Here is a 72,089-nt window from a genome sequence, read left to right on the forward strand (position 1 = left end):
AGATGTCCAGTGCCCACATCTGACCAAGATGGCCCTACCCCCAGTGTGGGAGGTCTCAGCCTCAGAGGCAGAGGCTCACTGCCTTCTGCAAAGGTGGCCATGGACAAGTGGCCTCTTACACAGGACTCAAGTTCTAACACCATTACCTCCTTTACTGTCTTTTAGGACAGTGGCTGGGGAGGCACTGATCTGCCTGGGCCCCTGGGGTTGACCATGTGCACTGGGGCAGCCTCTAGTGCCTGTGATCCGAGTAGCCCACCATCCAGCCTGGGCCTTTCCCCACATGAGCTGCCTGGGGTCTCTGTGTGGAGACCCTCCCAAGTCAGAATCAGTCCCGGCTGTGGGCTACCCCAGACCCATTTCAGAAGTCAATAAAAGCCCAATATCAATTTGAATCCCTGGAAGGGGTGGGGGCCATCTTGGTCCCCCCTCAATCCAGCTGGGTGACCTAACACAGGTCAGGCCCTTTCTCTGAGCCTCAGTTTCCCCTTCTGTGACAACCACAGAACCCCTTCTGTGTCCCCTGCAGGTGACAGTCAAACTGCTTTTCAGCAAGCCTGGAGGGAACCAGATTCACAATTGTGTTTGTGCACATGCTGCATGCTGTTGGCCGTGGACAAGGGCCCCAGTGGTCCAGAGGCTACAGCCCAGGATAGGGAGTGACTCAGAATGCCAAATGGAGCCACCAGCTACGGGGTTCAGACACACACATACATCCTCCCAGCCTCTCTGACAAGGGCCTTTTCTCTGTCTACTCGACATTCCTGAGAGAAGCCAGAGAAAAACAGTATGTTTCTTTGTTTTATTATAACACTGATGACTTCATCTTCCCTTGTCTTCCCAGAAAAGACAATGACGAATTTGTTAAAGTTCAGCTGTGAGAGCCTCTTCTTATAGCAAGAATGAGAAGTATTTAAAAGCAGCTTCTTGCTTCTCGGAGTTATTTTCAGATAAGTGGCCCTGCTGGGTGTCACTCAGGCCCTACTTCTCCAGTTCCTACCATCTGTGGGGGGAGGAGAAGAGGTGGGAAGTCCGCAGCGCCCTCCTAGTCATTCAGCTGCCCAACTCTCTGGGACCATCCCACAGGTTTTTTTTTTTTTTTTTTTTTTTTTTTCTGGTAAGCGGGCCTCTCACTGTTGTGGCCTCTCCCATTGTGGAGCACAGGCTCCGGACGCGCAGGCTTAGCGGCCATGGCTCACGGGCCCAGCCACTCCGTGGCATGTGGCATCTTCCTGGACTGGAGCACGAACCCGTGTCCCCTGCATCGGCAGGCGGACTCTCAACCACTGCGCCACCAGGGAAGCCCCATCCCACAGGTTTTAACTCCTTCCTGAAGATTTCCAAATTCAGGGAGAAATGAAATGATTTCTCTGTTCATTAAGATTTTCCAGACCCTTAACAGACATCTCTAACTAGAGGGAAACAGCCCCAGGGAGTGATGTCCATGTGGCTTCCACAAGTAGAGTCAGTGTGAGGGTCTGGTCTCCAGTGTGCCCCAGGACAGCAGGACCCCTGCCCCAGGATCCCCTGAGGTGCCCAAATCCCAGGCGACCACAGAGGATTTAATCAGGCCAGGCAGAGCAGGGACAGGCGGCTGATGGGGACAGTGAGGTGGTGGCATCCCCGGGTAGAGGGACAGGGGCCAGGCGGGAACACAGGCCTGATGTGGCTGGCTCTTCTGAGCTCTTGAGCGAAGGCAGAAATGCTGATTCTTATGAAAGCCCTTGTGTAAATAAGGTCAGCAAATTCACCGTTTAAAAGGGCAGGACACCTGGGCCTCTGCTTGTCAACCTCAGGTGACTTACCTGGAGTGACCATTGAGCTTGCACTTGGCCGGTGCCCGCCAAGACCAGTACCGGGGACAGAGAGGTGAACTGCACCCTCCCTGGCCATGAACAAGTAGGTGAGAGAGCCAGACAGGGAACGCAAGCCCTGCCCAGGGACATATGTGCCCAGAGGACTGTGCGACGGGCATGGGAGCCCAGAAAGGGAGCTCTGGCCACCAGCAGAGGGGATTGAGTCAGGCTCCCTGGAGGAAAGGACAGCGGGTTGAACTTCAGCCTCTGCCATCCAAGAAGAGGGTACAGCAAGTGCAAAGGCCTGGAGGCAGGAAGGGGCCAGAGAGGTGGGAATGGAATGTTGGTGGGCAGGTGGGAGGGCTATAGGGTGAGAGGGCACACTTGTGGGGAGGAGATCCAGGTGGGCTCCAGCTCCACAGTGGGGCCTAGCAGGGATTCTAGAGAAAGGAGGAGGTGGGCCCAGTTCTTTTCAGGCTGGGGCAGGAAGGCCCTGGCTGGGCTTGACGGGAGGGTCTGAGAGGAGCCATTGGGCAGCAGCATCTGGGAGTTGTGCACACCCCAGACCGTCCTGACTGCTGGGGATCCCTGCACCTCCATGCCCCCACTTCCTTAGCCACCTCGTGTTTCCTGGGGCCTGACCAGGATGGCATAAGGTGCACTTGGCCAGATCCTGAGGTCTGAGAGAGGCCAGGATAACACAAGTGGCAGTGGAAGGCCGGGCAGCCTGGGCCAGGGGCAGTTCCCACCTGAAGGAGGCAGGGGAGCAGGCTGGGATGGCCTCCCGGCCATCTGAGAACGATAGGATCCTGAGTGCCCCTTGTCAGAGAGTGGGCAGGACCACACCGATAGAGCACTGACTCTGCTCCTGACCCCAGTAGACCCACCTCAGGGTGGCTATTATCAGCGCACTTTATAGATGTGGAAACTGAGGCTCATACAGGGGAAGGGACTGTCCCAGTGCCAGATGGTGAGGAAGACCCCCCCCACCAGCGCGTAGCCCACAGGGCACGTCCCCAGGCCTCCCAGGCTTACCTCCCCAGACACTCTGAAACGAATCCCAGAAGCCACAGGGATAAAAAACAAAGGTTTTATTTTTGCCAACCATTTCCCGTCCTTGAAAACACCTGAGAGGTGTTTGTCAGGAGGTGCGGGTGACTCATGCAGACACTTGGAGATGCAATTAGCTATTTTTGCCTCAAACTCCAAGGAGATATGGGCAGCGTCCCTGCAGGTGCGCAGGCAGCCGGGGCTGACCCACAGCGGGGAGTCAAGGCAGTGGGTGCCGAGCACAGTGGACTAGACATTCCAAATGTTTTCAGCGTTAACAAAGACAAATCCCTCAGCCCAGAATGCTGGCTCTGGGTTTGCTGGGGTGTTGTCATCTCCAGGGTTATGTTGGGTTCCAGGGCCATGCAGGGTGGGGACCGTGGTCCTTGTTGATGTCCCCTTTCTTCCAGTCTTCAGTGTCTGAACATGAGGCTCCCCCTGCCCTGCCACCTCCAGGTGAGCAGGCCCCAGGGCCCATGACCTCCTAGATGGCTCACACCTTCTATATTCACCTGAGGCCGCCTTCGGAGCTCAGCTGTGGAAGCTGAAAGTCCCAGGCTCTTGCAACTCAGAAGCCACAAAACCTGAGCTGAGAATGGTTTTCCTTCCCTGTAGCCCACTGGGTACTCCCTCCCCAAGGAGGTTAAAGAGGTGAGGATCCCACTCCTGGGCTGGAGGAGGGCCCCAGGATGCCTAGGATGGGGGCCATGGCCTGTGTCTCAAGGTGTGGCCCCTGCACCTGGAACCAGGACCATGGCCTTCTGACCCGGGCTGTCGCCAACTCTCTGGGACTCAAGGGCCCCAATTTGGAGCGGCTCTACAGTGCTTATGAGAGCCAGTGCTTATGTCCAGCCTCTCGCTGGACAGGGGCCACAGAGGGGTGATCCTGACCCCACCCACTGGAGGGAGACACACACATCATAGCCTGAGGTGAGGCAGGGAGCCAAGAGCAGGGGGCCCAGCCTCGGGGCAGCTCCCACAGCTACCACCATGTTCAGGACTCAGCTCTGATGATGCGGGGAGCAAGAGAGGGACATGACCTAGCTGCCGGTGCAGCCCCTTTGGCTGCAGCACAGAGAGGGGCTCAGCTGAGGGCTGGGGCCACAGGAGCCATCAGGAGGTTCGACAGGAGAGAAACCTGGGGACAGCTGACTCTGGTCAGTCACAGGAGGGTGGTGAGCCTGACTGGAGTGGTGGCCTCCAAGGGGACGAGGTGGCTGGGCCTGGGCAGGGCAGGCAGGGCTGTGCCTCTCCGCTGGTGGGTAGCAGTATCTAAAAGAATCTCAGCTGAGGAACAGTTAGCGCTTTCATTCCTGGGTCCTTGATTCACACATCTCAGTGACAAATGTGTTTTTCACACAGTCTGATATTCATTGTCTGTGATAAATAAGACACTTGTTTTCCCCTCACAAAACAAGCCACACTCCTCCCTGGCAGCTGTCGCCTGGCTGGCCAGCCCCATGAAGCAGCATGGTCACCACTGTCAGCCTCAGCCCCTGGCCAGGCACCACTAAGCACTTTCTCTGCCCTCCTCTGTCTGGTGTTGCATCCAGTCACTGCCTAGTGACGGTTGTTCGTTTGTTCATTCATTCATTCATTCATTCAGCAAGTGCTGGCTGAGCCCTGGTCCAGATGCTGGGGGTGCAGCCATGAATAGGACTAACAAAGCTGTGCCCCCAAGGAGCTCACGGTCCCATGGGGAGAACAGGAGACAAATAAGACACACGATAGCTTCATGCCACAGGAATATGAAATGATGTCCAGGGTGGAGAATGACTGGGCAGTGAATGCCATGTGGACCTGCAGTCAGGGAAGGCTCTGATGGGGGATGAGAGGGAGGCATCCGGGAGGAAGGGTGTTCCCAGTGGGGAACAGCAAGCACAGAGCCCCGAGGCAAGAATGAGTGCAGTGTGTGCAAGGAGAGAATTTAGGACGAGGTTGGAGTGGTGGGCTTGGAGCCCAGTCGGGGGGACCTCATGGGCCATGAGAAGGACTTTAGAGGAGGGCCCAGCCATGTCATGGGATGTAGCCGGGGATGGTTCTGACCAAGTTCCAGTGCTGTCCTGGGCGCAGTTGCTCACAACCTTTCCATGCTTATGTGGGCTTACCATCCCCATTGTTCATGGGGGGAAACTCAGGCTCAGGGAGGAGTCCACACACACCCTTGCAGCTTATGCCCACCTGCCACCCGCTCCCCCTGTCGCAGCCTACCAGCCCTTCCCAAGTCTGTCTCTATAACCCCAGCTGCTCAGAGGACCCTTTCTTTACTCTGTTCCTCTAGTGGCCGCCTCCAAATGCATTTGGCCCCAGCCCCCTATCTACTGCATTTTTTTTTTTTTTTTTTTTTTTGTGGTACGCAGGCCTCTCACTGTTGTGACCTCTCCTGTTGCGGAGCACAGGCTCCGGACACACAGGCTCAGCGGCCATGGCTCACGGGCCTAGCCGCTTCACGGCATGTGGGATCTTCCCGGACCGGGGCATGAACCCGTGTCTCCTGCATTGGCAGGCGGACTCTCAACCACTGCGCCACCAGGGAAGCCCTCTACTGCATTTTTGAAGGCTTCTTCCAGGAGGGAACACTGCAGCTGGACCTTCAAGAGGAACAGAAGACGGGTCCTCTAAAATGGAGGAAACAGTTGAAAACCTGACTCAGTGGTGGGAGTGTGGATGCATGTTTGGGGCACAGCAGGCAGGCAGATACTGGTGTAGTCTTGCTTACTATTTTTTATAAAATCAACTCATTTATTAAAATGAAAATATTCTGTAGTGAAATTTTACATTCCTATCTAAATCACCAGTATCAATTGAAAGTGACCATAAAATTAATGTAATGAAAACAAACATTATTGATTTTTAAAAAGAATGAAACTACAAAATGTAATATAAGCACCAGCTTTTGGGTTCTAGGATAGTATAAGCATACTCCATCCTATCTCTCCCACTGAAGCTTAAAATCTAACAGTACACATGGAGCAGCTAGAGGACTTTGAAAACTGAATAATAGCAGGCAGATTGGGGAAGAAAATCAGAATTTGAAGTACCACCTAACTGGCAGTGAGTTTACCATTTTTCCTCCACTGGTGTTCGCTAGCCTGAACTCAGGGCAGCCTGAAACCTAAAAGGGACATCAACACTGGCACAGAGAGCTTCAGGAGACACCCACTGGTTCTGGCTCAAGGAGCAAGTGAGAGGCCTTATTTCTGAGAGAGCAGGAAAATCCATTTAAAAAATCTTTCCTGTGCTCTTTTATACTCTAGCTCACAAGCAATCCCACAAGACCATTTCTTGGCCCCCGCAAGAACCTAAAACTCTGAGGAAGGGAAACCTTTCTCTCTGAGCAGAGGAGCTGTTGCCCCACTGAAGACAGGGTGAACTTGCCACTTTTCTATCTCTCTCTGTCCTCCTACCACTTAGCCATGGATGCAGGCATAGTCATAGGAAGTGCATAGCAGAACGGGGGTAAGTAAAGCCCTAGCTTTCTGCCTTGAAGACCAAAAAAAGGGAGCCCCGGGAGACTGGAAAATACCATAGATTGTAGAAAGGGAGGAGGTCAGAAAAGCAACCTCATAAAGTTGTTTATGAACTCCTGGGCTCATACCCAAGCCGCACATGTGGGGATCTGACCCTAAAGAGCACATCATAGGCTTTGATAACTAAAGTACAAAATAAGACTATTGCCCACATCTCAGATTAGCCACTGCATGACATACAGATTTGAACATCAACTCAATGGCTTTGAAAATAAAACTAACATTAAAATCACAACCCCATCAGAACAAGCCCAACTTTTGGAAGAAGCCCAACTGGATCAATTGCCTGCTAAAACAGAAACATAAATATTCTCCATGGGATTTTTTAAAGAACAAGAATTTGTAAACATAGTATTCAAAATGTCTAGAACACCATCCAAAATTACTTGAGATGTGAAGAACTAGGAAAATCTCAACTCACATGGGAAAAGACAATGAATAGATGCCAATGCTAAGATGAATCTTAGCAAATTCAAATTATCTGACAAAGACTTTAAAGCAGCTATTATAAAAATGCTCCAACAAGTAAGGGCAAACACTCTTGAAACAAATGGAAAGATAGAAAATGTCAGCAAAGAAATAAGAGATGTAAAGAACCAAATGGAAATCTTAGAACTGAAAAATGCAATAACCCAAATCTAGAAACTCACTGGAAGGGCTCAGTAACAGAATGGAAATGAGAGAGAACGATCAGTGATACTGAAGGTAGTTCAATAGAAATTATCCAGTCTGAACAACAGAGAGAAATTGAAAGAAAAATTAACAGAGCTTCTCTGCAGTATATTTTGTGAGCAAATATAGAAGAACAGAATAAATATAGCAAATATAGAAGAACAGAATAATCTCCAAACACTTAGAAATAAAACAACACATTTCTAAATAATTCGTAGGTAAGAGGGGCAGTCTCAAGGGAAATTAGAAAATATTTTTAACTGAATGAGAATGAAAATACAGCATATCAAAATTTGTGGGATATGCCTCAAACAGTACTGTAAAAAGAAATTGATAGCATTAAATTCTCACATTAGAAGGGAAAAAAGTCTTAAATAATAATTAAAACTTTCACCTTAAGACACCAGAAAAAGAAGAGCAAGATAGACTCAAAGCAGACAGAAGAAGGAAGGAAATAATAAAGATAAATGTAGAAATCAATGACATTAAAAACATACTGTGGGGCTTCCCTGGTGGTGCAGTGGTTGAGAGTCTGCCTGCCAATGCAGGGGACACGGGTTCGTGCCCCGGTCCCGGAAGATCCCACGTGCCATGGAGCGGCTGGGCCCACGAACCATGGCCGCTGAGCCTGCGTGTCCGGAGCCTGTGCTCTGCAACAGGAGAGGCCACAACAGTGAGAGGCCTGCGTACCACACACACACACACAAAATACATACTGTGCTCATGGACTGGAACAATCAACATAGTAAAGTTACCAGTTCTCCCCAAATTAATCTACAGATTTGCTACAGTTCCAGTCAAAATCCCAGCAGGGGTTTTTGTAGATACAGACAAGGTCATTCTAAAATGTATATGGAAAGGCAAAGGAACCAGAATAGTTTAACACACCAAAATATTAGTAAAATCATAAATCTATTTATGACAGTGCATGCCTGTAAAAAGTTCCTTAATGAGATAAGGGGAGCTGATCATCAAATGTCACTAATGAAATGCTGTTTGGCTTTGAGTTGCTCAGGGTGACACAGAGGAGATCTAAGTCCAGAGGACAGTTCTGTTTTCGGCTCTGAGAATCTGAGACACCCACCGGGGTCTGCTCTGCATGGTGGCATGTGGACTGTGGTCCCTCCATCCACCACCCAGGACTGGGAATCCTCCAGGCTGGCAGCCAGAGCTTTGACCTGTAGTGCGAGTGTCCCCTCTCCAGTCCTCAGTTTCTCCATCTCCTGGTCCAGCTGGATTCTTGCCCGGCACTTTGAGACTCAGGGATGAATTTCCAGCCTCTGTGTGGGACCTCTGTGGCCCTGAAAGATGGAGGGATCCGGTGTCTAGAGGCATGCAAAAATCATCCTGATTTTCAGAAAGAAGGCAGGACCTGTGAGCAGGAAGCTGTTGACTTTGGACAGTGCTCTTGCCCCTGTGCAGACCAGAGCTAGACAAGGTCAGGTACCTTCCCACCCCAGTCCCCTTAGTTCAGTGAGGAAATGAGGCCCAGAGAAGGGAAGCATTCTGTCCCAGGCTATACAACAGGTCAGTGGCCAGATAGGACCAGACTCTAATAGCCATCTATCTGCTCACTCATTTCTTTGTTTAAATATGTTTTGGGGTAACTACCATGTGCCTAAGCACAGTCCAGGCACTGGGGATGCTTCAGTGGACGTGAGAGACCATGTTCCAGGGCTCCTGATCTTGTGGGGAAACAGAGGAGAAATAAGCAAACAAACAGACATGAGAATTTCAGTAGGTATCAAAGACTATGAGAAAATAGCCCTGGTGATGCAATGTCTAGGGGCCTCCAAAGGAGGTCTGCATGATGTGATCTGAGATCTGGTGTGTGTTTCTCCTTTACTCTCACACTCACGACACCCCCAGCACCAGCTGGGTGTCCTACAATTCAAATTTGTTTCCTAAGCACTCTTCTCAAGAAGATACTGGAGGATGAGCTCCGTTGAAATGAAAGAATAAACCAGAAAAGAAGAAGACATGAGCTGCAGAAAGAAGGAGACCCCACACAAAAGAAATGACAAGGGAATCATCCTTTGGAGGATGGTGAAAATGATTCCAGGATAGCAGCTCTGCACCACATGTGGAGGGCAACTGAGCCACACTGCATCAGGGCAACCCAAGAAACAAACTGTCATCATTAAGACCCCCTTCCATCAGGCCGTCTTCTTAACCCAAGGAGAGAACACCCAGGACAACTTGGGCCAGCTTCTCATCAGTACTTGGCTTGTCTTGACCATGTGCTAATGAGGGTCTCTCCCCTCAAGCTCTGCTGAAGACATGCATATCACTCACAGAAGTTTCCAGCTTTCCCCTGAGAGTGGGAGGTAGACCACAGTGGGCTCAAATATAGAAAGGACAGAGCAGCCCACTTTCACTGACCAGACTTCTGCTGCATGTCCAGTGCCTGGTCTACACCCCAGTCTTGCCAGGCACCCAACTGTGGAGAGCCCAGTGTTTCCCAAGACTCACTCGTGACCTTGCTCATGAGTTCCCCAGAAAGGGCCTTGTCACCTCCCAGAGAAGCGGAAGTCAGACCAAGACTGCTCCACTCACCTCCTCCTGGAGCCTCTGCCCAGCAGGGACAGTGCTGCCCGCTCCTTGCATGGCTGGTGTGTGCTTGCCCTTCAATTTTAAGACTAAGAAGTATGTTTCTTGGGATAGATACACAGGTAGACCTATAAAGAAAAGCAAGGGAACAATTAGCACAAAAGTCAGAATGGTTATTGCCTAGAGGTTAGGGAGTAAGGAGTGGATTCATCAGGGAAAGTACGTAAGGGATTTTAAGGTACTGGTAATTCTCTTTTTCTTAGCCTGGGTAGCAGTTCACATATGTTCATTCATATTGTTTTAATAATAATAAAAATAATTCTTATTTAAATTATAGGTGTGTTCATAGAATCTTTTGTGTTTAGTTTTTTTTTAAGTGAAGAGAGGAAAAAGTATCAAGGGAACGTCTCTCTGTGGTGGTCGCCAAGCAAGGCCCCATATTTATTCTGATTGGATAACCTGGGTCCCTCACTCAGGGGTGAGAGGAGAGGATGCTTCATTTTCATTTGCCAGGACCCAGTTTACCACCCGCCCCAAGCCCACCTAAGCAGGATTCCAGCCAGTGGGGAGAAGTGGTTCCTGGAAGTAAGGAAGCATGGCAGTTGGAAGGGTAAAACAAAACCCCTTCACTGTGGTTTGGGGGAGCAACTGGGCAGTATAGTTTGATTCGCTTGTAAGGACTGGTGTCTTTCAGCCCAGTCTTGCTCCTTCTAAAAGTGTGTCCTCAGGAAACAATCAAGGATGTGGACCAAGAGTAAGGGACTGACTGGATGGATTATGGAGCGAGAGAGAGACCAATTTTCCCTTTGAAGAGCTCTGTATTACTTACTGACCTGTGGTGGGTCTTGGTGCTGTCAACCTGCACTCAACAGATTGCCTGCAAGCTGGGCCCTAGGATCTCAGAAACCCGAGCTTCCCAAGATATGGAAGCAGCAGGCTCTGTCAGCAGGAGCTGAGGGCCATATGGAGCACAAAAATAACACATGCCAGTCCTCCCTTCACAGCCAAGTCTGTTGGATGGCCTCCCAAAGGCAAAGCCAGGCTGCGCATGTGCCACCTCTGCGCTCAGGTCTGAGGGAGACCCTAGCACCCCCACAGTATCCCTTCAGACAGTAGGAAACAAGGAGGAGCCCTTCATTGGACCCAAACTGTAATGAGATGAGTGTCTCAGCTCCAGGCTTTGTTAGGGAGGGAGGGGAGGAGGACCACAGAGGTTTTTGGGGCTCTGAACAAATGCTGCCACTGCTCAGAGCAGCCAAGCATGAGATGGCATGGTTCACGCCCCTACCCTTGGACCCTTTCCTCCTCTGAGGCTCCAGTGAGGGTGGGGGAAGGGCTTGGCCATGGGCTGAAATCTCTTCTTCAGCTGAGTCCATTAGGGGCTGATCAGGGGGCTTCCTGCCTCCTGGAGGCTGGGCCATGTTGGGATTCCCAGTAATCAGGCTGCCCTCCTCAAGCTCTCAGCCCCTGAGCCCAGATCCCCTGCTGAATCTCTGGGCCATGTCTGTCTTCCGTTCAGCATTTACCAGTTTCCTTCCCAGGGCCAAGGATAGGAGCTGGGTCTGGAGTCTGGGATCTGGGTAAAAGTCACCAGCTAGTAACCTTATCCACTCCACTTTACCATGTAGGACCCAGGTTTGCTCATCTATGAAGTGGGCAATCATTCCCATATGGTCGTTTTAAGGATTAAGTGACATGTGAGAACAAAAGACACATGAAACATGACACAGAATCTCTTTCTTCTTGAAATGAAACCCCTGGGGGTCAGAGCCTGTCTGGGTCAGATGGGGCAAGTACTTCATCCAGGACCCTTGGAAACAGCCCCAAGTTTAGCTTCTCTTCCCCTAAGGGCACAGAGACTGTCCCTATTCCTGCAGAAGCAGTCCCAACCAAAGATGCCCATTCAACTCTCTCAATCATGCCTTGGGCCAGCTGAGGCTCCAGATGCCCTACCTGGGGAGCAGGTCTTGCCTGGACCCTGTGAGAAAAGCTTGGAATTTAGGCCTCTTCTCAGAGCTTCTGGTGGCCCTGCACAGATAGAAGTAAAACTGAAACATGGTCTCTGAAGAGGCCATCTAGACAGGCAGCCCTGCACAGATAGACATAAAACTGAAACATGGTCTCTGAAGAGGCCATCTAGACAGGCAGCCCTGCGCAGATAGAAGTAAAACTGAAACATGGTCTCTGAAGAGGCCATCTAGACAGGGAGCTCTTTCTCATGGCAGGGGAAGGAGGATGCCTGGGGCTTCCAGGGCACACACAGATTCAGGAACTGTGTGTGGCCCCAAACCCTCCCAAAAAGCTGCAAGGGGACTAGGAGCATCATCGTTGAAGGGCTCTCATCTCTGTCCCAGAGCATACCTGTCCCTGATCGAGAGATGGAACAATTTAAGATGTTTATTCCCACTAGTATTGTTTTTGCAGGAGTTTTGTCCAATACACTATGACAAGAAAAGGGAATGAGGTTTAACCACAAGAAAGGAAAAAATGAAATTACTATTAATTGTAGACATGATTGGTTTCTGGAAAACCCAAGACTATTAGAACTAATGAGATGAAAAAATCCATATACAAAACCCCATAGCAGGGACTTACCTGGTGGCACAGTGGTTAAGTATCCACCTGCCAATGCAGGGCACACGAGTTTGAGCCCTGGCCCAGGAAGATTCCACATGTCGCAGAGCAACTAAGCCCGTGCACCACAACTACTGAGCCTGTGCTCTAGAGCCTGCGAGCCACAAATACTGAGCCCGCGTGCCACTACTACTGAAGCCCTCATGCCTAGAGCCCGTGCTCCACAACAAGAGAAGCCACCACAATGAGAAGAGTAGCACCACAACAAAGAGTATCCCCCACTCGCCACAACTAGAGAAAGCCTGTGTGCATCAACAAAGACCCAACACAGCCAAAAATAATAAATAAATAAAATAAATAAATTTATAAAACAAGAAACTAAACAAACAAAAACCCAATAGCAATACCCAGTTAAAGATATAATGGGGGGACATCAGGGAAGATAGTGGCATAGGAAGTACCAGGATTCCATCTCCACCTAGATGACAGTTGAACTGGCAGAATCTGTCTAATGTAATTATTTCAGCACTCTAGAGTCTATTTAAAGGCCTGCAGCTCCCAGAGGAAGGCTTAAGCAGTAAATCTCAGTTAATTTTGGTCAGTTTCAGATCTGAGCATGGTAGCAGCATCCTCCACCCTTCAGCCTCAGGGCAGGCAGCCATGCACATATTCCTGGAGCAGCTTGCACACAGTTTATGGGAGCCAAGGTGGGCAATAATGCCCTTGTTCTCTAAATATCAGGGATCTGGGTTCTTATACCTATTGCTTCTGATTATGGAGGCGCAGATACAGAAGCAGGCCACCATAGTTGCAATTCCTGCTGGCTGAATAGGCTTTAGGGGATTTAAAGGGCCAGAGCCTGGTTCCCCCTCCCTTCTTTTTTCTCTTTTTCCCCTCTTGAGAGCCAAACATTTAAGGATTAGGACTTTCAAAAATAACCATATAGGGCTCCCCTGGTGGCGCAGTGGTTGAGAATCCGCCTGCTGATGCAGGGGATGTGGGTTCGAGCCTTGGTCTGGGAAGATCCCACATGCCGCGGAGCAGCTGGGCCCGTGAGCCATGGCCGCTGAGCCTGCGCGTCCGGAGCCTGTGCTCCGCAACGGGAGAGGCCACAACAGTGAGAGGCCCGCGTACCGCAAAAAAAAAAAAAAATAACCACATATAGGGAAGAATTTCTAAAGTTACTGAACATGCCTATGGAAAGGTGCAGGCTCGTAAAAGACCCAAAAAGATCTTAATTTTACATGTTAGGCTGATCCCAGCACAAAGGCACCCTGAAGAAATTTTTTTTTTAATCCTGAGGAAATCTTATTTCCAGATTTTAGTTACTACTTTATAAGAGTCAAACGTCCAATGTTCAACAACAACAAAATATCATAAGGCATACAAAGAAACAGGAATGTATGGACCATTGAAAGGAGAAAAATATCAGCATAAACCATCCCTGAGGAAGACCAGATGATGGACTTATTAGACAAAGATGAGGTGACCAGTTGAGAAAACTATGAACAAAATAGAAATATCAATAAAGAGATGGAAAACATAAAAAAACAAAAAAGGAATTTCGGAGCAGAAAAGTACAATACCTGAAATGAAAAATTCACTAGATATATTCCAAAGCAGATTTGAGCACACAGAAGAAAGAATCAGTGAACTTAAAGCTAGGATGATTGAAATTATTGAGTCTTAAGAACATAAAGAAAAAATGCTGAAGAAAAGTGAACAGAGCCTAAGGAGCCTGTGGGACACTAATAAGAAAACATACATGTTGTGAGACTCCCAGAAGGAGAGGAGAGAGAGAAAGGAGCAGAGAGATTGTTTGAAGAAATGATGGTTGAAAACTTCCCAAATTTGATGAAAAACATGAATATAAACATTCAAGAATCTCAACAAATTCCACGTAAAATAAACTCAAAGAGAACCATGATGAAACACATTGTAATCAAATATCGAAAGAAAAAGACAAAAAGAATATGGAAAGCAGCAAGAGAGAAGCAAATTGTCACATACAAGAGAACCTCAATAAGATTATTGGCATTTTTCTCATCAGAAACCTTTGAGGCCAGAAGGCAATGGGTTGATATAGTCAAAGTTCTGACAGTAAAAACATTGCCAACCAAGAATTCAATATACAGCAAAACTATCCTTCAAAAATGAGGGAGAAATTAAGATATTCCAAGATAAACAAAAGCTGAATGGTTTCATTATACCAGAACAAGAAATACTCAATGGAGTCCTTCAAGTTGAAACAAAAAGACACTAATCAGTAACTCAAAGCCATATGAAGAAATAAAGATCTCTAGTAAAGATATATACATGGGCAAGTATAAAAGTTAGTATTATTGTAACTTTGGTTTGTAACTCCACTTTTTGTTTTCTACATGATTTAAGAGACTAATGGGTTTTTTTACAAAAATAATTATTAGCCTATGACACTAACTGCATAAAGACGTGGTTTTGTGACCTCAATAACTGAAACAGTGTAGGGACAGAATGGTATAGGGACAGAGTTTTTGTATGCTATTAAAGTTAAGCTAGCATAAATTCAAACTAAAGTGTTATAACTTTAGGATGATAAATGTAATCCCCATGGTAACCACAAAGAAAATAGCTATGGAATATACACAAAAGGAAATTGGAAAATAATTTAAATGTTTCACAATAAAAAATTAACTAAATACAAAAGAAAACAGTAATACAGGAAATGAGGGACAAAAAGCTATAAGGCATATAGAAAATATAGCAAAATAGCAGAAGTAAATTCCCCTTAACAGTTATTATTTTAAATCTAAATGGATTAAACTCTCCAGTCAAAAAGAGATTGGCAGAATGGATTTTAAAAAATGATCGAACTACGTGCTGTCTACAAGAGACTCATTTTAGATTCAAAGACATAAATATGTTAAAAGTGAAAGGATGGGAAAAGATATTCCACTAACCAAAAGAGAGTGGGGTGGCTATGCTAATAGCAGAAAATAAACTTTAAATTTAAAAAGGTTACAAGAGATAAGGAAGGACATCATATATTAATAAAAGGTTCATTACAGCAAGATATAGCAATTATAAACATTTACATAACTTTAAAACAGACCATCAAAATATATGAAGAAAAAAATTACAAGAATTAGAGAGACAGATAGTTCTACAATAACAGTTGGAGACTTTAATACCCCACTCTCAATAATGGATAAAACAATCAGACAAAAAATAAGTAAAGAAATATAGGATTTGAAAAACACAATGAGCCAACTAGATCTACGAGACATATACAAAACACTCTATGCAACAACAATAGATTACACATTCTTCTCAAGTGCACAGGGGACATTTTCCAGGATAGACCATATAATGGGCCACAATCAAGTCTCAATATATTAAAAAAAGATATCTATCTTACAAAGTATCTTCTCCAACCACAATAAGGATGAGTTAGAGGTCAACAATAAAAAGAAAACTAGAAAATTCACAAATCTGTGGAAACTAAACAATGCACTCTTAACCAATGGTTCAAAGAAAAAAATCATAAAGGAAATTAGAAAATCCTTAGAGACAAATGAAAATGGAAACACAACATACTAAAACTTATGGGTTGCAGTGAAAACAATGTTAAGAGAGAAGTTTATAGCTATAAACACTGACATTAAAAAAGAAGAAAGAGGGCTTCCCTGGTGGTGCAGTGGTTGAGAGTCCGCCTGCCAATGCAGGGGACACGGGTTCGTGCCCCGGTCCGGGAGGATCCCACATGCTGCAGAGCGTCTGGGCCCGTGAGCCATGGCCGCTGAGCCTGCGCGTCTGGAGCCTGTGCTCTGCAACGGGAGAGGCCACAACAGTGAGAGGCCCGCGTACCACAAAAAAAAAAAAAAAAAAAAAAAAAGAAGAAGAAAGAGGGCTTCCTTGGTGGCACAGTGGTTAAGAATCTGCCTGCCAATGAAGGGGACATGGGTTCGAACCCTGGTCTGGGAAGATCCCACATTCTGCAGAGCAACTAAGCCCATGTGCCACAACTGCTGAGCCTGCACTCTAGAGCCCACGAGCCACAACTACTGAGCCCATGTGCCACAACTACGGAAGCCCGCATGCCTGGATCCCATGCTCTGCAATAAGAGAAGCCACTGCAAGGAGAAGCCTGTGCACTGCAATGAAGAGTAGCCCCCCCGCCAGCCACAACTAGAAAAAGCCTGCACGCAGCAATGAAGACCCAACACAGGCAAAAATAAATAAATAAATAAATAATTTATTTAAAAAACAAAAGAAGAAAGATCTCAAATCAACAAGGAACTAGAAAAAGAAGAGCAACCTAAACCCAAATCTAGCAGAATGGAGGAACTGATGAAGATTAGAGAAGAGGTAAATAAGATATAGAACAGAAAAAAATTACAGAAAATCAATGAAACCTAAAGTTAGTTCTTCAAAAAGATTAACAGAATCGACAAACTTTTAACTAGATTGACAATAAAAAAGAGAATTACTCAATTACTAAAGTTAGAAATGAAAGTGGGAACATTACTTCCAATTCTACAGAAGGATTATAAGAAAATACTATGAACAATTGTATGAGAACAAATTAGATAACCTCGATGAAATGTACAATTCCTAGAAACACAAAACCTACCAAGATTGAATCACAAAGAAATAAAAAATCTAGACCTATAACTAGTAAGGAGATTGAATCAGTAATTAAAATCCTCCTGACAAAGAAAAGCCCTGGAGCTGATGGCTTCACTGGTGAATTTCTACCAAACATTTAAAGAAGAATTAACACCAATCCTTCTCAAACTTTTCTCAAAAAGTAAAGAGAGAACACTTCCTAACTCATTCTATGAGGCCAGTATTGCCCTGATATGAAAGCCAGACAAAGACACTGCAAGAAAAGAAAACTATAGACCAATACTCCTCATGAACATCGATGCAAAGTTCCTCTACAAAATACTAGAAAACTGAATTCAGCAGCATATTAGAAGGACCAAGTGGGATTTATTCTTAGAATTCAAAGATGACTCAACCTATGAAAATCAATTAATGTAACACATCACATTAAAAAAAGAAGGAAAAAATCGTCTGATCATTTCAATTGATGCAGAAAAAGAATTTGAAAAAATTCAGTACCCTTTAATGATAAAAACTCTCAACAAACTAGGACTAGAAGGAAACTACCTCAACATAATAAAAGCTGTACATGAAAAACCCACAGCTAATATTATACTCACTGGTGAAAGACTGAAAGCTTTCCCTCTAAAATCAGGGACAAGACAAGGATGCCTGTTTTGCCACTTCTATTCAACATAGTGAAAAAAGCTCTAGCCAGAGCAAGAAAAAGAAATAAAATGCAACCAAATTAGAAAAGAAGTAAAATTAGCTGTTTGCAAACAAATGACCTAATATATAGAAAACCCTAAAGATTACATACAAAAAACAAAACAAAACTGTTAGTACTAATTAACAAATTCAGCAAAGTAGCAGGCTACAAAATCAACACCAAAAAAATTAGTTGTGGGGCTTCCCTGGTGGCTCAGTGGTTGGGAGTCTGCCTGCCAATGCAGGGGACACAGTTTCATGCCCCAGTCTGGGAGGATCCCGCATGCCGCACAGCAGCTGGGCCCGTGAGCCATGGCCGCTGAGCCTGCACGTCCGGAGCCCGTGCTCCACAGCAGGAGAGGCTGCAGTAGTAAGAGGCCCGCATACCGCAAAAAAAAAAAAAAAAAAAAAAAAAAAAATTAGTTGTGTATCTGTATACTAACAATGAACAATCCAAAATGGAAATTAAGAAAACAACTCCATTTATAATAGCATCAAAAGAATAAACTTAGAAACTTACACTTAGGAATCAATTTAACCCAGGAGGCAAAACACTTATACCCTGAAAACTACAAAACATTACTGAAAGAAATGAGAGAAGACACCAATAAGTGGAGACAACCTGTGTCATGGATTGGAAGACTTAATATTGTTAAGATGTTAACACTATCCAAAGCAATCTACAGATTTAATGCAATCTCTATCAAAATTACAATTGGGTTTTTGGCCAAGGTAGAAAACTCCATCTAAACTTTATATGGAATCTCAAGGGACCCTGAATAGCCAAAACAATCTTGAAATGGAAAAACAAAGTTGTAGGATTTGCGTTGCACGTGCTGATTTCAAATTTAATACAGAGCTACAGTAATCAAAACAGTGTGGTATTGCCATAAAGACAAACATATAGACCAATGGAATAGACTAGAAAGCCCACAAATAAATGCCAGTGTATAGAATCAAATTATTTTTGACAAGCGTGCCAAGACCATTCAGTGGGGAAAGAAAAATCCTTTCCCAAATGGTGCTGGGAAAACTGGATATCCACAGGTCAAATCATGAAGTTGGACCCTTTCCTAACACCATATACAAAAATTAATGCAAAATGGATCAAAGCCCTAAACATAAGGGCTGAAACTATAAAACTCTTAGAAGAAAACATTGGAAAAAAACTTTATGACATTGCATTTGTCAATGATTTCTTACATATGACACCAAAGGCACAGGCAACAAAAGAAAAAAATAGACGAATTGGACTTTACCCAAATGAAAAACTTTGGTGCATCAAAAGACACTATCATCAGAGTAAAAAGGCAACCCATATAATAGAAGAAAATATTTACAAATCACAAAGCTAAGAGGGATTAATATCTGAAATACATAAAGAACTCCTAAAACTCAACAACAATAAAAACAGCTCAATACAAAAATGGGCCAAGGACTTGAGTAGACATTTCTCCAAAGAAGATGTATATGAATGGCCAATAAGCACATGAAAAGATGCTCAACATCACTGATCATTAGGGAAATACAAATCAAAACCACAATGAGATACCACTTCATACCCTAATGGTGGCTACCATCAAAAATAAAGAAAATCGGGGCTTCCCTGGTGGCACAGTGGTTGGGAGTCTGCCTGCCGATGCAGGGGACATGGGTTCGTACCCCGGTCGCGGCTAGGCCCGTGAGCCATGGCCGCTGAGCCTGCGCATCCGGAGCCTGTGCTCCACAACGGGAGAGGCCACAACAGTGAGAGGCCCATGTACCGCAAAAAAAAAATAAAGAAAATCAGTATTAGCATGGATGTGGAGAAATTGGAACCCTTTTACATTGCTGGTAGGAATGTAAAATGGACAACTGCTGTGGAAAGCAGTGTGACAAAGGTGGAAGCAACCCAAATGTCCACTGATGGATGAATGGATAAAGAAAATGTAGTATACATATACAGTGAAATACAGTATAAATATCCAGCCTTAAAAAGAAAGGAAATTCTGGGGCTTCCCTAGTGGCACAGTGGTTGAGAGTCCGCCTAACGATGCAGGGGACACGGGTTCGTGCCCCAATCCGAGAAGATCCCACATGCCGCGGAGCAGCTGGGCCCGTGAGCCATGGCCGCTGGGCCTGCGTGTCCAGAGCCTGTGCTCCACAACGGGAGAGGCCACAACAGTGAGAGGCCCACGTACCGCAAAAAAAAAAAAAAAAAAGAAAAGAAAGGAAATTCTGACACATACTACAACAGGAATGAACCTTGAAGACTTTCTACTAAGTGAAATAAGCCCGTCCCAAAAGGACAAATACTGCTGTGCAGTGTTGGTGGTATAGTGGTGAACATAGCTGCCTTCCAAAAGGACAAATACTATATGATTCCACTTATACAGGTACCTAGAATTGTCAAATTCTTAAAGAAGAAAATAGAATGGTGATGACCAGGGGCTGAAGGGAGGGGAGAATGGGGAGTTATTGCTTACTGGGCATGGAGTTTTATTTGGAGAAGATGGAAAATTTCTGGAGATGGATAGTGGTGATGATTGAGCAACTAAATGGTTAATGCCACTGAAGTGTACACTTAAAAATGGTTAATATGATAAATTTTATGTTAAGCAGATATTACAACAATTTTTGAGAAAGATATAATGGGGGAGGGGGAAGAAATGATGGGATGCAAATATGTAAATGTGTAAACGTATGCTACATAGGGAGGCAAAGGCAGAGGTGGCTCTGATTTGAAGTTGTGGCCAACTACATCCTTCAAGAGTCAGTTGGCAGGGATAACCCGCAGCAGCTATTGATAGCTGGTTTCAGAAGCTCCAGCTACAAGCCTGGAGGAGCAGGGTAGAGGGCCATCAGGCCACAGCCAGCTTGGAAACCCTGGTGAAGCACAGGAGTGCTGTTCAGAATTTTGGCACAGAGCTCCATGAGCAGTTGGAATTGCTGCTCATGTTGTGTTCTAAGCCCTTGCAGGTGGTGAGCACCCGTGGGGAGGACTGGCCTTGGTGGTCCTTTCCTCTCCATGGCAGGTATTTTGCTGAGTGCTTTGTGCACTTAATCTTACCGGTTCCTCTTCATAAACTAAAGAGGAGGGATTCTTTTCCCTGTTCTCTGTGCACAAAGGCACTTTTCAGGGCCGTTTTCTAGGAGTGTCTTTCCCTCTGTCCCCTCGGTCAAGCCTGGCCCGGTGCCCACCCAGGAAAGAAGGCTGGAGAGAACATCTCCTCTCCAGTCCCCAAGACATGTTGCACTGACCAGCCACACACATTCCTTCCATAGGGTCTTTGGATTTCCATTTTTGGCAGCTTTTTTATGCCAATCACCAGCCCTGTGGGCTGGGCCAGCAGAATGAGGATTGTAGACTGGCCACCCAGGAGCCAGAGATGTCGTTTCTAAATGTGCTTTCGTCATACAGTGTGGTCCCCGCTGTGGCTTTTTTAAAAAAACAAATTTAATTAAAATCAAAATATAAAATGTCAGGAATTCTGGGCTCTCTTAAACCTGGAAGGTCTGAGCACGTGGTCAGCCCTCAGGGAGCCCAGCGGAGCTGTGTTTTCTCGTGCCCACAGCTCTGGCCACTCTCTACCAGCCTCACCTGCAGGGTGGCTTGCTGGGGGTCCTCTCCCTGCATCTGCCAGTCTTCCTGCAGATCAGATCCATGCAATGCAGGCTCGCTGCCTACCCCTTATAACTGTCATGGGAGTCCCAGCACCTCCACATGCGGGGCCTGGAGACTTAAACACGGGGATCCATATATACGCCTGAGGGGCAGGGACTAAGCAGGGGAATAGGAGACATGGGCAGAGAAACTGAGGCAGGAGCACAAGCCTAGGTTGGGGGGAAACTGTGACTCAGAAGCCACCCCTGCCCCTCCCAGGCCTGGCCTGCAGCAGGTCAGGCCTGCTTAGGTCAGGTCCCCCCACAACAACCAAGTGCATTTTCCAGGGCAGTGCGTCTGATTGGCCCAGGCTGGGCTGGTTCCCGCCCCTTGGCCAAGTGAGGGTGGGCCTCCCTGGTAGTCCCACCAGGACTGTCAGTATTCATCAGAGGGTGTGGTTACTCCCCAAAGCAAAACTCCTGTGTTTGTAGCCAGAAGGAAAGGAGATGGAGGCCAAGAAAGCAGACCCAGCCAATGGAGGTGCCAAGAGGGGTGGATTTGGAGCTCAGGTCTGGGCTGGGAAGGAGATGTGGCACCTGGAAGAGGAGGTCCTTTGTGCACCTGGGCCCACAGGCCAAAGTTAATACCTGGAAGGGATGGCCTGTCCCCGTAGGGGCCACTGTGACCCCGGGCCAACCAGCATGGGCTTTTTCTCTCCTCGTGTTTTGGGCACTGCTGGTCACACCTCAAGTGTCTGACCGAGTCCCTCTGACACTGTGGCCTGGGGATACCAGCATCAGTGCCCAGGTGGGCTGATGGTCAGGAAGAGGGCCTGGAGTTCAGACTCACCTGTGCTCAAGTCCCAGCTCTTCCATGTACTCAGCATGAGAGCTGGGTACCTGCCTTTCCCACTCTGAGCCTCAGTTTCCTCATCGGTAAGATGGGAGGCCTAAGGGATGAGATGGGGCGTCAGGCAGGGAAGATTGGCCTTCCCAGGTCAGGACTGCAGGCTTCTCCCCAGCTTCCCTCCCACAGACTCCAATACTTGAATGCCTGGTGTGTTGGCCACACCTCATCATCCCATTTTGCACTGTTCAATTTCAGGCTTCACTGCCTCTCACCTGCACCACTGAGTCACTTGAATGCCACGTATCTTGACCGAGCACCCACTGTGCGTGTGTGTCAGGGAGCCGGGCCCTAGAGTGCAGCAGTGGGCGAGCCAGCCTCCTCCTGGAGAGAACACAATGCCAGGAGACCAAGGCCAGTGTGAAGTCTGGGGGATTGGGGAGGCCCAGGGGTCACAGGGGTCAGGAGGCATGCCAGGCAAGCAGGTGCAGCGTGTTCGAAGGTGTGGTGTGTGGTTAGTCCTGGGGTAAAGGGGCCCTCACCTGGACACATCAGAAAGTGGACTTTGCATTCAAACCATGGCTGGGCCACTGTTGGTTGCGTCCCCTCAGGGGGTCACGGGCTGAGCATGCCCGCGATCCCACCACCCGCCATAGCCCTGGGATGTGTTCAGGTGTTCTGGGGGCCTTTCGTCTTCTCAGCTATGTTTGATGACTGAGCTCGACCTTCATTCAGCTTGAATGGATAGCACCAAGACAATAGCATACATCGGGGCAAAGGGGGCATGCACATCAATGAAGCATTTTTTCAGTGTTCCATTGTAATTTTATTCATTGGAATAATATTGATTGTATCGTGTCATATGTGCAGTTTCCTCTCCTCCCATTTTCACTTCGTTACATCATAACCATTTCTATGTTATCACTGAGTCCTCATAACTGTCATTTCAACGGCAACAGAAACTCCACTAATGGGTATGTTCTCCTTCTGTTCATCATCTGTGGCGTTCTGCATTTTGTTCACTGCTTATAATTAACACCAAACCAAACTCCTTTCCAAAACTTTTCCTCTTTAGATTATTTTCTTGGGATAAATTTCCAAGGATTTGATTAAGGTGAAAGAACACTCTCAAACATAAGGCTCTTTGCACATCGAGTCAAATCTTGTCCAATTCAAAGGGGCTGTGACAGTGTAGAGCCCTGCCCAGCAGTGTTTAAAGGGCTGTTCCAACATGCCAGACAGCACTGGTTGTTTTGTTGTCTTGTTCATTTAGTGGGTATAAAGCAGACACCTACTGGAGTCATACCATGCACTTGTCTACACACACACACACACACACACACACACACACACACACAGAGAGAGAGAGAGAGAGAGAGAGAGAGTCCCAGGCCCCGAGGCAAAGCAAAGAGAGATAACTTGAAACAGCTCTTTAGATGGGGCACAGACGGAGTAGCCCGCCAGCCCGCTCGGGACCTCTGTGCCGGCCCTGTACTCCCAGCTGCTGCTCATGTACACCATGCAGGCTGTGTGCTTAGAAGCACACATTGGGGAACTACTGGTGATTCCAAGGATTCTCAAGGGAAATTGTGACAATAAACAATTTTCCCAGCATCACTGGCTTCTTTTAAAATTGTGGTAAAATACACATAACATGAAATTTACGATCTTAACCATTTTTAAGTGTGCAGTTCAATTGCATTAAATACATTCACATTGTTGTGCAACCACCACCAGCATCCATCTCCAGAATTCTTTTTATCTTGCAGCACTGAAGCTCTCTGTGAATAAAAGTAACTCCCCATGCACCTCCTGCCCTGGGAGCCACCTTCTACTGTCTGTCTCTATGAACTTGACTACTCCAGGAGCTGCATGTAAGAGGAATCATACAGATTGGTCCTTTTGTGTCTGGCTTATTTCACTCAGCATTAGAGTCCTCAAGTTTCACCCACGTGGTAGCACATGTCAGAATGTCCTTCCTTTTTAAGGCTGAATAATAGCCCGTCGTGTGTATCCATCACATTTTGTTATCCATTCATCTGTTGATGGACAGTTGAGTTGGCTTTTAAAAATTACCCCGATAGCTAGTGGGAAGCAGCCACATAGCACAGGGAGATCAGCTCCATGCTTTGTTACCACCTAGAGGGGTGGGATAGGGAGGGTGGGAGGGAGATGCAAGAGGAAGGGGATATGGGGATATATGGATATGTATAGCTTATTCACTTTGTTATAAAGCAGAAACTAACACACCATTGTAAAGCAATTATACTCCAATAAAGATGTTAAAAAAAAATTACCGTTGGACATCCAAACAATGGATTACTGTGGGACAGTTAAAAAATAAAAAGCATGAACGTGCTCTGTCCTGCCATGGGAAGATTTTCAAAATGTACTGTTAGTGAAAAGAGCACAGGAGAGTGTGTGCAATACACTACTTTTTGTGTAATAAAGAAAGGGGGGAATATATATTTATATTTTCTTGTCCTTGTATACAGAAGGACAGAAAAATAGGTAAGAAATTAATAAAAGCAGTTACTATGGGAGAGGGTGAATGGGGGCCACTTCCGCAGCCCGTCTGTGTTCCCAGTAGGCTGGAGCCCCTGCTCAAGGGAGGAGGATGACGTCTGTGCCAGCGCACCTTCGGGGAGGGGTGAGAGGAATGTCAGGGCACTACTGTGGCTCTGACCGCACCCACCCTATCTCAAAGGAATACCCAGATGCAGGAAGTCATCATCCCCTCTCCCCTTGCCTGGGCACACCCTTCAGAGCCTCAGTGGTACAGTCTCTCTGCATGCCTTGGCTTGCTTATGTCTGCCTCCCCAACCCCTTGCCAGCTCTGAGAGGTCCTGTCCGTCTGCAGCCACTCCATGCATGCACGCATGAATACACGCATGAATCAGCAACAGCAGGAGACACCAGAGACTGCAGCAGGGGGCCAAGCCCATCCATTCACTGATAATCGGGCCAGAGCCCAGCTGGCAACAGGATGGGTGCTTGGAGGTGGGAGGGCAACATCAGCCACCCATCTGCTCTCTGGGCATCCCTGTGAGTCATAATGGTTCTGGCCCCCAGCTCCACGCAACCCCTGACCTCCAGTGGAAACTTGCTGCTTCGGAACAGAGCTGGGTCCAAGCCCTCCCCGCTTCCTCGTGTGTCCGGCCCCCCACACCCGGCCCCCAGTACCAGGCCAGACCTGAGGTGCTCTGGATGCTTCCCAGCTCACCTCTTGAAGTTGTGGCATCCTGGCTTCCCCAGAAAGGCCCCTCTGCAGACCCTCTCACATTGTCTGACGGACCACCCTGAGCTACAGAGAGGTTTCCAGAATCGCCTCCACCTCCACTACTGGCTCATCTTTGAGAAAACTGGGATCTGGGACAGGCTACAGGGAGGAGGTGCCAGGTGTCTGGCAGGAGAGAGCGGACCTTCCTGGCCTCAAGAGCTTTCTGTCTAGTGGAACTGGGCTCTGGTTCTGGGCTCTGGGTGTGCGGCAGAGGCAGCGCTCACCCCAGAGTTAACCACCATTCCCTGCAGGGCAGCCCCCGTGTGCCCTCATGTGCAGCAGCTTTCCCACTGGGATGGACAGGAGACAATTTTGTGAAATTTTAGTTTCATCAACTGAAAATTGAACACTTACAACTTTGCTGGAAAGGTGAAATAAAGCTGTGGCTGTCCCTAGGGCTGGGACTGTCCAGGCCGCTGTTCAGACTGGTTCCCGCACCCTCCCTGCACCGTAACCCAGTCGCTGCACGCCCTAGGGACAGCCCTCTGCAGGGCTGCTTCTGATCCCCAACATCAGCTTGGACTCTCCAAGTCCCTCTGTCTTTACTTTCAGGGCCAGGTCACCAGCGGGCAGGAGAAGTCAGAAACAGGCTGGGACCAGGGTCTGCCATGGGGGCAGCAGGGGTGAGGTGAGAGGGGCAGTGGGGAGGCTGCTCCCTGTAAGGTCCCTGTGGTGAGCCTGCAGGACTCCACAGTTAAGGCTGCGGGGGCTGCTTGAATGTATGGAGAGATGGTTACGTATGGGAGCTGGTTAAACGTATGGGAGATGGTTAAACAGTCACAGGCTTGGCCAGGACTCGCTGCTACAAGTGCCCCAAAGGCTTCGTTCAGGAAGACTGGCCAACAGGCATATGTGCAGAGCCCGAGGGAGGAAGCACTGTCCAGTGCACACTCGTGGATGGGTGCCTGCTGCAGGCCAGGACCTTGACTCAGTGCTGGGTCAGAAGATATGTGTGCTGTGGCCCCACATGGAGGAGGTCTGGCTGGAGACCTTTCTCTATACCAGGCACCAGCAGCACCCCAAGCACTCCACAGTGCTAACAGGGAGAATCTGCTGATGCCCACCGGAAGTCAGGCCCAGCCTTGACGGGTTGCTGCAGGGAAACAGGGAAGGTCCCACCTAGGGGGAGTCACTTCAGCCACGTGCAGAGGGATGGAGGATTGAAGATGGTGGGAGAGCCTTCCTGCAAGGGGGGAATAGCGGGACAGGTCAGTGGGTCCTAATCACAAAGAGCCTGGACCGTCATTTGGCTGCACCTGAGAGAAACTCAAACCGACTCATGTGATGGAGCAGTCCACAGAGCAGCTTCGGGCACAGCAGGATCCAGGGCCTCACCCACAGAACTCAGGAATGTGCTCGCTTTCCTGGCTCCTTGAGGGACAGGATGGTTCCAACCGTGCCATTCCACTGCTCAGGGACCCAGGGGAAAGAGCTTTCAAGTGCCACAGAAGTTCTAGGATTGCATCTGAGCCCTCTAGTTTGGATCAGGTCCACCCCCGACTCATTCTTGTGGCCAGCAGGAGGGCAAATAACGTTGATTGTCTAAGCCTGGTCAAAAACAACCTTCACTGCGAGTAGGAGTGGATACTGGAAACAGTCAGTCCCTAAATGACTAGGAATGATAATGGAAAAGAGATGATTCCTGGGGATGCAGTGGCTATGGGGTGGGGGGATCCCTCCCTGGCAGCCCTCCCAGGAGGTGATCACTGGGCTCAGGTGGGCACAGAAGAGCCTATGGGAGGCAGGGCCTGCCCAGCCAGGATCCCAGGGGACCAGCAGGTCCAAATGCCCCTTGCCATTGCAGGTAGGCATGCCCCGGACACTGAGCACCTCCGACATGGTCACTCCAGGCAGCCTCGGCCCACCCCACCCTGAGCCCACGGATGGTGAGCAGGCCGGGCAGCCCCTCCTGGATGGAGCTCCATCCTCAGCCTCCCTGGACACCCTGATCGAGCAGCTGGTGCCCAAAGCTGACTACTACCCTGAGGTGGGTGATCCACCCAGTGGGGAGGAGGGGTAGCAGACTGGGCTCTCCTCCACCAGGCATGGGGGAGACAGCAGAGCTGGGGCTGGCTGGGCCTGGGGGTGGAGTAGGCTGGGAGGCACGTCCTTCCATGCCCTTGTGAGCACATGCTGCCTTTCTCCCGTATCCCCCCAGAAAGCCTACATCTTTACCTTCCTGCTGAGCTCCCGCCTCTTCATCGAGCCCCAGGAGCTCCTGGCCCGGGTCTGCCACTTGTGCATCGAGCAGCAGCAGCTGGACAAGCCAGTGCTGGACAAGGTGAGAGGCAGGGCAGGGCCGGGGGCCTCCGAGTGTACTGGGTCTCCCCTGACATGCACTTGTGAATCAACCTCTTGGAGAGGCAGCAATTGCTCCCGTTCTCCTGACAAGGAGCCCACAGGGGTTTCTGACTTGTCTGAAGCCCAGAGCCAGAAGGGACAGAGTCAGAACCTTTAACCCCAGTGCTGTTTTCCAATGCCCTAGGGGAGCCCAAACCTGGGCCCCCAGAGCCCCATGAGTAGATCCCCATCTGTGGCCTGGGATGGCCCTGCCGTGCCTGTTGGTCTCCCTGCCCCCGGCACCCTCTGTTCCACCCTTTCTTCTTCTGCGGGTCCACTGTTGGCTCAGCCTTCCCTCGGTTCCCCATATCCTTTCCTCTGTCCCTCGCCATATCCCATGGGCTACAACTGTCTATTTATACATGTGTCAGTAGGGTTCCGCTGTCCAGTGATAGAAACCCAGTTTCAACGGGCCTAAGGCAAAGGGACTTTACTGGCTCATATAACTGCAAAGTCTCAAGCTACCACTGGCTCCAGGGACTAAAGCACCATTAAAACGTGGTCTTTCTCCCTAAGACCCCTTGCTTTGTTTACCTCTGGCCAGCCTCACTCTGGCTCAGGCAGGTTCTCTGTACGGTCTGATGGCCTCCGCGGCTCCAGGGTCATGGTCTACCCTTCCCAATCCTGTGGAAAGAGGAGCCTGATAAATAAAAGCCCCGATCTCATTGGCTTAGCTTAGGCCACATGCCCCTCTGTGAGCCAATCACAGTGCATGATGGGGGTGTGCCATGCCCTGATTGGCCAGCACTGATCTGGGCACACTCCTGGAGCCCTGGGTCAGGATCAGCTGGGAAGGATGGAGAGGGAGACCCCACAGGAAAACAGATGCTGTCACCACAGAAAGGGAGATGGGACGACTGGCAGTTACAAACAAGAGATGACCCCCATTCCAAATGTGTGTCTGTCCCCCTCTGCTTTGCTGTGGTCAGCCCCCATCCCCATGTCCCGTCTCTGTCTCCTGGCACAAAGTAGGCACGAGGCCCACCCCGCCTCGGCCATTGCTGCTGCCCCTCGGACAGCCCAGACGCGCAGTGAGTGGCTGAGACAGAGGCTGCTGTGACCCCCACCTCCCAAGCAACCCTCACCAAATGCAGACGACCCTCGGATTGCCTTGCAGGCCCAGGTCCGGAAGTTTGGCCCCAAACTGCTCCAGTTGTTGGCCGAGTGGACAGAGACGTTCCCTCGGGACTTCCAGGAGGAGTCGACCATCAGTCACCTGAAGGATGTGGTGGGCCGCATCGCCCCCTGTGACGAGGTGGGCGAGCCAAGCGGGATTCTCTTCACCTTGTCTACACCCTCACACCCCAGATCTGAGCCTGTTCCTGGGATGGCCTCAGGGTCCTCATCTCCCCACCAGCACACTGCAGCCCCTCTAAAATCAGCCCCTTTCTGCCCCATCAGAGAATCAGGCACTGCAGAGCTGGCAGGGAGAGCAGGCCTCTGGTTCCAGGCCTGGTCTCTTGACCTTTCTCCTGTCCTGCTCTCATCAGTGGCATCAGATGGCAAGTGAAGGGCTCTTGTGGCTGCGTGGTCGGGCCATAGGTCAATGACCCATTAGGCTGGCCTGGCAGAACCCTCTTCCCCAGTAGCTTGGGAGGCAGCCAGTGTATTGGGCATCTGGTGCCTCTGCGCCCCACACCCTGCCCTGCTCTCCCAGCTGCATTACTCTGGGGAAGGCACTTAAAGGTGAAAGAGGAACAAAACTCCCTACTCCCTACCTCCCAGGATTAGGGTGAGAACACTGAGGGGGAGTGCATGTTGCTTGCCTTGGGAGGAGACTGAATGTGGCAAGCTGACAGCTAGTGACATGCCCCACAGTGGGTCTGAACACAGAGCCAGCCAGAGCCAAAGGAGAACTGCCAAGGCAGGCTGGGCACCAGGAAGCTGTAAAGTCCAAGGCCTAACTGAGGCTCAGAAAGGGATGCCCTGCCCTGAGGTCATTTCACATAGCCAGCAAGTTAGTTGTTATGAGAGCTCAGTGAGATGAGGGTCATCTCCTCCTCCTCCTTTGCATCCCCTGATCCATCTGGGGATTATAACACTTGGCTTAGGTTGCAGCAGAAAGGAGACTCAGGGAAGGCTCAATGACTGGATGGATCAGGAGGATGAAGCAGGAAGGGGAGATGCTGACTGACCGGCTTGGTACATAGTTGGCTACTTTGATGGATGAGTCGAGGGGGAAAGAAAGATGTTTGGGAAGTTGGGTAGGCAGGGAGATTTATGGGCTAAGTGGATGTGGAGAGATTGATGGAAAGAAGTGGAGGAGAAAGGTAGAAATGATAGCTAGATGAGTGGGTAGATGGATGACTAGATGGATGGGAGGGTGAGTGAATGGGTAGGTGGATGGGTGTGTGTGGGTATGGGTGGGTGGGTGAGAACATGGATGGGAAGGTGGGTGGGTGGATGGATGGATGGATGGATGGATGGACGGATGGTGGATGGATGGATGGGTGGGTGAGCGGATGGACGGTGGATGTATGTATGAATGGATGGATGGTGGATTGATGGTGATGGATGGATGGATGAATGGTGGATGGATGTATGAATGGATGGATGAGGGCAAATGTTAGACTGGAGGGAGGAAGGATAGATAAGTGAATTGATGGATCTGTGGGTGGGTGAATGTATAAAAGGGGAGGTGGGTGGGAAATAGATGGTTGCAGGGACGGTAGATGGATGGATGGATGGATGGATGGATGGATGGATGGAGCAGAGGGTATGTAGTGAGATGAGAGCCCAGTCCTCTGCTTTATCTCTCTCCCCTGCCACAGTAGGCCTTCAAGCAGGTGAGGTCTAAGCCATTGACAAGATGGATTATCTGCCCGTATCAGGCCTGCCTCTGCCATTGGCAGAGCAATTTCAGAGGCAGACCCTGCCATTCTGGCCACCGTGGCGTGGGATGGGTGTAAGTCCTGGGCTTGTTTCCTTGAGAAGCAGTGCCTCCTCACTGAGCCCTCAAAAAATCTGTCAAGACTGTGCTGGGAAATCTTTTCTAACTACCCAGTAGATGAAAATAAGATACAGCCAAGACCTATGAATGGGCTATAGAAAGCAGTCATCCACCAGGTGTGGATTTTCAAAGCAGAAATAACTCATTCGGGGCATTTCTCATTCCTTCCCTCGGAATCCAATTAGGTGTGCTGAGTGGTGAGAACTGGACCTGGGATTCCCTAGTCTCCATGCCACCCACCCAGGCTCAGGCCAGGGGTGACCCATGTGTCTTTGTAATCCCCAAGTTTCCCTTCCCCAGAAAGCACCTGCTCCAAGGGGATGTCCTGTAGGTGCTGGTTTCCCTCCCCTGGATGCTGTGGGTGGACTGCAGGCTGCTCCCCTCCCAGCACAGGCACAGTCTCAGCTGGGAAAGGAGCTGGTGAGCCCTGAACCAAACGGATGAGGCAGGGCCCACAGGACTCAGAACATGAGGTCAGGGTCAGACCTTCTGAGCTCAGATCCCAGCTCAGAAACCACAGCTATGTGACTTTGGGCAAGGTGCTTCCCCTCTCTGAACTTCAGTTTCTTCATCAGTCAAACAGAGACGATAACTGCTCCCACCACACAGGTCTGCGGCAAAGGCCCTGAAGTCACGTGTGCTCGTATTTCAGCACTTGGTAAATGTGAGCTATGATGAGGAACAAATTCTTTCCAAAGTTCAGGCACATGGGGATTATTTTTAACTTTTTTGAAACTTTTGTTATGGAACATTTCAAACATATACAAACATAGATAATAGTAACCATGAACTCCTGTGTGCTCATAGCCTAGCTTCAACAATTATCAACATTTTGCCAAACTTGTTTCTTCTATCCCCTCACACACTTCCCCTCCCTCCAAATTATGTTTTTAAATCATAGGCATTATATCTTTTCCTCCAAAAACATTTCAGAATCATCTTGTAAAAGATTTCTTACACAGAGATAGGATCAAGATAGGATGATATAAAGTGTTGTGCATAATACAATGAGATGAACACAGTGTTTTCAGAACTGCGTGTCTTTGGGCAAGTTACTTAACCTCTCTGGACCTTAAATTAATTTCTGTAAGAGGGAAGATGATAAGCCCTCCCTCAAAGGGCTGTGAGGAGAACAATGCTGCTCAGGAACGTGGAGGAGGTGGTACAGGGCCAGGAAGGAGTGGGGCTTCCCCATCAAAGTGGCTGTGAAAGGTGACACCTTTCTCTTTCTTCCTGCCCCCCTGCCATTTCCTGGAAGCCTCATGTCCTCACTGTGCTCCCCACCACCTCTCAGTAACCGGGAACAAGGGGCTGGAGCGTCTCTGGGAAGGCCATTCTCTATGACTGTGGGTTCTGTGCTGCTCCAGTCCACCCTCGGCTCCCATCCTGGTAGGTTGGGCTCAGCAGTTACAACTCAGGAAGACCAATGCCGAGGCTGAGAGAGACTGGGGGATCACAGGAAGGCATAGAGGGTCACAGCCCTGGTGAGGGAGACAGGACAGGAGGACAGCAGTGCCTTGGCCACACCCACTGGGCTGGCCAGAGGAGGCTGACTGTACGGGCAGCCTTCCTCGCTCTGGCCTTGCTCTCCCACTCACATGGCTGTCTACTACCTCCCGCCAAGGGCAAAGGTGGTGGACAGCTGACTCAGAGAACGAGCTGGCAGTGGGTGCAGAACTCCTGCCTGTGCAGGTGGGCTAAGCCCATTGGACATCAGCCGCAGGCTGGCTCAGGTGGGAGCTTTCAGGAACTTCAGAAAACAAGGGCCCGTACTCGTCTGGATAGAAATGGATCCTAATCACGAAACACTCAGTCCAAGAGAACTTGGAGGCACCTGGAGAGCCATGGCCACCACCCAGGCCACGCTTGGATGGCGACCTCTACACTCACACTCGGCTCCGTGCATGCAGCAGGCAGCTCTGTGAGAATGACAGAGAAAACAGCCCAGTCCCCATCCTCCCAGCTCACAGGCGAGCCACTGGGGGAGAGCTGAGCCATGCTGGGTGCACCCCAGCTCTCGAATGTGGGCTCCTGACAGTGACAAGGAACACACTGGCGTTCTCAGCGGTAGGTCCCTGGGCCTGCCCAGATTCACTGAGATCTCCCAGACGGTGTCCACAAGGTGTAGAAATCAGTGAGAGAATGAGAGGAGGTCAAAGAGAAGGTCAAATACCTTCCCCACATTCAGAGGGGGAACAGAAGATTCAGGAAAAAATCAACACATAAGCTTGAGGTTAACACTAAAGGAAAATTTTTAAATGAATTAGCACGCAAGCAATGGCAATTGTTTGGAGTGAATATTGGTTCAATAGAAACAAGTCCTGCTAAATTGTCTGCATATTTTTAAAGATAGGGCCAGTGCCTGGTTCTATCAAACTGTAGCCACAGATGCACTGCATCCTTGACTTCAGTAGAGCTCTGAAGTCTGCCTTGGAGAGGCTGACTGTCTAGAAGCAGGTGAAGGCCAGTTTTATCTAATCAGCAAATATGTGTGGGCCCCTCCTGTTCATGCTGGGGACCAGCAAAGAGTGACCCAGTGTTGCCTTCATGGAGCTGGTACTCCAGTGAGAGGCTTGGACAAGGGCTCTGAAGGAAGGGCATGGAGCTTGGAGGGAGAAGGCTGTACAGGTCCTGCCTGGGTCATGGGGCAGGAGGGACAAGGGGTCAAAGGGATTGGGGAGTGGTCTGTGTCTGGAGCACAGAAAAGAGGAGCAAGGGCTACATGGAGGCCATTGAGCATGCCCAGAGCTGACCTCAGGGCCTCCAAGCCATGTCAGGCTTTTTGTCTTTGCAAAAGCAGGGAGGCAATTTAGGGAAGAAGCATGCAGTGGTCAAATGTGCATTTTGAACAGAACACTCTTGCTACAGGGTGGAATGGAGAGAGGCTGGCGTGAATGCATGGGGCCCACTGAGGAGGCCACTGCAGCCACCAGGGAAATGACTATGGCCTGGACCACATACACTGTGGTGGATGACAAGCATGGAAATGGAAGAAGACAAAATCAAGAGGGTTGGTGATGGCCTGGAGGGCCTGAGGGAGAAGGTGGTTTGAGGATGGCTCCACGTCCAGGTGCCTGATGCCAGTGCTCCGTTCAGCGGACAGGGATGCAGGTGGAAGAGGCAGGCCTGGGGAGGAGAGCATGACTTCTTGCATGCACCAGGTCCAGGTGGCCCCTTGCCCACATGGCTCTGGAGATCAGAGGAGAAGGTTGTCTGCACACGAATACTAAACGACACTCTGCACATGAACCAGAAAACCCAGGAATGAAGTACAGAGGATGGTGAAGAGAGGAATAGACAGAGGCAGGAGGAACCCAGCATGCAATCACAGTGCAGACAGACAAGCCTACAAACAGCCCAAGGCAGGAGAAACTGGGGAGCTGAGGCAGATGCTGCCTGAGAAACAGCCCCTGGCTTTCATGACAGGAGGTCCTTGGTGCCAGTGAGAGTCAGTCTGGTGACAGGAGAGGAGGCAGATGGGATGGTGGAGGGTTGAGTGGGAAATGCGGGATCTCAACAGCCAGTGTAGCCACCTCTGGGCTGGGTAGCAGAGAGAGGTGGGGGGCTGGTGGAGGTGTTGGGAATCACCAGTGACTGTGTCACCGGGGCTGGCTCTGACTGGACCTAACTCACCATCTTCCTGGCACTCAAATGAAGACCTGGGAGGCAGCATGGGTGCTGACCACACTTTTGGATACAGCAAAGCTGAGACGGATTGTTCCTTCCACTGGCGACAAAGGGAAGACTTGGACCTCAGTTTACCCACACACTGCCCAGCTAACCCCTGGGTGCCTTCTGGGTCTGCCCCCCACGGCTCTGGGAGTTAGGGTTAGTGTTAGGGTTTGGGCTTAGGTTCGGGTTTCCTGTGTCCTGAGGGCTCTACCACAGCTGCCCTGGCCACTCCACAGAGAAGCACTTTCATAAGGGGCTGGGATGCCACCTCCATCACCAGAGCTCTGGGCACCAACAATGCTGGACCTCAGTGCTCCTTTGAGCCCCATCAGAGACTTGAGGAAACACTGAGGTCCCCCAGGCAAGCCCTACACCCTACGCCCCACCTGCAAAATGCCTCTGGGTTTGTGTGCATGAAGAATGTGCACTTTTTCTATCTGAAATTACCTGGTAGTACTGACTAGCCACAACCTTCTTCTGAGGCCTCTGGGACCAGGCCCCGCTGGGAACCTGTCTTCCTGACACCTTGTTGTTGGCAGGAGTCCAGGCCCCAGATGCCCACTGCCACTCCCAGGCCAGGTCCTGGCTCAAGGGGGTTGAATCCACCTCTGGGGGAGCCATTTGCTGACCAGTCGGGGGCCTGTTCTGTGGGCTACTGACCAAACCTTTGGGAATGTGTGGACCACTTGCTCAGTAAACCCAGCTAGTCTGATGCACCTTCCTTGGAAATAGGGGTCTCTGAGGGGCAATAATCAGTTTCCCCATGGGGTGGGAGGGTGGTCCCTGCACCAAGCCCAGCATCTGAGCTGCATGTTGAGGGGCTCTGTCGGTACAGTAAATGCTTATCAAGTGTCCACTGCATGCCCAGAGCTATGACACAGAGAGGTTAACGCAGACTTCCCTGCCCCTGCCGAGCTGTCATTCTGCAGGGGAGTAAACAACCCCAATCGTCTCTTGCAGTGGTCCCATAAGGAAGTCACACAGGGTGAGCTGGAGACAGAGTGCCAGGGGCAGAGGATGAACAGCAAGGCTGGTCAGGGAAAGCCTCTCTAAGCTAGGCCTGGGAGACAGGAGGGGACCCCCATTGAAGCCAAGCAAAAGACTAGCACCCAGGGCAGGGTCCATTCCACATCTCCCTCCTCTATCCCTCTACCCCCTGGCAGTCCCCACCCCATGCTGCCCCTCTCCCCAGACAGCTGGGGGGGCTTGCACCCAGCCACTCTCCCTAATGTGTGCTCTTCTTGGCTCCCGCTGGTGATCCTGCAGCCTTCTCCCCAGCCAGCCTTGACTGTAGGCCCCAAACCCAGCCTGCCCTGGATTGGGTCCTATTTCAGGGTCGGGGAGGTGCAGGCACACCTAGGAGCAGCCCATCCCTGACAGCTGGGGAGCCTGCCTGCCTCAGCTATTAGATATGCGGAGACAGGTTTCCAGGCCTGAGCACCCTCTCTCTACCCTCCTCCAGGCATACCGAAAGAGGATGCATCAGCTCCTGCAGGCTCTGCACCAGAAGCTGGCAGCTCTGGGCCAGGGGCCGGAAAGCCTGCTGGGCACTGACAAGCCCATCTCCTACAGGAACAAGCCTCCAGCCTCTATCCACAGGGAGCTCCTCAGCATCTGCAGTGACCCCTACACACTGGCTCAGCAGCTGACCCACATAGAGCTGGTGAGCAGGCCCACACCGCCCTCCACTCAGACCCAGAGCCTGGAACACTGAAAATAGTGGGCCACCCCCCAACTCCCTGTCTTGTACCCCACCTGGTCTCAGCCTAACCCAGGGCCTGAGCCCATCACATCAGGGCCACCCAGGCATCTCCAGAGGACCCTGACTCTGGAGCGAGGAACAGGAAGGCTGGAGGTACCAGCCCTGCCCAACTTTGACCTCTGGCCTGCCTGAGAGTCCAGGCCTGGGACAGAGGAACTAGGTTCAGATCCTGGCTCTGACACCACCTGATGTGTGATCCTCCCACATCCAAGGCCTTCCCCACCTGGGCCTCGGTTTTCCCCATCCAGGACTCACACAGTCACACTGTACCCACCCCAGCTTTCCAGAGAAGTGCAGACAGGCCTTCCTGTGTGTGAAAGGGATGCCCTGGCCTAACCTCCAGTATATTGGGCTCCTTGTAGATGCAGAGGCCAAAGGGGCCTGCCCCAGAGAGAAGGGAAGCTCGGGAGTAGGGTTCTTTTCTTTTAAACCTCCATCGTTTATGGCACCCTTACTGGTTTCCAGGCATTATATTCAAGAGTTACGTGCACTATCTCATCTTCCCACCACCTTACCAGATAGGTGCTATTATTATTGTCTTTTCACAGTTGAGGAAGCTAAAGCCAGAGTGTTTAAGTGACTTGCCAGAAGTCACACAGCAGAAGGGACAGAGCCAGGATTCAATTCTGACCCAGACCCCATGCTCTTAGCCATCAGGCCTACCCTGGAGGGAGCAGGTCATTTCAATTACCCGATTCCGAGCCTGGTTTCCTAGGTATCACACCCTACAAGCACTCCCTATGGAGACATTGACCCCTGCCCCCATGAAATACAGCAGCCCCTGAGCATGGGAAAGGAGGGGCTGCCCCCTTCAAGATGGTGCTAAGCTCTGTGACAACCCAGAACAGGGCTGTAGAGGCCCGGTGAGAAGGGCAGCTGGGCCCATGCCAGGCCCCCAGGGAGCATCCCTTCCCCATACATTTCCCATTTTCCCAACTCCTTTTCTGTCTCTGGTGCAGGAACGGCTACAACACATTGGACCTGAGGAATTTGTCCAGGCTTTTGTGAACAAGGACCCTCTGGCCAGCACAAAGGTAGAAGGCCCTTGGACGGACTGTCCCAGCAGTGACCCCTAGTCACCGGTCCCTCTGGGGGATCCCCGGAGCATCAGCTGAGCCAGCTTCGGAGGGACCAAGGGCAGATGGGCTTGGAGCTGTCGTGCCCACTCCACCCATGCCCCTAGCCCAAGGCCATCACACCCCAGCAGCCCTGAGTCCTGGGGAAGCCTGGGAGGGCGGGATGAGCCTGGCCGGGTCACCCACCCAGCGAGGGCGGAGTGGCGGTCGAGGAGCAGGAGCCCTGGGTGGGTTAGAGGGTAGAGGTTCGCACGGGGCCCGCTCCAAGACCCCATGTGCCCTCCCGGTGCTTTGCGGTGGGCGCTGATGCCCTCTAGCGGCCACCCGGGGTAACGCGGGCTGGTGCCAGCTGCCCAGGGAAGTTAAGGGCATGCTCTTCCCTCTGAAGGTGGAATTTCAGAGCCTGCCCCTCTCTCTCAGAGCCCAACCAGCAGTTAGCCTGGTGCTTATCAAGGAGTTAAATCCGAACCAGAACTGGAAATATCCTGTCTTCTGCCCTGGCACCTAATAAAAGAAGAGAAAACTGAATATGCAATTGCATTTCACCTCTCGGATAAGCAAAGATTAAACATGGGTGTGTATGTGCAGGGAAAGGGACCGTCTCATACACGCTGGTAAGGGGTAAAATTGGCACAGCCACTTTGGAGAGCAGCATGGCAATAGCATCAACACTTGAAATATACACTCTGGACCCCAACTTTCCACACCTAACAATTTACCCTGCAGATATACACACACATGTACACAAAGATGTATGCACAAAGATATTTGGGATATCTTTCTGTGCTTTATGACCAAAGGCTGGAAGCAAACTACCTTACCATCCACAGGGACTTGATTAAACATTATAATACATCCATACATAGAATGCTATGCAACTATTAGAATAAGAGTGACTGTAAGAATGGAATAATCACCAAAGGTCCATTGTTGAGAAAAGAAAGTAAAGTGAAGAGCAGTGGCAAAGAGTATGTGACCATCTGTGTAACAACAACAGATAGGAGGGTGCATGATACATATCCCCTTGCACATGCGTGTGGACAATCTCTAGGAATACTGGTTACTCTGGGGAGCCCAGCATGGAGCTGGGAGAAGAGTGGAAAGGAGACTTTGCTACTCTTATTGAGTTGTTTGTTGTTCTGTTTTGTTTTGTTTGGGGGTTTGGCCCTTTCCAAGTATTATTTTTTATTGTGAAATACATCAAGATTGCACGTGACATTTCTTTACCCACTCTACTGTAGATGAACATTTTTGTGTTGCTTCCAGACTCTTGGCTATTGTAGATATTGCTTCTATGAACATTCTTACACATTTCTAATGTATGTGGGTACATTTTTTCTAGGGCACCAGTTCTCAAATGTTTTGGTCTCAAGATGCCTTTTTCACTCTTAAAAATTATGGAGGACCCCAAAGAACTTTTGATTATGTACTAATAATATCTACCGGTATTTATTCTATTAGCCATTAAAGCCAATAACTTTTTAAAATATTTATTTATTCAAAAATCATAACTCATTATATGTTAATGTAAGTTTTATGAACAATAACTCTATTTTCCAAAATAAAAAAAAATTAATGAGAAGAGTGATATTGTTTTACAGTATTTTTACAAATCTCTTTAATGACTGAAAATAGAAGGCAGTTGAATTCTCTTAATCTACTTCTGCATTCAATCTCTTGACCTAACATTATTTGAGTTGAAAATCCATCCACACAAATATGTAGTTGGAAAAGAGAGGCATATATTACAGCCTTTTCAGATAATTGTGAATATTCTTCTTTGATAGTACACTAAAACTCAACAAGGGGTAATTTTTTAACATCAGCTGCAATTTGGAATCTGAAAATAAACTCTATCACTTTAAAATTCATTGGTCCATCTTGCATCTTGAATGGATCTTTTTGCCCATGCAGGATTTTGTGACATATATTGTCCATTTGGAAAATATGGGTTCACTGAATCAAGCAGACCTTCTGAATGTTGGCATGTTTCATTATATGATATTTTAAAATGATATTCATTATATATATTCACTACTGATATCACCCAAAAAGTTCTTAAGTATTGGGAAGCTGTCACGCTCCACAGGCAGATACATGTTTTATAAGTTCCCAATTTTCTCTTGAAAACTTGAATTTTATCCTTGGCAACGAATACTATCAGTTGTTTTCCTTGAAGTTACAGGCTCATTTTGTTGATTTTCAAGGAAATATCAACCAAATACTGAAGTCTGAGTAACCACAATGGGTCAGTCCTTCTTTCAGGTAAAAATAGTGCTCCATGAGTAAAGTTCAGCTCACAAGTCAGTCACACCAGTGCTTTCCCGCAAGACCACCATCAAAACTCTGTGTGCAGCAGAAGTGCCTATGTCTACAGTCCTCCCTTCGTATCTGTAGGTTCTGCAGCTGCAGATTCCACCAGCCTCAGATCAAAAATATTAGAAAAAATTAAAACTCCAGAAAGTTCTAAATAGCAATACTTGAATTTACTGCTCACCCAAGCAACTATTTACATAGTATTTACATTGTATTAGGTATTATAAGTAATCTAGAGATGATTTAAAGTACACGGGAGGATGTGCATAGGTTTATGCAAATACTACACCATTTTACATATGGAACTTGAGCATCCTCTGATTTTGGTATCTGAGGGGGGAGGTGGAACCATTCCCACCCCAAAGATACCGAGGGACAACTGCACTCCCATTTTGTCACATAGAACATGAAAAAGACATGTACTCAAGGGTTGAGATTTAATAAAACTGAAAAGTTTTTTGTCCTCAAGGACACTCTTAGTCACACTCACTTTTTTTCTTTTACTGTGAGTGTGTGGTAGTGAAGAACACGATGGCCACTGGTGTCATTTGGTGACTCTGTCTCGATTCAGGCTAAGGTGGCAGCAATTTTACCCATCATTCTATTATGCATTGGTACAAATGTCAACATGGTGAAAGGCAATAATCTATGAATATGAAATTAGGTTTGCCCTTGTGGACCCCCTGAAACGGTCTCAGGGACCCCCAGGAGTCCATGGACAACACTTTGAGATGTTGCTCTAATATATACCTACGAAGGGAATCACTGTGTCCGTCACAGGGTGGGCATATGATTAACCTTACCAGATGATGCCAGGTGAGGCTGTATCCATTTACACTGCCAGCAGGGAGTTATTCTTGCTCCACAGCCTCACTGACGCTTGAAATTGTCAGGCTTTTTAATTTTTGTCAAACTGTTAAATGGAGCATCTTTTCATGTGTTTTGGACATTCTTGTTTTCTCATCTATGAAATGCCTGTCCCTGATTTTTGTTCGGTTTTCTATTGGTGATTTGTCTTTTTCTTAAGGATTTTTAAGAGTTTTGAGTGAGTTTTTAAAATGTGTACTAGTTAATTATCCCTTGTCAGTTAGATGTACTGCAAATTTTCTTCTCCTAGTTGGTTGCTTTGCTTTTCATTCTCATTATTGTGTCTTTTAACGAACAAGTATTCTTAATTTCCTCCTTATAAGGAATTTACCTTTCTGGATTATTTTTGCCTCCATATTTTGAAGCTATGCTATTAGGTGCAGACAAATTTAGACTCATGACATATTCTCAATAAATCAAAACTTTTATCTTTATGCAGTTACCCTTTAAACTCTCTTAATGCTTCTTGCCTTGGAGTCCTTTTTTGCCTTAAAGTCTATTTTGTCTAATACTAATATAGCTATGTGATGATAAATATCACATAAATATTTATCACGTGTATTTTTCAATTTTTTTACTTATATCCTTGGGTTTGGGGTGTACCTCTTGAAAATAGCAGAAGGCTGGATTTTTAAAATTACAGTGACTGGTCTATATCAGGGTAATTACTGCTCTAGATGGATTTGTTTTTACTGTCTTCTGTTGTACCTTGTCTTCTTTACCTCTTGTGCTTCTTTTTTTCCTTCTTTCTTTACTTCCTTTGGATTCTCTGGAATTGTAGTACATTTATACAGTGGAATAGTCTACATCAATTTTTAAAATTATGTTTCCAAAGAATATTTTATAGCACATGAAAGGGTTCATGTAGAAAAATGTGGGAATATATATAGAATATAGAGATAGAGATAGAAACATACATACACACATACATACATAAACACATATGGTTGGTCCTCATTATTCACCTTTATATCCTATAGTCGTTGTGAACACTGAATTAGCAAATACTGAGCCATTACTCCCGGGGAAAACATAGGGTTAGGTTCCTTGCAAGCCTTTCATCACAACATTTTCATCAACCTGTCAATATATAACCTTGATTTATGTGTGTTTCTGTTTAATAAGACCTTATTTAATATATGTTGTTGATTCAATAACATTGAACTCATGGCCAACAGCACTGTGACTCACGTCTGAATGAAGCTTATCTAACACATATTTTTTTCCTTAGGGCACGTCACAACCTTCATATGCTTAGGAACACAAGACAGCATGGCAGCGCTGTGCTTGGGACCACTTTAAACAGTGAAATCACCAAGAAAAAGCACAAAAGTGCCAAAAAAAAAAAAAAGACACTAAATAGACTACAAAAAGGACACTTGTTTACAGTATGGGAGCTGAAACCAGAAGTCAGGGCATCAGCTCAACCTCAGCTGGGAACACACAGGTGCATTGGGTGACTCAAATGTTTTGCCACTCTGCACATGTCCACAAATGACCAAGAAGTGACATGAGTGTTATTTGGGGGGGTTACAAATGAAATTTTAGGAAGTAGATTCGCAAACACAAAATCTGTGAATAATGAGGATTAATTATGTGTGTGGGTATATGATATATATATATCATATTAAGTTATGTCTTTAAGTGTATAGAAAAAAAGACTAGAAGGATACACGTCAAATCATGTATTTTTGGATGGTTTTGAGATATTTGTGGATGGTTTTGAGGTTGCGACATTTCCCAGATTGTCTATAATGATCATGGCTGACTTCAAAAAGTTATTCGTGTTCAAAAAGTTATTGACAAAAAGCCTGAGCATGGTCCTTGTGTCTTTCCTAGCCTTGTTTCAGTGACAAGACTAACAACCTGGAAGCTTACGTGAAATGGTTCAACAGATTGTGCTACCTTGTGGCTACTGAGATCTGCATGGTGCGTAGGAAGCCAGGGCCTGACCTGGCATGGCCAAAGGTGGCCAGGGCTTGAGAGAAGCCTTCTTGGGAGGGAACCAGAAGAGCATCATGAGCCTGTCTCCAAGCCCAGGGCCAGGCTGGGCACGCTCTGGGACACCGGGTGTCACCCAGCTTGCCTGTAGTGATATCTCCCCTCTGGGTAGAGCCTGGCAAACCCCCGTCTTAGCTGCCAGGTCAGTGATGCGGTGGATCCTGGCGTGCCAGTGGATCCTGCCTGGCGTGGATCCACCTGCCAGTCACAGAGGGTGTCAGAGAGATGCTTGCTGAGGGAGAGGGGGGCGGGCTCTGCTTCTTCCACCTGTTCCTGGGGCGGACTGGTCTGGCCTGCAGACAAATTCCATTTGGCTCACTCAGGACTTAGAGGTAGAAATAATCTAACCTTTAAGAAGTGGGAGATTGCACTTTAAAGTCCAGGTCTCTGGCTTCTCCTGGAAAGCAGGAAGACCAGGAAACACTGAGCTGGACATGCTCGCCACCAGGTCTCAGCCCCGCCAAGCCAGACCCTGCCCACCCTCTTCCCTTCCTATGGCAGTGGAACCCTCTCCCAAGCCCATTCTCCCACTGTCAGGTGAAGCCCAAGGTCCCCCGTCTCAGGGGAAGATTGGAGGCAGCATATGTGCCAGGGTGGGCTCTCTGGAAGCAGACACTGAGACAGAGCTTGGGGCATAAGGTGTTTATGAGGGGTCTGCGACCGAGAAAGGAGAAGCTTATCTGTGATACCTCAGCCTGAGACAGTGCTTCCTGTCAGAGTGCCCACATCCACCCTAGTAGTTGGCCCTGATCCCCCACCTTGCTCGGTCACCATCACCATCCCCGTGTGGGCTGTCCCATGAAAGGGCAGGACCTCAGGCGGGCAGCTCTCGGAAGGGGTTTTGGATGCACAGCTCCTCAGACACCACAGCAAGCTTCTTGGCAGCAGTAAGGACCACTTCTGCAATTATGGGAGGAGGGCAATCTACGTGGAAAGAACACTGTAGGGTTCCTTGGGCCTTGCCTGCTTCTGACACCGCATCACTGGCCTGGCAGCTAAGACGGGGGTTTGCCTGAGTGAAGCCTGGACAGAGCCCACCCCAGAGTCAGGCAGCGCTTCAGCCTGGGAGAGGACACAGTTTGGTTCTGACCCATCAGAGAGATCAAAGTCTCACACACTCGACTCGAGCTGGGGTTGAAATCACAGTCAGTCGACAGAAAGCATTGGTGGGGCTGCTAGGGGACAGAGCCTCGGGGTCACCGTGGGGCCCCCGCACCCCGTGTGAAGTGGAGAAGTTTGGTGCTGGGAAGAGAGGTGAGGGAGTCATGTTTTCTGCTTCTAGGTGTAGGGGTGCTGGAGCTAGGCCTGAGAGGGCAGGAGGACATGTGGGGGCCCCCAGCACCTCCCATGCTGCAGGTGGCTCCTGTGTGGCAACAGGAGTCCCGCCAGCCCCCATCCGGCCCTCCATGGCAATGAGCTCTGTGCTAGCTCCACCCAGGGTGCACTGAGAGCCTCAGTCCCTGGGCTACAAATTGCTTTGGCATCAAGCATCTCAGCTGTGAAATGGGCTTAAAGAAGATTAATGAGGGATAGGACAGGTAAGCAGGGTGTGTGGTCAGGGCAGGGTGGGGACACCTCATCACTGAGGCTCATATGCCCTGTCCCCAGCCGTCCAAGAAGAAACAGAGGGCCCAGGTGATTGAGTTCTTCATCGACGTAGCCCGTGAGTGCTTCAACATCGGCAACTTCAACTCCCTAATGGCCATCATCTGTGAGTGGGCCTGGAGCCCCCGGTGCAAGTGCTCCCAGAGAGGGTGGAGTGGGCACACCCAGGCAGGTGGGGTGCAAGCCACCTGAGCAGGGGGTGGGTGCAGGCTGGGCCCATGTTCCCCCCACCCCACCCCAAAGGTCCTGGGGAGGTGCCCCTTTTGAGGCAAGCCCAGGGCTTTCAGGGTGCTTGATGAGAGCTTGGCAATGTGTCCCCAGACCCAGGGAAAGCAGGGGCCCAAAGCAGGCCCCTGGTCACAGTATAGGGCCAGTGTGGGACAGGGACTGGGACAGGGGCCCTGCACATACAGAAGCCAGGCCTACCTGTACACAGTGTCCATTAGCACCCACCCACCCTCCATCTGGCAGGCTGAGGCTCCACAAACATCAGCCCTGGTCAGGGTGCAGCCTGAGGGGCTAGGCCAGCTGGGGGCCTCACAGAGGGACTGTGCAGCTCAGAACAGTCCTCCCAGCCTGGCCCTGCCCCCAGCTCAGCCTTCCCTCTTTCAGCTGGCATGAACATGAGCCCTGTCTCAAGACTGAAGAAGACCTGGGCCAAAGTGAAGACAGCCAAGTTTTTCATCCTCGAGGTAAGCAAGGCTGCTGGGCTGCTGGGTGCCACCAGCCATCCCCAGGACACAGTTGCCCAAATGCCTCCCTATCTCCTTCCAGCACCAGATGGACCCAACAGGGAATTTCTGCAACTATAGAACAGCCCTGCGCGGGGCAGCCCACCGCTCCCTGACCGCCCACAGCAGCCGAGAGAAGGTAGGTCAGAGGCTTGCCCAGCCCTCAGAGCCCCTCCCTGCTCCAGACCACCTAGGCCCAGGTGGGGTGGTGACTTGAAGGTCATCTGGTCCAATCCCCTGCCCTTCTGCAGCATCTATAATAAGAGAGTCGTGTCACCTTGCTCGCATGCTTCCAGTATAGGGAACTCACCACCTCCCCAAACAGATCAACCCACCCCCCAGCAGCTCTAACTGGTAGCAAGTGCTGCCTTGTGGGGTTGTGTCAGCCACCTGGGGCTGTCCTCTCCAGAGGACCACACAGAGTAAGGCCATTCCCTCTTCCAGCCACCAGTCCTTCTGAGCCCCAGGCCCCACCTCCCTCTCTCCTCCTGAGTCAGCAGCCCCAGGCCTGCCCTGCCATGCTGTGGTCTCCAGTTCCCTCCCTTCTTGGGTCCCTTTGTTCTCTGAACAGCTCCATTTGTCAGGGTCCCTCTGTTTCAGATCAAATTGTGGTTCCAAGTACATAGGGTCTTACACCTCCTTATCCTAAAGGCAATACCTTCATTGATGTGGCCTCAGATCACATTTATGTTTTTGGAAATGACTAAACCAAAATTCTGTGGCTTCTTGCCACAGAATTGCATTTTCACAGATCTTGTTCTTATACATTTGCATTTGGAGGGCATTTGGTCATCCTGATCAATTTTGTTTCTCCTCCAAATTCTCCTAGTGGCCTCTGATACAAGAAACCATCCCAGGTCCTGGGATTGCCATGATCCGCCAGCTTAAAACCTGTCACCAGCTTGATGATTAGAGTCGTTCATCTCCATGGGGAGAAAACAGCAAGACTTGCTGTGCCTTTTCAGTCTGGTCTCTTGCAGGAACATTGGTGGAATCAGGGCCCCACCATAGTTTGTGGAAGTTGCTTCCAGCTCACGGGATAATAGAACCAGTTGCTGTTCTTGAAATTCGAAGTGACTCTGTGATCGTATTGGATGCATATGTGGTCGGGTTTGGGGAGCAGGCTGAGATATGCATGCTCGTGCAACCCACCAGGCCTTCCCAGCCTCCTCCCCGCAGAGCACAGATTATGCGCAGACCCAGGCCACACTGTTGGCCATGTCCTGTCCAGCTGACCCTTCCTGTTCAGGCTGTCAGCACTTCAGCAATGCTGGGTCCCGGGGAGCCTGGTGCAGGGGTGCAGCACTCAGCAAGGCATGTCCTCAAGTCCCAGGGCAGGTGAGCCTGTCCCCCGGGAGCCAGGAAGCTGGAAAACCAGGGCAGCAGGGGTACTCTCGCTTCACTGAGCACCCACCGCATGAGGGCCACTTGACCACCATCTCCCAATTTAATTCTGACAACTATTCCATGGGGTAGACTTCAGCATTGCCACTTTCTGCATTAGAAGACTGATTCTCAGAGAGGAGCCCTCACTAGCCAAGTCACTCAGCAAGTAGGCAACAGAGCCAGGAATCAGACTCTAAGTCTCCCAGTCTTTTCTACCTTCCGTCCTCGGGGCACAGGTACCATGTGGCAGTCACAGGGGTACTGGTTTCTGGCCCAGGAGTTGGACTGTGGGTGGGGGTGCCTAGAGGAGGCTGCAGCCTTTGGACTGAGGTGTCAGTCACAGCACTGGTGCTCTACACTCTTTTCCTTCTACCCTGAAAGCAGAGTGAACAGACTGGGACTTTGTGCTCCCGCTCTCTGCACCCCTTCTAGCTCTGGGGTGCTGGGACGCTGTGCATTTAGGTCTGGGGCTATAAGTGGGAGACTGACAGAGCTGTGCACTTAGTTTCACTGCATTCTCCTCTAACTTCCAGGGAGTTATGGACCATGGGCTAGATCCACAGAAGTTCCTTCATGAATGGATGGAAGGTTGGAGGATGGATGGACGGATGGATGGATGGATGGAAGAATGGATGGAAGGAAGGATAGATAGATGGATGGAAGTGTGCAAGGAAGGGAGGAAGGAAAGATAGAAGAATGGAAGGCTGGAGGTTGGAAGGAAGAAAAAAGGGAGGGAGGGTGAGAGGGAAGGAAAGAGGGAGGAAATGAAGTAGGGAAGGAGGGAAAGAAGCTTGCAGATGCTCTCGCAGTCTCCCAGTGCCCCCAGCTGAAACTTTGAGGCCAGGAGGTCACTTTGTGTTTTCTTCCTGCCTATGGCTGGCTCCTGTCTGCCCCTCACTCTCCCCTAGTCTCTGTGACAAAGCACCCTCCACACAGGCTTCTCTGGGTGCCCTCCAGGTTGAGCTGGGTTCTGATGGAAATGCTCAGGTCCAGAAAACAATGGCCCAGGTTTACAGTCATGTGAACAGACAGAAGTGGTGAAAAATTCTCACACATGGAAAATGCTGCTACCCAGAGGACCACTTCAATGGCCCTGCCACCAGGAAACCTGCACCAGGCCCATGAGGAGCCGTCTCTGTCCCCAGAGTCCCACAGCCCTTAATCCCCACCCTTGCCCGTCTCAGTGGGTCTCCCCATTCCAACTCAATTCAGCCATCATGCACAAGAACTGGACCAGGGACTCAGCACCAGTGTGGATGGTGGGAGATGGATAGAGACCACCCTCCCTCTTGGCACAGTGAGGAAGAAGACAGGACAGGGGCTCTGGAGCAGAGTCCTAGTCCTGCATCCACTACTTACTGTTGTGTGAGCTTCTATGAGTTACTTAACCTGTCTGAGTCTCAGCTTCCTCATCTGTGACGTGGGGTCATAAAAGCCCTATTTCACAGAACAGTGATGAGGATGAAACATGATCTCATGTGTATATACCTCAGCACAGTGAAGCACTCAGGCCCACCACCAATGCCCCGGTGACACGGGCGTAAGTGGAGACACTCTTTGAGAGCACAGCAAGGGACTAAAGCCAGCGTGGGGGAAGCCAAGATGAGGCTTCCTTGTTTTGTAGGTTGTTCCCTTGACTGTCTCCCACTATACTGGGATCAGGAATGAATGTGTGTGACACACTCTCACTGTCCCCCAAGCCCCGGCACCTAGCATAGAGAAGACATGAGCAAATGTTTGTGGAAGTGACATAAATCTAGGGTGACCAGTTCATCCCAGTTTGCCTAGGACTGCCCCAGGTTTAGTATCACAAGTCCTGCATCCCAGGAAACCCCTCAGTTTTGGACAAACCCTGCTAAACCTGGCTCTGGTCCTGGCCCTGGTGATCACTAGCTGGACCTTTTGCCAGGCCCTACCACTCTATGGACCTTGGTTTCCCCATCTGCCCCGCCCAGCTGAGCCATCCATGCTTCTATGCTGTGCCGAGTGGTCAGTGCCCAGGTCCTCACATCAAAGCCCTTGTCAGCTTGGTTGGGGAATGACCTAGGCAGTCCCTGAGCCAGAAGTGTCAGGGCCTGGTGCCTGGGCCTAAGGGTGATGGGCTGGAAGCCGGCACTAGCTGGCCTGGCCACATGTGCCCAGCTCTGGAGCCTAAGGGCAGAGCAGATGTGTTAGTTTCCTGGGCTGACATAACAAAGCACATAAACTAGGTAGCTTAGAACAGCAGAAATGTATTCTCTTACAGTTCTGGAGGCCAGAGGCCAAAATCAAGGTTGGAAGGGCCATGCTCCCTCCAAAGGCTCTAGGGGAGGATTCTTCTTTGCCTCTTTCAGCTTCTGATGGCCATAGGCACTCCTTGGCTAGTGGCTGCATCATTCCCATCTATGTCTCTGTTGTCACATGACTACCTTCCCTGTGTGTGTCCAAATTTCCCTCTTTTTATAAAAATACCAGCCCACCTAATCCATGTGGCCTCATCTCCATTTGATTCCATCCATAGCAAAGACTCTATCTCCAAATAAGTTCCCATTCATAGGCACTGGGGGGTTTAGGACATGAACATAACTTTTTTTCTTTCTATTTTTGGCTGCATTGAGTCTTCGTTGCTGCGCACGGGCTTCCTCTAGTTGTGGCAAGTGGGGGCTACTCTTCGTTGTGGTGCGCGGGCTTCTCTTGTGGTGGAGCATGGGCTCTAGGCCCGTGGGCTTCAGTAGTTGTAGCAGTTGGCTTCAGTAGGCTTCAGCAGTTGTGGCTTGCAGACTCTAGAGCATAGGCTCAGTAGTTTTGGCACAAGGGCTTAGTTGCTCCGTGTCATGTGGGATCTTCCCGGACCAGGGATCGAACCTGTGTCCCCTGCATTGGCAGGCGGATTCTTAACCACTGCACCACCAGGGAAGTCCTTGAACATAACTTTTTGAGGGACACAGTTCAACCCACAACACAAGGTAGACCCAGCTGGTTCCCCAAGAGTAGTCTGAGCTGTCACCAGTTGGACTCCTTTCTCTAGGGGTTAGCAGGTATGGAACAAGGAGGGAGAAACAAGACATCTGACAGTGAAACACAGAGACCCCATCCTTCTCAGGCTGAGCACATAAGCCTGTCCCTTCAGGAACCAGAGTAGGGATGCTTTCAGCCTTACCATAGTGCAGCAGCATCAGATCTTTAGCATCAAGAAAGACATAGAATGGCAAATTGTTAAATGTATATTTTTAAAAGAGGCCACAGAATTTCACAGCAGATAATTCACATTCCATTAGCATATTTTTTGATTCATAAAACCAAAACTTAAAAAAAATATTTTTCTATTTCAGTATATTTATTCTTTTCTAAAATTTTTATTTTATATTTAAGTGTGCTCGGCACACTCCATTCCTCCTGGGGCACATGAGTCAGGAGACCTAAGTCTGTGGACCCCTGGACTGTGGGGAGAAGTTCCCATTGGCCTTTCCCAACAGACGATGGGAGAAATGTTCAAAGGCCACTGAAACTATGCATCTTTCACCCAGCCCCAACAGGAAGGGGAATGGCATTGTATACAGTAGGAGCTCAATCAGCACTGCACTGGGGTCTGGTGGGACTTGGAAAGAAATGGTCTGGCCCTAGTTTGTGCCTCCTTTCTTTGTGGTTTCCACATTGCTCCCCATGGTACGTACTACGTAGCCTATGGCCCATGAAGCCCTGAGGCTGGCCAGCCTTGCCCAGGTGGGAAGTCTCTCCCACATTCTGCATCCTGGTGTTGTATCTGAGGTCCCTGGGGCAGGTGGCTGCTGGCAAGGCTGCCTCTCTCCTATGCAGCCACTGTGGGGAGGCCAACTGAGGGCTGACCTGCACCCTCTCCCTTCCAGATCGTCATCCCCTTCTTCAGCCTGCTCATCAAAGACATCTACTTCCTAAACGAAGGCTGTGCCAACCGCCTCCCCAATGGACACATCAACTTTGAGGTAGGGTCCAGGGGCCTTGGAGGGCCTGCCACCTAGTTAAGCAGGCTGATAAAAGCTCCCAGAGCAGGATTTCTGGCCCTGAATGGTTGGATTAAAGGAGAACTCCGAGGCAGAGTGCAGCAGTTTGCAGCCAACATCAGAGTGGGATTATTGGGGTCTCCCCACATCTTCCATAGGAAGAGACTGAGGCTCATGAAGGCATTGACCCCCACTCTGCGCAGGCCTCATGTCTAGGTGAAGTAGCATCATTTTCAGTCCTTAAGGAGCCCCAGGCTGGCAAGAAAGACAGCCCTGCAGACCCACAGTGACAATTGACATGGTGCTGTGACAGGAGCTGCACAGGGGCACAGTTCACGGTCAGGAGAGGCCTTCCAAAGTAGGAGCCCTTAGCAACAGGAGGAAGTGTCAGGCAGAGTGGGAAGGAGAGAAAGACTTCCTCTCCCTCTGCAGACACTCATCACTGTCAGCTCAAATGTTCCCTCTTCCAGGAAGTTCCCCTTGACCTCACAGGAGGAGAGAGGCCCCTTCTATAGCGGGCTATTATCCCTCAGTCACAGCACCCAAGTCCCCAAGCTCTTTAGAAGCAAGACCAGGCTGATCCACTCCATGTCTCGACACCACATACAAGCTTACCCAGCATGTACGTCTCGAAGTGGCTGGTGGGCTAGGCATGGGGAGGGGGAGGAATGGGACCCAGGAGCCCCAAGGGCACAGGATGGTGACAGCAGATGGTCACTGAGTCAGACAGAGCATGCCATGAGCAGTGGTACCCCCCAATCCACAGGAAAGAAGGGGCTTTTCTCCTGTGAGAGGGCCAGCCCTACCCTACTGCTTGCCCCACTCAGCCTCCAACTCCAAGGGGCACCAGTCCTGGGCCAGCCCCTCGCTCTGTCCAAGTCTCAGTCTCTCCTTCTGTGAAACAGGGCTGCCACCATGACCACACAGAGTGGCTAGGAGGAGTGGACATGCCACATGGCCCCCCAAAGTCTCTGCACGTGTCTCCTGCTGACAGGGCCCACAATGAATGCCTGGGCCTTTTGGCCTGGAGCTGCCTCTGCTGTGAGGCTTCACATGGACACCCCAGCAGACCTTCACATGCTGTCCACAGGTCTGGTTACCCGTAGGGTCCGGCATAGCTGGAGGAAGCCCAGTCCAGCAGGATGCCTGGGCTCTGCATCCCAGGGGGCAGTCCAGGCTGGAGGCGACATGGAAGAGGCTGGGCTTGGGAGAGACTGCAGGGGCCAAGGGGGCCTGGGAGCTCACTCTCCAGTTGGTCCCAACGCACACTCTGTCTCTTGCCTTTCTTGAATTGGTCCTCAGAATCAAGGCCTGGGCGGAATGATGGGTGGGGGAGCAGTGAGGGGCAAGAAGACAGGTACTCATATGGCCCCAGATCCTGGGGCATGGGCAGTGGGGACTGGGGGCAGACACCAAGGCTGATCAAAGAATGCCACAGAGTGGGGTTCTCACCCAGTCACAGCTTTGTATTTAAAATCCTGCTTTAAGTTAGCAGTTTTTAAAATCTTAAATAAATGTACTTAAATTTTACTCAATTAAAATTCTACTTAAATGAATTAAATTTTACTTAAATACATTTATTTAAATGTATTCGCCTCATTCTCTATGTAAACAAAGTTGCTGTAAGTAAGGATATATCTCTTGCCATTAGTTGAGATAACCACAAAGATAAACAGAATGAAACTAAAGTAATAGTCACCTCTAGCTAAATGCACTGCCTGCTGATGGCATAGCCCAAGGCTGCTCTCTCGCCATGACAAGGGGGACAGGTGAACCCTAGGTGCTGGGCATAGCAAATTCTTCAGAGAGAATGAAGAAATGTGACAAACGTCCAGATTTCCTGATGGGTGATTCCATCATTTTTCTGCCCCGTGTCCCACCTTGCCCACCCTAGAGGCAGGCGTCACTGGGGATGATGAGAGACACTGGGCCAGGGCCGGCCCCACTGTCACAGGTGACCTCCAGGCACTCAGGGTGCATCGTTTTGTGTCTCTGTGTCCCTGGCAGAAATTTCTGGAGCTGGCCAAGCAAGTAGGAGAGTTCATCACATGGAAACAAGTGGAGTGTCCCTTCGAGCAAGACCCCAGCATCACCCACTACCTGCACACTGCTCCCATCTTCAGCGAGGATGGTAAGGTGGCCCCATGGCCTCCCTGACCCCCAGCCACAGAACTCGTGGGTGGTCTCTTGGTCACATCACCATTCAGGGCCCCTGCTCTGAGCAGGGATGTACCACGCCCATGTGTGCTAGGTCTACAAGGAAGCAGGGAAGTCTGCATCCCCCAACTGAATAGTTGCTACCCCCAGAGCACAGGACAGGGCCTGAGGAGCTGCAGGTTGGGCCCCCAAGGCCAGGCTTCCCCCAGGCACAGTTTGGATGCCATTGGACATTGTAAATCTGAACGATGTCTGACCCTAATTTCCTCATCAGGAAAGTGGGCATGATGATAAAAATAGCCCTTCCAGGGCTCATGTGGGGGTGGCAAAGTACTAGGCTGACCATGGGTCTTTCCACACCTGGTGTGTGCATGCGCATGTTTGCGTGTGTGAGTGTGTACCTGTGTATGTGTGTGTGTTCATGTGTAATACACACCAGCATGAAACGAGGCATCCTTTCTCCAGAGCACTGTTGATGTCTGTCCCCTTAAATAGTCAGTATTTCCATCCGATCATTTGTCAGACACAACAGATTTGCTTATGAATTTGCTAAATGAGCATACTCCTGGAGCTCCCTCCTCCAGAAGAGAAAGTGCTGGAGAAGCAAACAGTCATCTGGCTGAGTTGATGGACCCTGTGGGGAGCAGAGTGGCCCCATGGTTAGCTGCTCTCTGGATGCAGGATGCCCTGGTACCACCCTGGGAGAACCCTGCTCAGCACACAGGAGGCCTGGCTCCTTGTCATGGCAGGCATTTTACACAGGGACCCACACCCATGCCCAGGAAAACATTTTCTGCCAAAAATAAAAAATTAGGAGGAAGGACTTTTTAATGACTTGCTTCTGAATCGTTAATACTTCCAATTTTGCCATTTTATTTTTTATATTTTGGAGCCAGTAATTTTGGGGGGTCTCATCCATATCTGGAGTCTCCCCTACTCCACATACATGAGAAGCTCAGCAGCCTGATGGATAAACCAGCCTGGCTGCTCCCACCCCAGAAGCTGTGTTACCCTGGGCAGCTTTCTCACCCTCTCTAAGCCTCACCTACTGCATCTCTAAAGGGTAGGTAATGAGGTAATGAGAGAAACTACTTCCCAGGGCCATGGTGAGAATTAATTGACGTGACACAAGCAAAGCCCACAGGACTGCACTCAATCAATACTAGTTGTATTAGTTTCTACTGGTGCTGTGGCAAATCACCACAAATTTAGTGCCTCAGAACAACATAAATTTAGCCTCTTATGATTACAGAAGTTAGCAAGTCTGAAATCAGTTACACTGGGCTAAAATAGAGGTGTTGGCAGAGCTGGTTATTTCTGGAGGCTCTGGTGGGAGAATCCATTTCTTGGCCTTTTATGACTTCTAATGGCTGCCTGAATTCCTTGGCTTGTAGCCCCTCCTTCCGTCTTCAAAGTACATTACTCCAGCCTCTGCTTCCATCATCATATTGCCTTCTGTAGTCATCTCCCCCTTTCTCTCTTATAAGGACACCTGTGATTGCATTTAGGGCCCACCCAGATAATCTCCTCATCTCCAGATCCTTAATTAAATCACATCTGCAAAGTCCCAAAAGGGCATATTCAGGGGATTAGGACCTAAATATCTCTGGGACCCATTATTCAACCTACTACACTAGTTATTATGATGACTGTTGTCATTACCCAGTGGAACTTGGGCAATAAAATGTGTCAAAGGCACATTAGGAGAGAGGTCGGGAGAGTCTAGAGGCAGGAAGGGCAGAGGTGGGGTGGGGGCATTTCATTCACTCCTTCAGTCAACAATACTTCTAGAGAGTCTGCTGTGTGCCAGTCAGACAGACAGCTATGAACTTGCAAATAAAATCCCGGCCCTTCTGGAATACCCTTAGAGAGAAGCACCTTCCCTTTTGATCTTCTCTTCTTCCTATCCTTCCCTCTACCTCCCCAAAAGAGCTGAGAAATTCAAGAGAAGGGACTTAAGATGTATTGGGCCCCAACTGGGATGGTAAAAGCCTCTGACAAAAGCCTGGCCCTGCCCTCAGCTCCATCAGACCTCCCCTGACAGGGCATGCTGGCAATCCAGTCAGTCTCAGGCTCCCTGAAACAAGTGAAAATATAGAAAATCTCAGCAGAGAAACAGGAGATATAAGGAAGAACCAAATGGAAATTTTAGAACTGAAAAGTGCAATAACTAAAATAAAAAAACTGAACGGATGGGTTCAACAGCATAATGGAGAGGACAGAGGAAAGAATCAGTGAGCTGGAAGATAAAACAATAGAAATTTTACAATCTGAACAACAGAGAAAAATATAGACTGTACCAGAGCCCCAGGGACCAGTGGGACTATAACAAAAGATCTAACACTCATGTCATCAGAGTCTGGGAAGGAGAGGACAAATTGGGTATGGTTGAAGAGTACTTGAAGAAGTAATGCCTGGAAATTTCCCAAATGTGGAAAAGACATAAACCTACAGATTCAAGGAACTGAGTGAATCCCAAACAGGATAAACCCAAAGAAACCCATACCAAGACTCATCATAGTCAAACTTCTGGCAACTAAAGAAAAAGAAACAAATCTTGAAAGCACTGAGAGAGAAATGATACTTTACCTATAGGAGAAAAACAATTCAAATGACATCAGGTTCCCCATCAGAAACCATAGCCAGAGGCAGTGGCACATTTTTCAAGTGCTGAAAGAAAACAACTGCCAACCCATAATTCTATATCCAGTGAAAATATCCTTTAGGAATTTACTGTAGATAAGTCAAAATTGAATTCTAAAAACTGTTCAGGTAACCCACAGAAAGAGAAGAAAAACAAAACACAGAACAAATAGAAAATAATAAATAAATAGGCAGACATAAGCTCTAACATATCAATACTTATATTGAATGTAAGTGGTCCAAATACAACAAGTAAAAGACAGAGGCTGGCAGAATAAATTAAAAATATGACCCAACTATATGCTGCCTACATGAAACTCATTTCAAATATAATGATGTAGACAGGTTAAAAAGTAAAAGGATGGGGACACATTAATCAAAAGAAAGCAGAAATGGCAATAAGAATATCAGATAAAGTATACTTCAGAGGAAAGAAAATTTCCAGAGGCAGAGAGGGACATTATGTAATGACAAAATTGTCAGTCTCCCAAGAAGATATAGCAATCCTAAATGTGTATCTACCAAACAACAGAGTTGCAATATTTATGAAGCAAAACCCAATAGAACTGAAAGGAGAAATAAATAGATCCACAATTATAGTTTGGAGATTTCAACACCCTCTCTTAACAATTAATATAACAACTAGACAGAAAATCAGCAAAGACATAGCAGAACTCACCAATACCATCAAACAATAGGATCTAATAGACATTTATAGAACATTCCATACAACTACAGCAGAATACACATTTTTTTATTTGCCCATGAACATATACCAAGATAGACCATATCCTAAGTGCAACAAAATTAAAGTAATTGAAATCATACAGCATGTGTTCACAGCATGTGATCACAGTGGAATCAAGCTAGAAATCAATAACATAAGATAACTGGAAAATGTCCAAACACTTATAATCTAAACAACACAATTCTAAATAATCCATGAGTTAAGAAGTCTCAAGGAAATTTTTTTTAAAATTGAACTAAATGAAAATGCTATCAAAATTTGCAGGGTGCAGCTAAAGCAGGGATGAGAGGGAATTTTACAGCATGTAACGCATACATTAGAAAAAAAAGGAAACACCTCAAATCAATCATCTAAGTTCCCACCCCCAGAACCTAGAAAAAGAGGAGCAAAATAAACCAAAAGTCAGCAGAAGGAAGGAAATAAGAGCACAAGAGAACAGAAATCAATGAAACAGAAAACAGAACAATTTTTAAAAGTTAATTGAAGAGCTGGTTCTTTGAAAAGCACAATAAAATTTCCATCCTCTAGCAAAGAACTTCTTGACAAAGAAAAAGAGAGAGAAGACAGAAACTACTAGTATCGGGAATGAAATAGGGTACAGACTCTGCCAACATCAAAAGACTTGTAAGAAAATACTATGAACAACTCTATGCATGTAAATTTAACAATTTAGATGAAATGGACCAATTCTTCAAAAAACACAAACTGCCACAACTCAACATAAAATAGATAATTTGAATAACCCTATAGCTAATAGGGAAATTGAAATTTTCATTTAAAAACATGCCAAAATGAAATGTCTGAGCCCAGATAGTTACACTAGAGAATTCTACCAAATATTTAATGAAGTAACACCAACTCTGCACAATCTCCTTCAGAAAAAAGAAGAGGAGGGAACGTCCCAGTTTATTTTATGAAGCTAGTATTATCGTGATATGAAAACTGGACAAAGACAGTACAGATAACACACTCTACCCAGATTAATCCCTCATGAATATAGATGCAAAAAATCCCTAAGAAAATATTAGCAAGTATAATTCAGCAAAATATAAAGATAATCATATATCATGACCGAGTGGCCTTATTCCAGAAATGCAAGGCTATTCAATATTTGAAAATCAGCCAATATAATCCACCATACTAACAGGTCAAAGAACAAAAAAAAACTAGATTGTGTCAATCAGTGGAGAAAAAGCATTTGACAAATTTCAACACCCGTGCATGGTAAAAACTCTCAGAAAAATAAGAATAGAAGGGAATTTACCAACTTGATAAATTGCATCTACAAAAACCCTTCAGCTAACATCATATTTAATGGTGAAAGATGGAATGCTTTCCCACTAAGATTGGTAACAACTCAAGGATGTCTACTCTCACAACTCCTATTCAACATTGGTGGAAGACCTAGTCAGTGCAATAAGGCAAGAAAAGGAATAAAAGACATACATATCAGAAAGGAATTAACACTGCCCCTATTTGCAGAAGATGTAAAAAATCCCAAGGGATCCATAAAAACTCCTAGAACAAAATGAGTTCAGCAGGCATCACAGAATACAAAATAAACAAGCAAAAATCATTTTATTTCCATGTACTCACAATGAATATGAGTTCACTGAAATTAAATATGCAATACCATTTACAATCAATCAAAAAAGAAATGCTTAGGTATAAATCTAACACAACATGTATAGAATTTGTATGCTAAAAACTACACAATGCTGATGAAAGAAATCAAAGAAGATCTAAATAAATGGAGAGACACGAATTCATAAATTGGAATACTCCAACATAGCAAAGATATCAGTTCTCCTTTCCAAATTTCAGGACAGATTTAATGCAATTCTTATCAAAATTCCAGGAAGATTTTTTATAGATACAGACAAGATTATTCTAAAGTTTATATGAAAATGCAAAGGGACAAAAATAGCTGAAACAATTTTGAAAAAGAAGAATGAAACAGGAGGAATCACTCTACCCAATATTAAGGCCAATATAGCTTGAATAGCTACAGTATTCAAGACAGTGTGGTGTTTGCAGGACAGACACATAGATCAATGTAACAGAATAGAGGACCCATAAAGAGACCCACAGTGATTCTTGACAAAGGTGCAAAAGCAATTCAGTGGAGGAAAGATAGTCTTTGCAACAAATGGTGCAGGTGCATTTGGACATCCATAGGGCAAAAAATGAACTTCAACCTAAGTCTCACACTTTATGCAAAAATTAAATCAAAATGGATCACAGGCTTGAATGTAAAATGTAAAACTATAAAACTTTTAGAAAAAAAAAGCAAGAGAAAATCTTCAGGATGTAGAACCAGACAAAGAGTTTCTTATAAAACTAAATATGCAACTACTATGTGACTCAGCAATTACACTCTTGGGCATATATTTATTCCAGAGAAATGAATTTACAAGTTTGCACAAAAACTCATACACCAATGTTTACAGAAGCTTAATTTGTCACAGCCAAACACTGGAAACCATACAGATGTCCTTCAGTGGGTGAATGGTTAAACAAAGTATGGTATGGAATACTATTCAGCAACAAAATGGAATGAACCACACTGATACACACTACAGCATGGATGAATCTCTAGAGAATTACAGTGTGAAAAGAGTCAATCCCAAAAGGTTACATACTGTGTGATTCCATTTATATCACATTCTTGAAATGACAAAATATAGACACAGGGAACAGATTAGTAGTGGCCAGGGGTTAAGAGAGGTGTGGGGATGGGAGGGAAGTGTGTGTGGCTATAAAAGGGTAGCATGAGGGATCCTTGTGGTGATGGAATGTTCTATATCTTGACTGTGTCGGCGCCAAAATCCTGATGATGATCCTGTCCTATAGTCTAGCAAGTGGTTACCATTGGGGGAAACTGGGTAAAAGATACACGGATCTCCCTGTATTATTTCTTACAATTGCTTGTGAATCTACAGTTACCTCCCAACAACAATTTAATTCAAAAACAAAAAGCAGGTGAGACTCTGGGTGTAGAAGAGGTTATTGTCATGGCTCATAAATGCATAATATCACTTCATTTTCTGACTAGGTCTTTATTTGGCTTCTTATGAAAGCGAGAGTCCAGAGAACCAAACAGAAAAAGAGAGGTGGAAATCTCTAAGGTGAGTCTCTGTGCCAAGACAAGTGTGGGAGGGAGGTGGAGGGAGCAGGTGGGGCGCTTGGGGCCAAGACAGAGTGGAGGGACTTCATCTACACTCGGTTGTCAGCCTCCTGGGAGCCCCTCCGTGGGGAGGGGGCAGGTCAGACCAGGGTCTTAGAGGTGGAGGAGGAACTTAAGCGCTGGGGTAGGGAGAAGAGGCTGGAACCACGATCCCCCACGACTGGAGGCTGCCCCGTGGGCAGTTGAGATGTGTGCCCCAGGGCCTGGAACCCCAGTCCATACTCTTATGACAGAGAGACACACACCACCTCCTGCTTGTTCGGCCTGTTAACACAGCCGAGCGGAGGTTGGAAATGATGCGCAGTGGCGGGCTCCAAGGACTGAGCCAAGAGGATTGCACGTGCCCCTGTGGGGTGGGGGGCTGGACGGGAGTATAGCCACGGGCCGGGCCAGCAGGCTCTCACCACCCTCGCTCGGCGTGTTTAAATCTGCAGGTCTTCTATTCTGGGGAAGACGTGAAAAGCACTGAGCTGGAGGAGGAGGAGAGGGGGGAGGAGGAGAGGAAGCCAGCAGAAGCCTTCTGCCGCCCTGCCCCAGCCAGCCCAGTGGGAGGAGGAGGCATTGGTGCCTCGCTGCTTTGCAAACCGTGACCCTGTGGCCTGGTGCCCATCACAGTGACCACACAGCACAGGAGACCTTTCTCCACCTTTTGTGGAGCCTCAGCCCTGGAAGGGCCCAGAGCCTCCAAACACAGGGGTGGCACGTGCCTCAGGGGCCCTACCTTCAGGACAGTGATGCTCACATTGTTGGTCAGTCTGTCTGTCCTCGGCGATGACCCAAGGTGTTGGGTGACTGCAGTGTTGCTCTCAGTGGGTGACTCGTGCCATGGAGACAGACACCCGGTCCATCTCCAGATGGCCTGGGAGCCTCTGTATCTCCAGCAAACATCACCATGACGTGAGAAGGGCCAGAGCCCACCAGTGGCCTCTGCCATTCTACTGATGGACCTGACCCTGCCCCTTGAGATGGGCTGGTTTCTGCAGCCCCGTGCACCCCCTTTCTGCATCCTGCTGGTATCGGGATAGCTTTCTGGTGACCACTATAATGCTGGTCAGCAGGACAAATTTGAGTCACAGACTTGACAGTGTGTACAGTACATTGTAAATTTTAGAGTTGGTATAAACACATTGGTATACCCTGCGTATCCACATCCACTTCATGTCTCTCACCCGTGGGCTTCTGCCAGGATGCAGGGCAGTTTCCCAGCTCAGGCCCAGGAATGCTGTGACCACAGCTCAGGAGGGGGACTTGGTGGCTATTTCCACTCCATAAACCCCATGTCCTGCTAAAATGAGCTGGTGTGCAGTAGATGCTAGGTAAGCTCCGGTGAATGGATACTGACAGCCTTGTGTGAGGCCAGACACCTCTCTTGTTTGGGCAAGGAGTGATGAATCCAGGGAGGACCCTCAGCCCACCATGAAGCTCCTCCCCTGGGGCTCTCACCCAGCCCTTCACACACTGAGCCAAGTTTCTGGACCAGGAAGTGGAGGGGCTGTGGAGCTGCTGAGTCCCCACCTGGCAAGTGACCACGTCACCCAGCCAAGAAGTCAGGGAGCGTGATGTACACCCCCATTCCTGGTCAGGGCCCGAGGGCAGAGTGATGTGTTGAAGGTGCACTGATGCATCCTGGCCAGCTCCTGACCATGTCAGGACTCTCAGAGTCTAGGCCCCCTTCAGCTAGGACCTGACACCTCTGTCCTGGCAGTGTGGCCTTGGGTCCCACCTGAGGGACAGGCAAAGCCAGAGCAACCAGCACCCCAGGTGCCTCCCCCAACTCGAGGAATTCTGCCTGATGAACCCAGGACCTCAGCAAGGCCCCAGAAGGGCCCTGCAGCCTGACAGAGGCATGGGAATGCTGCACGTTAGGGTTGAATGGGATCTGCTCTGCACCAGAGCAGCCCACCCCTTTCCATCTGAGACCCTAGAGAGGGTGAGTAGTGGAGTGGGTAGCAGAGCAGGAACTGGGCTTCAGCCAAACCCAGGCTCCCACCCTGCCTCACACCATATCTAGCTCCCACAGCGGTGTGGGTGGGGCCCTGGTGCCAAACCCAAGGAGTCCTGGGGGGTTCCAGGAGCTGACTAGAAGCACCTCCTGATCCCCTCGTCCCTACCCAACACACTCCCTTGGTGTCTGGGGCAACATTAGACAAAACCCCTACAAACATCAGCAGGGACTGTCCCTGCATCCTGGTCACACTGAGCGCTGCCTGTCAGGAGCAGGGGCAAGTGGCACAGAAGGGGTTAGTGGCCTTGGAGACATGTGATGGCCGGTCCAGGGCTGATGCCCATGGAGCTCTGGGATGCCTGCCCGGGAAGGAGGAGGTTATATCCTTCCCCAGCCACAGGGAGTCAGGACTCTCTGGAGGGGGCTCCCAGTCTACCCATGGGCCCTGACCTTGCCGGTCACCTGGCTCCAGCTCCCTGCTCCTGAGCAACTCAGTTCAGGGACCTATGAGGAAACCCCAGAATGCTGAGCTTCAGGAAGCAGCAGGTGAGGTCAAGGGGCTGGGGGCAGCTGGCCACTGTCCCCCCTGCCTCATGCAATCCCTCACCCAGGCCCAGGATCCCAGCTCTCTCTCCAAGGCCAGATTCCAAATTCCTCAGCTCAGCCATACCCCTTGCAGTCCTCTCCATCTCATACTGGGAGATTGCGGCAGCCTCCTCCAGGCTGTGGGGAGCATGAAGAAAGGATGTTGGAGAAGCAGTACAGGGCCCGCAGCTGAAACTCTGGAGGTTAGGTGGGAGGCAAGTCAAGCATGTCACTGCTGATAGCGGCCCACCCCCAGGCTTGAGGCTATTTCCTATTTCCTAGTTCTGTGGCCTTGCAATTGCTCTTCCCGCTGCCTGGCATGCTGTTCCTGAGCATGTTGATCTAGTCGGAGCTGCAACCTCAGCTGTAAGTCCCCCCTTCTGGGCAGAGGTTCCTGACATGCAGCCCCCTCACCCACATCTGCTCCCTCTAGTCTGCAAGCCCCTCAGAGACCCAGTGCAGAATAGGTGTCAGGTGAGGATGGTGGTGTGAGGCCTGGGCTCATCCCCAGCTGGGAGAGGGTCCAGGGAAGGAGGGAAGGAGGCAGCCCATGGCCAGCCCCACAGAGATCACAGGGCCAAGGGGACTCAAGCTGAGTGTGTTTGTGTCTTAGGTTCATCCCAGGGGCCCTGCTCCCCGCCTCGCTGAGCACCCACTTGGTACCAAGCCCCAGGTGCCCAGGCCAGGAGGAGGGTCTTCTCTCAGTAACTCCGCAGGTGGGGATCTTGGTGCCCTTTCTCCAGGTGCAGCCTCGGAGCGCAGAGAGGGATGGTGCCCTGCTCACAGCCATTTGGATGGTTCCTTAGTCACATCCAGGACTCCAGGCCCTTCCCTGTAGAGGCCCTTTTGTCCTCCTGCCATCCTGGCCTCAGTCCCTATGGCCAGGTCAGATGGCCCACAGGGGATGCAGCAGTTGGAGCCTATTCCTGGGGGGCAGGTGTCAGCCACACAGGTGGTGCCCAAGAGTGAGGCCCGTGAGGCCCAGTTTGGTGCCAGGTGACACAGATCCCTGCCACACAGCAGGTTTGAGGCCGCCCAGCTGAGCCGCACAGCAGGCACTTGGGCCTCAGGGCTCCGGGACGACCACCAGCCCCACTGTGCACAGGAGGCCAGGGAAGGGCCATGGCTATGGTCTCTCTTTTTTTGTCTAGCACTTTTTCTCTGAGCCCTCCAGGGAAGGAACAGGGGGGTTAGGACAGGAAGATGTCCCTGTCTGGGGTTTGCCTCAGAGACCCCTGGGGCTGGCTGGGGTTCAGAATCAATTCATCTCATATGTGCAATCTGTGGGTCCTCTGAAGCCCCTGCCCCCTACATTGCTTCCCTACCCACCCTAGTTTCTTGGGGCGGGTGTCTCCATTGTGGCCAGTGACCAGTGACTTATCCCGGGAACTCAGCCAGGCTTCTGTGGAGGCCTGTCTATCCACCTGACAGCCCTCCAGGGCAGGACCCCAGACAACCCCAGGATGATTCTCAAACATGTATCCAAAGTTGTCCCAGAACACCACAGACCCTAACAACTCAGAGACAGACAGCCACCAGTGTGGCCCCTCGTCCTTCAGATACCGCAGGCAGGTATCAGACCTCAGGGCACTTCATCCCCCACGCTGCAGGGCTCATATGAGGTTCCCAAGGAAGGGGCACCCCACCCACAGCACGCCCAAGCAGTGCCCTCCACAGTCTCTAACTCTTGACCACCCCATCCATGAGTCAAGGGAGCAGGGAGCCAGATAACTCAGTCAGGAGCCACAGTCAGGGTGTGCCTCAGCTGGAAGCTCCATTTCACCCCAAAACTGAAATGCTTCCATCATGGGTGCTAAGCCCCAGATCTGGCACTTTATATACAGCCTGACACATCCCACGAGATAGGTGCTATCACCATCCCCCTTGCCAAGTGACAAAACGGAGGCTCAGACAGGCAAAGCCATTGCCCAAGGACACCCAGCTTGCAGGGACAGAGCCTGGGCCTACCAGGGTCCATTGTCCAGCAAGGCTCTGCTGCTCAGGGTGCTGAGGAGCCAAGGGGAGCTCCAAATGGCCTCTGGGTCTTCCTACCAGCACAGACACAATGACACACATCTTTCCTCCACTCTTGCCCCTTCCTCTTTGGAGGGTTGCTGAGCCCCTTGTGCCCCCTGGTGCATCTACTGTCTCATTTATGCTCAAGACAACCTCCCCACTCCCCTATTGCACACACCCCTCTGTGGGCTCTGCTGGGCACAGCTGTGCCTCTTCCCCAGCAGCAGAAGACAGCAGGCCTCACCCCACGCTCCCCATCATGCTACCCTTTGCCACCGGCATCCACGCTGTAAGGTTCACATCCCAGTACACAGCGTCTTCAGTGAAAATGGCTCCATTTTTCACTCTCAGGACTCAGATGGGAGCCCTAGATCCCTGGGGCAGGGAACAGATCCAGAGAGATCTTAAAATACACACACAAGATGCTTCTCAGCACAACCAGGCCCTTGCCCTCAGGCTGAGCAGAGAGCCTGACACTGCCTTAGATATCCAATGCTGGGCCTCCAGGCAAGACCAGAAGAGTAGGAAAATTAACTGGGAATGAACAAACCTGAGGCATAAGCTAGAACCCCCACCAATAGACCTCCACCAAGTGGGCAAGCTGGGGAAAAGATCAGCAGAGAGACGGCGGAGACAGGAATCCAGTGTGTCGGGGGCAGAGAGCAATGGCAGGAAAGACTTGCAGAGGCCATATGGTGAAATACAACCCCCTCACCTGGGGAAGACCAAGGAGCTTGGAGTTTACCCTGGAGCTCTGGGTTGCGGCAGGAGGGACACTAAAGTGTTTTAAGAGGTGATATAATTGTTAATTTTATGTGTCAACCTGACTGGGCCACAGGGTACCCAGATATTTTGTCAAACATTATTCTGGCGTGTCTGTGAGGGTGTTTCTGGATGAAATCAACATTTGAATCAGTGGACTCAGTAAATCAGATTGTCCTCCCCAATGTGAGGGGGCCTCACCCAAATTAGTTGGAGGCCTGAAAAGAACAAAAGGTGAAGTAACGGAGAATTCACTCGCTCTCTGCCTATTTTTGACCTGGGACACGGTTCTTCTGCATTTGGACTGGAATTTACACCATTGGCTGTCCTGACTCTCCAGATTGCACAGGGCAGATCTTGGGACTCTCAGCCTCCATAATTACATGAGCCAATTCCTTATCATCTATCTATCATCTACCCATCATCTATATCTATCTATCTATCTATCTATCTATCTACCTACCATCTATCTATCTCTCCTATTGGTTTCTCTGGAGAACCCAGACTAATATAAGAGTTTTAGAAAACATGGTCCATTTTAGAAAGATTTCTTTGATACCTTTTAACCCAATAATTCTACTTTTGTAATTTATCCTAAGGAAAAAAATTTGATTAGCACAGTATTTGCATAATAAGGAAGTAACTAATGGTTACATTATTCCTGTTCCTGTGACAGCAGGTGGATTTTGCTCCCCAGCCCAGCCCAGAACCTAGAGAGCCCCCACCTGCTGAAGAGGCATGCCTAAACTCCTTCTTGGAGCCCAAGTGGGAGACTGGTGCATTCTCCTGGCCTCTGCATGCACACTGGATGGGCTGACAGTGAGGAGCTAAGTCAGCAATAATATTAGTGCAGCATAGCAATGCAGAAATCTCTTCAGCCAATTTACTTACTCTTACTGCTTTTGTGGACAGTTACATCTCATTTACTTCAATAATTATTTGCCTTTTTGCATTAAAACATAAATAAAATACATCAGGGTAGAGCACAGTTTGGTTTAAATTAAGATCTCTTAACACTAATATATACAACCTCTCTGTCTAGGTCTGTCTTTATAGTTAATCACTGGATCTCACACACGCAGGCACTTAGCAAGGAGACCTGCTAGGAGGCGCTAACAGGACGCAGGCGAGAGAAGAAGGTAACCTGGGCCAGAGTGTAACAGTGGAGGTAGCAAAACGTGACCCGGTTTGGGATATATTTTGAAGGTAAAACCTTCAGAGTATTTGCTGATGGAGTCGAATGTGAGAGAAAGGGAAAGGTCAAGACTGACTCCAAGGTTTGGGGGCCTTAGCAAATAAAGGAATGGCACTGCCATTTACTGAGCTGTGGGAAACCGGGAGAGGAGTAGGATGAAAGGGGAAAATCAGGAATTTGATTTGGAGCATGCTCAGTTTGAGATGTTCATTAGGCAACCCAGTGAAGGTGTCGGGTACGAATTGGAATGACACGACTCGGGTTCTGAGGGCAGATCTGGCCTGGGTATGTAAATCTGGGGGCTTCCCTGTGCAGGCTGCTTTACAGCCAGGGGCACAGATAAAACACCTAGAGAGCAGGGCACAGAGAGAAGATAACTGAGCCCTGGGGCATTCGAATGTTTAGAGGTTGGGGAAATAAAGCAGATCCACCAAAGGACATTGAGAAGGGGTTTCTAGAAGTTAAGAGGAAAACCAAAGAAGAGATAAAAGCTGATAAAGAGAGATTCAAGAAGGAAGGGATGGTCAGCTGTGTCCCATGCTACTGAAAGTTCAAATAAGACAAGAACCAAGAGCTGACCTTCACACTGGGCAGCAGAGAGGTAAACAGCAACCTCAAAGGGAGGAGTTCCAGGGAAATTTGGGGTGGGGGAAACGTATGACCGAAGACGATTCAAAAGAAAATGGAAAGATTGACTATCCAATAGAAAAATGGGCAGGAGATAAAAAACAGTTTCATAGAAGAAGAAATGCAAATGACTCAAATGTATGAAGAGATGCTCAGGGATGGCAGAAATGTTCAACCTCACTCAAAAGAGGACCACATTGGTATGCTGTTTTCACCTCTTAGATTGACAGACTAATAATTGCAAAATTGTGTGGGCAAAGATGGGGAAACAGACACCCCCACATTGCTCTTTGGAGTGTAATTGATACAGTCCTATGGAAGTGAATTTGGCAGTTTTCACCAGAATTGCAAATATGTGTATGCTGTGACATAGTTATTCCATCTCTTGCAATTTATCTTACCATCATGCTTGTACACCTCCAAATGAATAAGCCTGAAGACAGCTATTCATCACAGCACTGTTTGACAGAAAAAGATTGGAAACAGCCCAAGTGTCAATAAATAGGAAACTTGTTAAATCAATCACTGCACAGCCCTACCACAGAATACTGTGCAGCTGTAATGAGGATGCTCTTTACCTACTGATATAAAAAGGTACCCACTGTATGATACAGATATAAAAAAGCGTGTATAGTATGTTAGCATTTGTGTAAAAATGGATGGGAAGAAATATATATTTATATTTGCTTATATTACATTCAAAGTCTCTAAAATTTTTTAAACGTTTTAAAATACACAAAAATCTAATAATAGTTAACTTTGGGAGATGTGGACTGGGTGGATAGAAAAAGACTTTCTGCTTCTAAATTATGCGATGTATTACCTATTCAAAAATTAAATTGATTAAAATTTCACACACAGAGAGAGCGTGTATTTGAGAATCTGAAGAGTGAAGACTTCCAGCTTCTAGCTGTGGGAGATTTCTATGCACGTGGGATTACTGGACAGGATCTATACATTCTTAATTTCACAGAATATCGCTTTCCAGAATATTTGCCAGTCTATATCCCCACCAACAAGATTCAGGGGGCCCCCCAAATCCTTGCCAACAATTAATAACATCAGGATATGTTCCTGCTGCAAAATATGTGCACCAAATAAGGAAATAAGAAAGGTGATGAGCACCAGCAATCATAGGCTACAACGCAAGGAGAGAACAAGGGAAGACATGGGGAAATAGGGCAGACTGGAGCAAGTAGGGCAGGAACTCCTGGAAAAGCCTGCTCTGAGGGATGGCTAGCAGGTGCGACCATCCTAACCATTACCCCAGAGTGCTCTTGGGGAATGGAAAAAGGAAGGGAAGGGGAGAAAAGGGATAGCTGACCTTTGTTATAAGCCCTTTAACACTATAGATTATTTTCAAGCAGTACTTTGATTTTTTAAATTAATTTTAAAAATAATTTCTAGGGGCTTCCCTGGTGGCGCAGTGGCTGAGTGTCTGCCTGCCGATGCAGGGGACATGGGTTCGTGCCCCAGTCCGGGAAGATCCCACATGCCGCAGAGCAGCTGGGCCCGTGAGCCATGGCCGCTGAGCCTGCGCTTCCAGAGCCTGTGCTCCGCAACGGGAGAGGCCACAGCAGTGAGAGGCCAGCGTACCGCAAAAATAATAATTTCTAAAGCCAAATTATAAAATTCCATTCAAGGATTATACCCAAAAAATTACAGTAAATCACTGTGGGAGGTAGAATGAGGCTCCCAAACCTGAGAGGGCTTGTGTACCCAGAATAATGAGCAGGGAAATGGGGAAGTGCAGGGACAGCAAAAGATAGGTTTATCTCTCAAAGGTTATCTCCTTCCAAAGTAATATGATTCCAAACACTTGGGGCTACCAGAAGAGGAAACACCTGGGGACAGAGGACGGGGAGGGCAGGGCCAGAAAAGTTTCTCAGAGCAGTGATGATGAAGAGTCTCTTTCAAGCATCAGAAGCAGAAATCTCAAAGAGCAGGTGGGAGGAGTTCCACTTCTAGAATGGTCGTGTAAGGAGCTCCAGGGACCCACTCCCCAGTAAAACAAGCATAGGTGGTGAAAATGATTTTTTTTAAGTTTCTATAAATTGTCTTAAAAGAGCATAGAGTAAATGAATAAAAACTTATTTAAGAAAATCTACTGAAACTCAGTAAGAACAGTGAAAGTTTATGGTGTTTGAACCCACTTCCTCACTCTTCACTCTCAGCTCAGCATGATAGATGCTCCACTCTAGGCAGGTGCAGCCAAGAACATAGGGCTCCTTCTCCCCCCAGATTCCAGTCAAGGGCTACCATATCTCCCCAAGAGGAACACACTGCCAGTATTTCTCATCCCCACACCCCAGTTACATGTTGTAAAGGTTAAACCCTGAGTTAGTAAACCTGAGAGGTCAGAGGCTCCCTTCCTCCACCAGCTCCTATTCATAGAGTGGAAACTCTATCCCAGGTGCTTTAGTCAGAGAATATTGGAGCCCTGTTTACCCTCACCCCAGCTCACTTGTAAGGTGAAGTTTCCACGCTGGGAGAGGCAAGCCAAGGAGACCAGATGCTACAGCCCCCACACAGTGCTCTGCCCATAAAGCAAAGATATCACTCTGAGAAAGTGGGTCACTGTCCCCATTACCCATGATGGAGCAGTGGCTCAGAGACTTTGCCCAGGGAGAGGGAGGCCATAAGAACAGAGAACTCCCAAGCTTTACCCAGAGGAAATTACTTTATTTGAAACATAATGTAGCAAATTTCAAGCCTAAGGGCACTCTCAAAAACAATAGAAATTTCCATAAGCAATTAGCTTAATTGCAATTAAGCAATTAGTAGGAGACTAGTAGCTTTATGAGAACTATAAGCTAAACCATAAAACAGCTAGGTTGCCAGAAAGAACCATGGGAAAAGGCAGTGATGAAGAACCCAACTGAGTTCAGAACAAAACTCAAAATTTGACCTTTAAAACTACCCCTGAAAAGGGGGCTTGCATTTAATTGGACCAGACTGTGGAACAGTATATGTCCCAGGACATTGTCAAAAGCAATAGAAAAATCATCCAAGAATTAGTGGAGCTTAACAGATGGGTGTGATACCAACAAAGAAAGACAGATAACAGAGAGATGAGGGAAAGAGACAGTCAAAAAGAACCCTGCCAAAGGCACTGTCATCTCAGGGTGACTGTGCACATGCCCAAGACTGCACCCTCTGAAGAGCAACATTAAAGGCTTCACACTGCCAGCAAAATAGATTTACTTCACTAGAACAGTCCACCTAAGTCACCAAACAAATAAACAAGCAAACAACAACAACTAGGCTGGGGGTGGGGGGTGGGGATGAAGACCAGTATCCAAATTTGTTAACATATATTTTCTAAAATTTCCGGTTTCCAACAAAAAGTTACAAGATGTGAAAAGAAACAGGAACATCTGCCCATGCATGAGGAAAAAATAAAGCAGACAACACAAACTACCTATTAGAGGACCAAGATGTCAGATGTAACAGACAAAAACTTCAAAGCAGCCATTGTAAATATGTTCAAAGAACTAAAGGAAACTGTGCTTAAAGAAATAAAGGTTGATATGATGACAATGTCTCATCAAACAGAGAATACAAATAAAGAGATATAAAATTATAAAGAGGAAGAAAATGGAAATCTGGGGTCGAAAGCATAGTAACTGAAGTGAAAAAATTACTAAAAGGGCTCAAGAGTATATTTGAACTGGCAGAAGAAAGAAATAGCAAACTAGAAGATATATTGATTCAGATTATACAACTTGAAGATCAAAGAGAAAAAAAGAATAAAACAAAGTAAACAGGGCTTCAAAGAAATGTGAGATTCTATTAATCTCACCAACATATGCATAATGGGAAGAATAGAAGGAGAGGAAAGAGAGAAAGGAACAGAAAAAATTGTTTGAAAAATAATAGCTAAAAATTTGTCAAATTTGATGAAAATTATTAATCTATACATTTAAGAAGCTCAGCAAACTCCAACTAGGATAAACTCAAAGACATCCACATACAGACATATCATAGTAAAAATTCTGAAAGAGAAGGAGAAAAACGTTTGAAAATCTTTGAAGCAGCAAAAAAACCCCAGCCCATCATGTACAAGAGAACATCATCAGAATCAAAGGTAGGCAGTGAGATGATGCATTCAAAGTGCTGAAAGAAAAATATGTGTCAACCAAGAATCTTATACCCAGCATGACTATCTTTCAAAGAGTAGGCTGAGCTCTGGGAAGTGTCTTGTGACTAAATGGCAGGTACAAGAGTAGGGGACGGAAAGCAAAGTAGGTGGCTAATGCACAAAGAGGTGTTTGGCTTTTACCCTTTAAGTCCTTGAGATCCAAGGGTCACAGTCCCTAACAAGGTCACATTCTTTTCCAGAAATATGGTCCTATGATCAGTGTGCTAGGTGAAAACGAAGGTATAGCTGAGGACAAGGAGGTCAGCAAGGAACTGAGAAAGAGGGTAAGAAGTGAAGGAGAGAAACATGGCTGGGTGGATGAATGATTGGATGGAGCAGAAGTGATGGGAACAGACAGTGCTAAGGAAGTGGATTGACAGAACTTGGGGACTGACTGATTGTGAGGTGGCAGTGTGGGAGTAGGATGCTGATGACCAGAGCTGGAAGGAAATAACAAAGATCAGAGCAGAAATAAATAAAATAGAAACAAGAAAATAACAGTAGAAAAGATCAATGAAACCAAAAGCTGATTTTTTGGAAAATATAAAATTGATAAGCCTTTAGCCTGGCTCATTAAGAAAAAAAGACAGAGGGCCAAGTAAACAAAATAGGAAATAAAAGAGGAGAAATCACAATCAATAATACATAGATATAATCATAAAAGTATACTATGAACAGTTATATGCCAACAAATTGGCAACTTAGAAAAAATGGAAGAATTTCTAGAAACATACAAAATTTCCAAAACTGAATCAGGAAGAAATAGATAACCTGAACAGACCAATTACTAGTATAGAAATCAAATCAGTATTCAAAAAACTCCCAGCAAACAAAAGTCCAGGACCAGATGTCTTCACAGGGGAATTCTCCCAAACATATGAAGAAGAGTTAATACCAATCCTTCTCAAACTATTCCAAAAAATTTAAGAGGAGGAAACACTCTCAAATTCATTCTACAAGGCTACCATTGCCCTGATACCAAAACCAGACAGACACTACAAAAAATAAAATAAAATTACAGGCCAATATCTCTGATGAATATAGATACAAAGATCCTCAACAAAATATCAGCAAACTGAATTCAACAATATAGAAAAAGGATCATACACCATGATCAAGTGGGATTTATTCCAGGGATGCAAGGATGGTTCAATATCTGCATGTCAATCAATGTGATACACCGCATTAACAAACAAAGGATAAAATCACATGATCATCTCAATAGATGCAGAAAAAAAGCATTTGACAAAATTCAATATCCATTTATGATAAAAACTCAAAAAGTTTGTATAAAGGGAACATATCTCAACATATTAAAGGCTATTTATGACAAAACCACAGCTAGCATCATACTCAGTAGTGAAAAGTGAAAGCTTTTCCTCTAAATTCAGGAACAGAAAAATGATGCCCACTTTCACCACTTCTATTTAACATAATATTAGAAATCCTAGCCACAGCAATCAAATAAGTAAAAGAAATAAAAGGCATCCAAATTGGAAGGAAAGTAGTAAAACTGTCACTATTTGCAGATGACATGATACTATATACAGGAAACTCTAAAGTCTCCACCAAAAAACCATTAGAACTAATAAATGAATTTAGTAACGTTGCAAGATACAAGATTTATATACAGAAATCGATTGCTTTTCTACACACTAAAAACAAACTATCAGAAAGAGAAAGCAAGAAAACAATCCCATTTATAACCACACCAAAAAGAATAAAATACCTAGGAATAAACTTAACCAAGGAGGTGAAAGATCTATACTCTGAGAACTATAATATATTGATGAAGGAAATTGAAGATGTTTCAAATAAACAGAAAGATACCCCATGTTCATGGATTGGAAGAAGTAATATTGTTAAAATGTCCATACTACCCAAAGCAATCTACAGATTTAATGCAATCCCTATGAAAATACCCATGACCTTTTTCACAGAACTAGAACAAATAAGCCTAAAATTTGTATGGAACCACAAAAGAAAAAACAAAAAAAGAATAGCCAAAGCAATCTTGAGAAAAAAAGAATAAAGCTGGAGGTATGAGGCTCCTTGACTTCAGACTATATTCCAAAGCTACAGTAATCAAAATAGTATGTTACTGGCACAAAGCAGACACATAGATCAATGGAACAGAATAGAGAAATTTAATCTATGACAAAGGAGACAAAAATATAAAATAAGTTAAAGAATCTCTTCAATAAGTGGTTCTGGGAAAATCAACAAGGGGACCTAATTAAAC

General features: G+C 48.1%; 1 protein-coding gene across 1 annotated transcript; it reads left to right on the forward strand.

Moving 5' to 3' along the window:
- Positions 1-26,986: 26,986 nt before the first annotated feature.
- On the forward strand, positions 26,987-59,035 carry RASGEF1C (RasGEF domain family member 1C; the record flags this gene model as incomplete). The annotated part of the gene is made up of 13 exons (XM_079917034.1): positions 26,987-27,163; positions 27,335-27,457; positions 28,634-28,771; positions 35,601-35,801; positions 36,860-36,934; positions 41,999-42,088; positions 43,769-43,871; positions 44,378-44,457; positions 44,540-44,635; positions 49,728-49,823; positions 51,849-51,972; positions 58,445-58,517; positions 59,011-59,035. 13 exons carry the CDS (start codon positions 26,987-26,989, stop codon positions 59,033-59,035), a joined length of 1,401 nt encoding a protein of 466 aa, XP_079773160.1.
- Positions 59,036-72,089: the final 13,054 nt, after the last annotated feature.

This window comes from Stenella coeruleoalba (assembly GCF_951394435.1).
Source record: "Stenella coeruleoalba genome assembly, chromosome: 3".
In the NCBI taxonomy this organism is placed as follows: Eukaryota; Metazoa; Chordata; class Mammalia; order Artiodactyla; family Delphinidae; genus Stenella; species Stenella coeruleoalba.